Consider the following 71,787-nt stretch of genomic DNA (forward strand, 5'->3'; position numbering starts at 1 on the left):
GGCCTCCATGTGTATGCAGATTAACACCAACACCACGGAGAAAGGCTTTGGGTGAGGGTCTTTTCAGCCTGCTGGTCACGTGAACAAACCAAAAGAGATGCCGCCTGGAATGTTTTTGGGAGGATGATACCCAGTTTTCCCCGGACTTTGGTATGTTGTTTTGCTTTAAGAAACCATACACGAGAGAAGGTAGGTTGATCATGTGACCCAAAGTTCACTAAGTAGAAACATACAAACGACAGGACCATCAGGTTTAGAAAATGTCCTACAATGTGCATTTTATTCCATATCATTATACAATGTCTTTATGTACAGTAGTCCCCCCTTATCCACGGTTTCATGGTCCTCGATTTCAGTTAACAAAGGTCAACCATGGTTGAAAAATATCAAAAGATTTCAGAAATAAAAATTCATACGTTTTAAACTGCGCGTCGTTCTGAGAAGCGTGTTGAAATCTTGTGCGGCCCCGTTCTGTCCCGCCCAGGACATGCATCGTCCCTTGGTCCAGCATCTCCACACTCTACGACCCCCGCCCTCTGGGCACTTAGTTGCCTTCTTGGTTACAGATTGTCTCAGTATCACAGTGCTTGTGTGTAAGTGACCCTTATTTTACTTAATCATGGCCCCAAAGTGCAAGAGTAGTGACGCTGGCAATTCAGACATGCCAAAGAGAAGCTGAAAAGTGCTCCCCAAGTGAAAAGGGATGTAGGTACAGGAAAACACACGCAGCATACAGAGTTCGGTACTATCCGTGGTCTCAGGGATCCATTATCCCCGTGGATAAAGGGAGGGGAGCTACTGTGGTTAGCACTCGTAAGGAAAATTTTTTATTTTTTATAAATTGTATGTAGTGCCTAAACTTCCACTTTAACATGAGGACACAGAAAGAGTGGAAACCCACATTGCCTGCTATCCTCCAAGGGTGCCGATTAGAAGGAAATAGAAGTCCTGAAAGATCAGCGTGGCTTACAAACTCTTGGCTTTAATGAATTCGGACATACAGAATCCACAGTCTCGTCTCACAGTAAAACTCAAGGCAAAATAAATTAGTGTTGGACAGAATTCTACATTGTACAACATCGAACAAAAGACCGCGGTGGGACCTTTTGTTTCACGTAGCACCAATCCACACCTGACTATTTCCCAGCGATCTTCCTGCTGATTGTGTCGTTGGCACTCTGAGTGGAAATCTTTCTGCTTCAGTGAGGGCTGCTGGACTGACTAAGCATCCTCTATGAATGTGGCAACGTCAACCTGGGAAATGGCACACGGAAATCGCCCTCGCTCTGTCACATGCCTGCCTTGGTGTGTTTGTGTGTGTTTTTGTGTGTGTGCATCCCAGCCCATGATGCAGCCATACTTGTGTTTTTGTGACAGTGGTAAAAGTAAATAAAAATGTATTTAAGGGGTTTCATGGTAAGCATGGTGTTAAAAACAAAACAAAATCAAAAACACAAAATAAGACAAAAAACAACAACGAAAACATGAATGAATGTGGTCGCAGCTAAGGAGGTTTTCACATGTTGTTTAACTCCAGTAAAGTCTGATCCAGCATCTGATGCATACTAAGGTTTTCTTCTTTGGCATGAGCCACTTTCTCTGTGGTGGGATTAGAAAATTAAGTCATGAATAGCTGCGCTTTGGACACAATGGTGGTTTGTACATTTAGGCAGGCAAACATCAATCACAAACACAGGATGAGATGATTAGGACTAGGCATGCTTGTAAGACATTCCTCATTTCCAGACAAGGACCTACGCAGAGGGAGCCGTCTGTGACCCAGAGGAACTACAGGCACAGCAGGCTCTCACAGGGCGGCCGGGCGACCCCCACCAGCACTCCACCCTGAGCATAACGCGCAGGCGGGGCTGGTAACGGTCCACGGGCCGGGCGCTGTGGGCAAGGGAGGTGCTGGCAGCACGGAGTTAACGACAGCAGACACGTCTGAGTTACAGGCGGTTACAGGTCTGGGAGTTGTGCTGTAACACAACCTCACAGAACATAGAGGTGACATAAGTAGGTTTTCCGACAACTTTCGAAATGTTTTATTTTGGTTGCTCATTAAAAAAAGTTATCAACATGTTTCATGCACACTTCACTAGGACATTCTCTTACTATTCTTACGGGGTTCTATTTATTATCGCATGACAATCTCACTCAAGTCCAGCAACACCGTTAGACTGAATAAAAGCATACCTTTCAGACAACCGGGACTTCTGACATGAGCGCCTGCTTTCAAAAGCTATTTTGCCCAAGCATAGGTACATTTAATAATATTTCAAACACTATACCAGATATTAGAAGTTAGGAATATGAATATGTAATAGGAATATACATATTATATATATATTACCCCCACATATAATATATATATGCATATAGTTATACACATGCACACCCCTCTGCTTTGGTTTTCTAACTTAAAGTAGGACTCTGTTCTCTGCAGGAAATAGAGAACAATTTTCTTGAGGTCTTCATTATGTATCAATTCAAACAAGAGGACCTCCTGTTGCAAAGAGGTGTGCTAAATTGATTGTTATATTTACTCATATACATAACGATTGCATTTTACCATAAAAACGATTTCAGGATTAAAGAGAACTGAAATATTCCAGATATAAGAGGAAAATGCAGGCAAGACCAGCCTTTCAGCTGAATCCTTCCATGTTCCTTTCTGCAGAAGCAGCCCTACAGGTGAAGGCGTTAACAGTCTTAGATTCCTGACCATGGGCTCCATTCCTAGAATTCAGCCCAAGTTCTCGCCCACTTAAGTTTAATCCTCATTCAGGGCCAGCTTTAGTTGGTTAGTTAGGCGGCGGTTTTGCTCAAGTTGTTGGTAGAGTTGATCTGGACAGGTCAGCAAGCAGGTTAGCAGAAGAGAAGAGGCAGAAGAAGAGAGGTTAGCTAGACTGGGAGAGAGGGAGTTAACAGACAGAACAGAGATACCTCCGGCACTGGTTACTCGCTGGGCAGGTTACCCTTACCCCATGGCCATCTGGTCCTGTGCCCAGGAAGGAGGATGGTAAAGGCCTGGCAGACTTAGAGCCAGGATTTCTCTCTTGGTGGAGGGGTGTGGGAGGAAAGGGAGCAACAGGGTATGAAGAGGAGAGAATGGAGGTTCCTCTTGTACCTCGCTACCACCATGTGGACTGGGCCGAACCCAGTTTCTGGCAACAGCCTGAGGAACCCAGGCGGGGCTGGAGGCGAGCCCAGCACGGCAGCCCCTCCTTGCTGCGCTTAGTGGCGATCTCTGGGGAAGCCCCCACCTGCCCATTGCTGCTCACCTCTTAGCCTTTCCATCTCCACTCCGAGGGCTGGCTTTCCTTTTATTACCATCGCTGCATTAATGCTTTTTGAAATGCAGAACTGAGCTCCCTGTCCTCCAACCCTTATCAACCCTTATGATACAGGGTGCACATTCTGAACTCTTGCCCAGTTCCGATACAAGGTGTGTGCCAACCTACTCAAACAGCCGAAGATCGTAACTTATCTCCACTCAAAACTGACTTAAAAACTTATCTTTACTTCTCGAACATAGTATTTGTTTGGAGCTAGATGGATGTGTACAAGGTGCACAAAATCTCAAACATCTATAAGGAGATCAGAATAATATACATTTTACAGTCCTGTAATCTGCTCCACAAGGCAAGGAAGCCGCTTGGAGATAGCCTACATCTGAGGACCCAGGGGACACCCAATGACAAGAACCTGGATTGTTTCAAATGATGGTGACCATCTGAACCCAGAAATTCTACTTCATGATCTCGAAAAGCTGGCAGTCCTGTCCCTGGGGAGAATGGAAATGCTCAGTCCCTAGCCCTACGTCTGTGGGGAAATTGAGCAATTCTTATTTTAACTTTCTCTTACAAATGGTCGGAGACACTTTTCAGCTGGAAGTGTATCTTGCCTTGTTCTCTTTGCTCACCCAAATTTTCTGAACATTCAAAAACCCCGGCCAAATGCCACCTCGTCCAGGCAGCTCCCAGTCAGAATTGTTCTCTCTTCCTCTCAGACTCCCAACTACAGTCAAACCTTGGTTCTCGAACGTCTCCCAGCTCCAACAATTCAGTTCTCCACCAAGCTGTTGTGAACCAAACTTTGGTTCCTAACCTGACAACCCTTTCCTGTGGACACCTCATGATGACAGAAAGCATCTCCCAGGCAACAAAGGGGAGAATGCTTTTTCTTGCTGGCCAAATAGGATCGGCACAATTTCACATAAAGAGGCCATCAAGGGTGCTAATGTTGCTAAGGTTGTGAAAGAAACAATGGATGACAGGCAACAAAAGAAACAGAAAACTGTTGACTTGGATAAAGGAAAAGCAGCTTGCAGGTAACAGCACATCAGAGGCAGAGATCTGTGAAAAACTGAAGATGCCTCATGCTGATTTTCTGAAAGTGATTCCTTTGAGGCTGGTAGGGGGCGATTCGATCAATTTAACAAGTGTTTGTAGGTTAAACAGTACAATAGGCATGTACTATGTATTAGAAAGGTTAAAACAAGTAATCACTTGGAGGTTTGGAATGGATTAATTCCATTTACGTTATTTCTAATGGGAAAAAAAGTGATTCTTTTTTTTTTTTTTTTAACAAATTGCTTCTCCATCAGCCTTCTGGGACAAGTTCGAGAACCGAGGTTCCACTGTACATACCATCTATTAGTTCAGACTCACTTCGTTCATCTATCTTCCCACAAGATGGCAAAGAACATTTCTGGTTCATCTCGTTACCATATCCCAAGTAACTTCCTCCCAGTGTCTTGTATAAGGCATAGGTTTTGGGGCTTCAAAATCTAACCACACTAGTACATCACATCTCGCATGGGGCACTACTGCCAAGGGCAGGCAGGATGTCTCGGTTTGTGAGCCAGTGCTCAGCCAAGCTGGATGGAAGGACTCTGCAGAAACCCTAGAGAATCCGGAGGATCAATGTGAACTCAGCTTACGTGACACCTGTCCCTACCACCTCCCCCGTGGGACCTGCCCCTTTCAGCTGCCCTGGAGCTGGTATGCCCCGGTGGCCTGAGGGCAGGGAGCAGAACCACTTATATATTTGGACTTGTTTTCCCCTCCTCCTCTACCTCCCAGATGTCTGGGGCCTCTGGTGTCGACTCAGCCATGCTTTTGTTTGGTCCAACTGAGGCTCCTGTATCAGCTGGAGTGAGGGCCTGGCACTCTGAACTGGAAGTCTGGGCTCTGACAATTTCTTGATAAAATCAACTTGCTGTTTCCTCATTCAAGTACCGTACCTACTTGGGCTATTCCAGATTTGCCTTCCCAATTTATCAGTTTCCCATCTCCCCGTGTAGAATCTACGTATAGGAAGTGTGCAAGTCTCTGGCAGGGTTTCGAAACCACAGATGCACTCAGCACACGCTCAGCAGAACCTGCAGACTTGTCCTTTTATCTACTGCAGGAATCAGGGTTACTCACAGAGGAGCCCACTATTACTCTGAACTTAAAACAACAACAACAAAACAACAGGGCAGGAATCAAAGTCAAACGCAGGCCCATGGAGCCTTAGAAAAAGAAAAACAAAGTTACAGAAGTCTTTACACTCTCAGGGGAGGGAAATAGTCCAGAATCTAATTTTTAAAGTCTACTATACCATTACTAAAACACGTTCTGGCCCTCTTAGGGTATTTATTACCTGCTCTCAAGTCTTTGTAGAGTAACTGATATTATTTCCAGCTTGTTCAAATTTATTTGAGTATAAATTCAGTATACCAAATATATAAAATAGTGGTATATCAAACCTCTCAGTAGAACAAAAACTACAAACAGATGAAGGTCACCCATATTTACAACACATGAGAAATACAGCTAGACTATTGAGGAGGGAGAAATGTTGGAAATTAGAAAACAGAAGTCCACATCATTGTGGAGTTGTAATTAAAAAATAAAATCACTTAATTGCTGTTTTTGAAGTAAATAGTGAAGCCCAAATAAAACGTAATTGTGTTCTGAACAATTTCCACTAACTTCTTTTTTTTGGGGGGGAGGGCATGGGTGGGAGAAGTAACATTAATGACTATACTTTAAAAGTGTCCACAAATAAAAAATAAAGACCCAAACCAGTTATTACTGCAAAGATTATATATATTCAACCTCTTCTAAAGAATACAGACGTGCTTAAGAGCACAAAAATAAATCTCAACTTGAACATAATCAGATTTAGAAAATCTGAGATGTCATTTCATGATCAAAATGAAGGTTTAAAAAGTTTTAACTGTTCTTTGTGCTGTAAATGGAGGATCAAGAATAACCTCACCTTACACAGCTTGATCCAAGTTCTTTGCCATCATTCCCAACATGTAAATGCCTAGCAATTAGGATGGCCATGAGCCTTAGCCAGGAGCCCTCCATTGGTCAGGCATGTCCTCGAGGCGGGGCGGGTAAATATCGGCACAGAGGACACTCCACGCCCCCAACTGAACCTCTGGCAGAGAAGACCCTGCTCAAGGCGCATCTTCTGATTCCAACAAGGAGGTCCTGTGCAAAGGTTCTAACCTGGGCCCCATGTCAGAGCCATCATTATCTCTAAAAAACACATATGCCCAGAACCTCATGCTAACCTTCGAAAACCAAAACTCTGAGAGGGACGCAGGCATAATAGATTATTTCCTCACCTGAGGACATGTTTAGAGATAGGAAGAGAGAGAGAAATGTTGAAGTGAAAGAGAAACATGGGTTGGTTGTCTTCCACATATGCCCCAACCAGGGATTGAACCCGAAACCCAGGCATGTGTCCTGACAGGGAATTGAATTGGCAACCTTTTAGTGCACAGGATTACACTCAATTAACTGAGCCACTCCAGCTGGGCATAAGCATATTTTTAGAAAGTTCCATAAGAAACTACTGCCTCAGAAACTCTTGAAACTAATATATAACGTTCAGAATGGGAAGGGGGGGGGGTGTGTAAAAAAAAAAAAGCAGCAGCCAAAAAAGTAACCCTCACATGCGTGAAGCAGATTTGCAGTTTTATTCAGTGTTGAAACTAAAACGTGAAGTAAAAAGAATAGCAAACAGAAATAGCTTACACAGTGTTTATTTCACACTGAACTGAAGAGCTTCTGTACAATAGGAAGCGCAGGGTGTGCCCGGCCCGAAGGCAGGACGCTAAGAGAGAGAACAGGGTCAGCTGGAGGAGAGACACACTGCAGAGCGCAGAGAGGTGGAACACCCAGCTTGATGAAGGGGTCTTGGGAGAAGTGAGGCAAAGAGACTTATCTGCATGAAGAGAAAAGGTGAGAGAAAAAGAAAAAAAAGTGGCACAATGGAAAAAAGGAAACCCAGACCAACAGGAGAGGAGCACTCGGAGCACAGGCGAGAAGCAGCCATGCAAACCCCCTGCCAGGGGCACCCGAGGGAGGCCGTCCTCGCCCCCAGGCTCTGGGCCCGAGGCATCGCAGGGCCCCTCGGGGTCAGGTCAGGGTCCACTTTAAGAAGACCCATGAACAGAATTTTGAAACAAATTTTGAACTAAACCTATCTTTCAGGATATTGAATCATATTTGATGCTTCAAATTTCCTACACAGCATCACCACACGTATGGTCTTATGGAAAAGACCCCGGAGACAGGTGATCTGACCCACACTCTCTTTTCCAAATGAGGGAAGAGAAGTGACATGTTCTCCAGTGTCCAAGGTGATGTCTCCAAGGGTAACGTGGAGACTCTCTAAGCTGCGAGGCAGCAGGCCCATGCCACTCTTCCGTGTTTTTTTTTTTTTTTTTTTTTTTTTTGCATGGGTTAAGGTGGGGCCTGGAAAATGGCATTTCCAGCTTATCTGGAACTCAGTGCCACATTATTACAACGGAGAGAACCCTCTGTGAAACACTCCGTGTTAGAATGCAGAAGCAGAGTTAAGTTTAACGTTGAGGTCTGGTTAGTAGTGTGTAAACTGGTCATGTCTGCTCAAGGTTCTCGTGAGAACAAGACTACTTGCTCCAGCACTCACTACCTCACAGTCTGAAAGCGGGCCACTGACTCCCAAGCGCACATTGTGCTGTGGGTATGCCCCATTGCTTTGACACAAGTTGCGTATTTATTGGGAGTATTTTAATTCCTTTTATGTAAACAGAAAATTAAACGCGTGGTTACTCAGGAGCGGGTTCCTTTCTCTAACAACTCTTAACAGTGAGAAAGAGAAGGTATTTTACAGCTGTACTGGATCGGCTTCCTTTCCCTCAGAGCCTCTGTAATCTGACATGTTAGGGTTCTTAAATTCGTATTTCTTTTTTTTTTTTTTTTTTTTAAAACGGTATTATATTTAATTGGATCTCAGAAAACCGTTTTTGCAAGTTCTTTGGGAAGCTCCTGCACAGCTGCATGGCTTTCTAATTTTACTTGAGCCTAATTTAATTTCCTGAAAGGATAGTACTCAAGACATTAACAGTCCAGTTCACTGCATTATGGGGACAATCCAGTCTAGTGATTGAGAAATGAATGGATTCTGAAGGGAAAATGATTTGTATAGGCAGACTTAATCTACTTGGCCTTTATATTAGTGGAACGTAAAAAATAAACAAAACCACCAATGACTATCCTAGGTTATGCAGAAAGAGGAAGCAGGAAGGAGTGAAGATGGAGACTCTGGAGGCCCAGAAGGGAGCAGCGGTGAGGTTATCATATTAGCATGAGCGCACGGATGTGAGCAGGCAGGGCGGATGAACATTTACATGGAAGTCATATCGTTGAGAGCGTGGTCCAGCTCCTCGCTGATGGCTTTGTACTTCAGTTTCTGAGCGTACAGCTCGTCTATGACCAGGAAGTGGAAGGCAGAGGTGCAAGGACATGGAGAGTGATCAAGAGATGGAAGGCGAGTGAGGGTGGCGCGGGCGCCATCCCGACACAGCAGCAAGGAAAGGGCAATGCATGAAGGAAGTGGTGCCGCAGCAGGTGGCCAATGCAGGAGGCGTGCGTTTTGTTTTTAAACGAATTGAAACAAAAAAACAAAGAGAACAAAACCCGTTAGAAAATAAAACAAGAACGACGCGATATGAAAATCATTAACAAATATGGTAGGTCTATCAGTAAACCACGTTTAGCTCTAAATAAAAACCACCGAGGGATGTCTCCTGGGTGAGTAATAGAAGGTCTTTCTCTGCTAGAGCTGTATTTGAATTACAGTGCAGCAGCCAGCCAACTGCAACTATAAACGGGGAGAAACGTACAAGGGCAGTGTTTTGGAACAACAGCTTGTGACCCTCGTCTGTTATCCTTATCTGGCTCCCCCTGCAAACCACGGACTTGCTGGCCACATTAGGATGTGGAGTTTTGGTGCCTGTGAACCACTCGTGGTCTTCCCACTCAGGCCGCCCGATTAGTGGCCCAGAAGGCCGGACAAGCGCGGGGAGCCACACTTTTTACGCTGGCGCTGTGCCACGTCTGCCCATGATGGCTGCGTATTTTGCCGCACTGGGTGGACTGAGACTTTTTGTCACTCTCTCCTCTCTATTCGCGTGGTTATCACCTACCCTGACCTCCAGTAACCTTTTTAGCCTTGATTTTTTAATTCTTTCTTCTTCATTGCTGACCCTTCACAAGCCTCTGAGCTCAACCTTTAGGATTTCTGTGACACAGAGTGGGTGCTACCATAAAAACCTAAATGTCTTAGGGGAGGAATGCTAAAGTGTCATCTAAAAATACAACGTCCTGTTGTCCCCCACTCCTTTCCGTACCAGGCTAACTAATGACAAAAAACCCAAACCCTTACAACGAATTTATACTTGGAAGAAGATGGGCTGTGTCTAAGAACAAATCCATACCATCTGACACTTAGGAGGTTGTCACTATTAACAGAAAATATACTGGAGTCGCTCTCACCTACCACCACCTGACCCTCAATGAAAAATAACCTTGCCCCACCGAGGAGTGTGAGGGAAAACTGGACGGCACCTGCCGTGACCAAACAGATGTGCCCCGTCGGGTGGCTCAGCTACCTGGTGAGCAGGTCATTCAGGTCCGAGAGTTTAAGAGCCACAGAATGAAACCCCAAGGACAGACAGGAGGAAGGTGCAAGAGCCAAGGTGAATATATATGTCAAGGTGAATACATGTCAAGGTGAATGCACTTGGACTAGAAAACCGTTTTTGCCAGGTCAAGACTCAACCTTAATAAGGGTTCAAGTAAAAACAAAACTGAAGGCCTTACCTTCTAAGTCATCAATGCTTTTCTCCAACTTAGTTACTGACCTCTCGGCAAACTCAGCCCGAGTCTCAGCCTGTAATGATTCAATTTGTTTCGGTCAAAACGGGGATGTTTTAGGGTTCCAGGAGCGAGGAGTACAGGGAAGAACTAGGAAACGGAAACCCAGCACAGCACCCATACACTGGGCCGGAAACTACGCGCCAGCCAGCCAGCCACCGCAGGGCGAGGTGGCAGCCAGCACAGCACAGGAACCCCGGGGCCACCGCTGACCACTCCTGAGGTGGAGCAGCACAACGTGGAAACGCAAAGGCCCCAACCTGCTCCGTGAGAACCAGCTCCTTTAAAGCTCAGGTGGCTTCGCCCCAAACGGTCATAAATTACCTCCTTCAGCTTGTCAGAAAGGACCTTGATCTCCTCCTCGTATTTGTCTTCCTTCTGAGAGTACTGTAATTAGAAAGAACGTTCCAGATGTCAGGCCAGGGCTCACCCTATCCTCCTCTCTCCTAATACAAAGAGCGCGCCAGCCCAGCGAACAGATGTTGAGGATCTCCCTGGCGGTAATGGAGCCTCCGAGATCAAATGGCACGGTACAATACAGCCTCTGTTCTCCTGCCTATTGTTTTACACGGGATAAGAACAAGATAACATCCCGTTGGCACTGGGTTTAGATTAAATGGTTCCAGAGGACTCACATGCTCAACATAAAATATATTCTCTATTAAAAAAAAAGAGAGAGAACCTGCCATTCGATAACCGTCAGGAAATCACCTCAAAATGATGCATTTGCGAAAAAATGCCTAAAGGACGATTGCTTTTATTGGCAGGGCCTCCGAAGAGAAAAAGGGGGTGTCTTTTTGAGCAGCTCAGAAAAGGTGCCTTTTCCCCCACACCATGCTCCGGGCCTACCTTCTCAGCCTGAGCCTCCAGTGACTTCAAGTTGTTGGTCACAGTTTTCAACTCTTCTTCAAGCTCGGCACATTTGCTAATGTTTTCGACCAGAGGCAGAAAGGGTGGGAGACAAGCCAGAGGAAGGAGGAGAGAAAAAGGAGAAGGATGGGAAAAAATGAACACCGAGTCCCAGAGAACAAAGGGCCGCCTTAAAGTAGCCAAATCATCAGGCCGTAAAACACTCAACTTCGTGAGGGCCACTGCCCCCCAACCTTGCAAAAGCTGAAAGGCAGGGTGACAAAATCCAGCGACTGTGAAGCGTGATAATTTGGCTTCTTTTTTTTTTGGCTGCACCAAAAGAGCATTTATGAAGGAAAGGAGTACAAAGAACCCAAAGACAGCACTTAAAGCGAGATACAAGATAGCGGAGGGCGTAGTGAAGGTGCAGCTGTTATACCAAACGAACCAGTAGGTACTGGAAGCTGAAAGACGTCTGGGTTGGAGTTAAACCTAAAAACCACGCATGAGCCATCAGTACCTTATCCTCGGCAGCCATTAATGCTTTCAAGGTCTGATCCATTATTCTTAACTGTTCTTCCAGCTGTCGAACTTGGCTGTTAGTGGACACAGGAAATGCACAAGGCCATTCTCAAAAATCAGTGTGCAGGTAAGGCATGCAGTGACACACGCATTCACACACAGACACCCCACACGAGTCCTCCGTGTTCTGGACTCGTGGCTCATCCATGTCAAACGGGCACGCGAGGAGCCCGGAGCTGAGACAGGTAAATGTGCAGCTGCCAGAAGGTCATGCTGTTTAGTCACTGCTCTGCAGCACCCCACACACAGCGTCCTGGCGCCGGGCCCGCTTACCCTTCTGAGAGCTCCGCCCGCTCCTCTGCACGTTCCAGGTCGCTCTCAATGATGACCAGCTTACGGGCCACCTGTGGCGGGACAGACACAAGGCACACACACATCGTGGGCTTGCGAGCCGTGAGTCAAGGGTTATTGGGGGGGACAGGGAGCTGGATCCATCAGCCCCTAGAAGACCTTGTCTACAAATACGATGATCCCCTTTCCTGTGGACTGGAGAGAAGCTGCTCTCCCCCAGGAGAGCCAATGGGAGGAGACCAGAGGCTTCAGCCCCATAAGACAAGGATGGTTTGTTATGAACGGGCGGGCAGTCTCATGTTAAGTCTGACCCAGATGAAGTCTGTATAATTACATAGCAGCCAAACCAAAGTGTGGAAGAAGGGAGAACTATGAAATTCATCATCTCAAAAAATAGCTGCATGATGAGAAATTATGCATTTTTATGCCCAAGAGGCAGGGGCTGCCGAGAAAACACTGAAAATAATCCTGAGGGCTGCATCCATTTGGAGCTCTGTACCTATCATCTCCTTTGTGTGGGGGAGGTTAACAATGCCAACAGAACGGCAAGAGAACCCGACATGACTTGAGCCGGTGAGATGACTGATGGGAGTCAAATCTGTATTCAGTGAAAGAGAGAACCTGAGAGAAGGAATCCTCTGAAGCATTTCAAAATTAACCGGCATAATGTAATCTGGAAATAATCCTAACAATAATAAAAAGGAGAGTCAGAGCTATGTCAGGACAGCCATGGTGCGTGAAGGGCTGACTGAAACCCTAACAGTGATGTTGCTGTTATCACAGGAAGTGGTGTTCACGGGGACATGACCAGACGCTGACTTAACCGTGAACCTGTGCAGATAATGGGATTATGCCGTCGTGAGAAGAGAGGACAGACTGAAAACTTCCTCCGTGATCAATCACCCCAGTGAGTACGCAGTCCATGTCTCTAGGCTGCCTGGACGGGACCATGCAGGGCAATCACTCCAAGAACTATGTGCATGGTGACAGCAGGAGAGGCTCCTTCCACAGACACAGGAGGCAACGCTCCCTCTCCTGGCCAAAAGCTTTTGTCCTGGTCTTTAGGGGGCAGGGGAGGGGCAGGGGAAGAAGCTCTGGTCTTTCCCAGTGCTACTGATCGGCTTCATGATGAAGCCTGGACACCCCCCCCCCCCCCCCCCCCGCCAGCAGGAACCAATAAGAACCGTGTTCTGCAGACAAAGGAACTCTGCTTCTCAAAACCACCATTTCTGCCAAGAAGCAGAGTTGATAGTTTCACTGAAGAATGCCAGGGTGTGTGCACGGCTCCTGTCCCCCACCCCGGGCCACTGCTGGGGGTCCGAGAGGCTTTGGGCCCCAGGATCTGACCTCTTCATACTTGCGGTCGGCATCTTCAGCAATGTGCTTGGCCTCTTTCAGTTGGATCTCCTGAATCTCCATTTTCTCCTCATCCTTTTGGGCTCGACTTTCAATGACTTTCATGCCTCTGAAAAGGAAGACAAGCAACAAGACCCCAGATTTAGAGTTGACTTCCACAAGCCCACACCCTGCACTGCAGAGGCGTGGGAGGCTTAGTGTGACGAGCAGACCAAAACAGAGCAGCACACAGCCACTTTTCCAGGCCGTGAGGCAAGAGTTTCCAATGCTGAGGCAGAAAGATATATGCTTCTGTTTACTGCGAGTGAAACCTCCTGCGCCCCGTACTGGGGAAACTGTCCAGGAATCTAATGTGAAGTGAAAGGTACCGTGTCAGGATCCCGTGTGAAACGGGGAGGCAGGGCAACAGGAGAGACCAACAGGCTTTCCTTGTTATCTACATAAATAATGGGATTTCTTCCCTTTCCTCGTGGGAAGCTTCGGCTGGAAAATGGACGAAAGTTAGAACAAAAGCACACTTATCTTCATACACGTCCTCCTACAAAGAAGGCAGTTGTTCCTACCTCATCAGCCACAAATGTAAATATCAGATCGAACCATATGAAATTGCTGATATTTGACCCCGTCAAACCTGTATAAACAGCGGTTTTGTATGGGTCAAACTAACACTTGAGATAAGAAACGTTGAGTTTTCCTTTTAATGGAACTCTTTCATAGCAGAGGTGTCGACAGACAGCACTGACACCGTCTTCTACGCTGACATGTGGGTTTGGATCCTATGGCATGATGTTAAGTTTTGGAAAATGTGAACTGATTTACAATAGGTAACAGATTTACAGAATAACCATTCATGTGAACATGTGATTCACAGACCAGAATCTGAGTAGACAGTGAGATAAAGAAGCCACTATTTCCGGATGAAGCCATACAATGTGTTTCAGGAGACTCGAGTTCAGCCAGAAGGTGGCTGTGGGACGCTGGGCAGGTCGGTCAGTCTTTAAGCCTTAGTTTTCTCATCTGTAAAACCAGGAAACTGGAGTCAAGATCCTGACATTCCTTTTCTCTCCAAAGTCTAAACAACATTGTCAGATTCAGATCATCGCCTTTTAGGTTAATTAGCAAGTGTACTTCAGGAAGAAGTCAGCCACAAAACCACGGGTATGTGTACACTGTTCAAGACGGTGAGTCATCTTAAAGAATTCCAAAACTCTTGGTTAGAGAAGAAACAATAAGCATCTGTGAATTATGGGCTGAAAACTTTAGCTAAAAACTTCTTTAATCCTATAGTCTGAGATCACTCGTTATCCATGTGGCAGGGAGCAGAAAATCACTTCCAAGACGAAGAAATGGACAAAATGATTGATTGCGTTCCCCTGCCCAGGCCCCAGCCCAGATCTGCAGTGTTCGGAGCCCCCACACTGCTGTGTCATCCCTCAGGCAGCAGAGCTCTCTCTGGTCTCGGGGAGTCTTTCTCAGAGTGCTCCTATGCAATGTGAATGCATTCACTTCAAAGGCTGAGACAATGCCTTCTAAAACACACGACGTTGCTGGTCCACGTGGCCACGGTCTTCCTTTCCTACCACAAAGCTAGTAGATCTTGGAGCCATAAGTCGGGTAGAGCCAGGTTCCAGTGGGAGCAAGCAGGCTCAGAAGAAACAAGTAGCCCGGCTGGTATGGTTCAGTGGTTGAGTGTCGACCTATGAACTAGGAGGTTATCGGTTCGATTCCCAGTCAGGGCAAGAAAAAAAAGGAAGAAGAAGAAGAAACAATATCTGGTTGTATTTACACGTGTGAGTGTCTGACTAGCATTGCTGAGTCCAAAGCAATTTACTTTTGCAAAACGTATTTCTGCTTTATCTGTGTTTTCTCTGTTTGTTGGACTATCCGACAACTGACAGCTCATTTTTACTTAAGCCTAAAACAGTCATCTTTTTAAAAATGCCTCATTGCTCCGGGGCCAGCAGGAATGAAAGAACCATTAAGCATCCCTAGAATTTCTTGTTTACACGTCATCTTCTTTGTTGGATGGTGAGCTCTATGAGGGCAGGAAGAGGATCTTTTTCTTCTTTGTAACCTTGGGGTTGAAAGCCGCTCTGTGCTTTACCTGAAACCACCCATGTTAAATAAACAAAACCAACAAATTCACCACTAATGTTAAATGAACAAAACCAACCAAGTCACACCTGGGATCAAAAGAGGAAATAATCCCACCAAGAGACTGCAAAATCCTTAAGCCCCAAGATCAGAGGAGCCCTCGGGGCCCACCAGGAGCAAAGGCCGATGCTAGAACCCGGGCTGGGCGAGACGTCTCACCTCTCGCTCTCATCTGCTGCCTTCTCAGCCTCCTCCAGTTTCTGCAAGGCTGTTGCCAGACGCTCTTGGGCTCGATCCAACTCTTCCTCAACCAGCTGGATGCGTCTGTTCAGAGAAGCGACATCGGCTTCGGCCTAGGCAGAGAGAGTAAAAGGCGTTCAGAGTTGGGGGAAGTGAGGGTAGTGCCTTCAGGAAGTGGCTGAGACTGAAATGCTGATCTCAGATAGGAAGCCAGGGCCTTGTGGTGAGCGACTCCTAAGTGCACTTGGGAGCTCCTGGATAAGTTCCTACATTGATGTACATATGGAATGTCCATATTTGTGTATATACACATCCATATACTCCATTCTCATTGGGAAGATGGACCATTAGCAAATGCTTTCTCATTTGGCTCCTTAGAGTTCAACACATAGAGTTCAACACACTGGCTTTCCCTGACTGTTAAAGGCTCTAAAATATCTACCATACAGACACTACTAAATCCAGCACCCTCCTCCAAGCCCCTTTTCGGAAATCCCTTCAGAGTAACTAGCCACACTGGAATAGGGCCAAGACAAATTTCCCAAGTGTTTCCGACATAAGCCTACTAGAATTTCCCTTCCTCCCTTCCTTTTCCTCCCTCTTTCCCTCTCTCCCTCCTTAAAATTTGAATTCTTTGTTTAAAGTATTACATGTTGCCTCCCCCCGCCTGCAATGACCTCTCCTCAGCCATTCCCACCCTCCTGGAATTTCTTAGAAGTCAAGGTTGCCACAAGAAATATTTCAAATTCCTTAGGTCAAAAGCAGTAGATACTGTTTTTACTTGTATCTGTCTCTGAAATAAGATGTTTCTTTCTGGGGGATTCAATGATTACCTACTGGTGAAAGCCTCAGAACACTTGGAGACTGATGATGGTCCATTACATACACATAGTATTTAAACAGTATTGGCAGCTGTTTAAATACTATGCATGTAAACAGCCCTGGCCAATATTTCTCAGTGGTTAGAACATTTGGCCTGTACTCTCGAGAGTCCTGGGTTTGATTCTCAGTCAAGGGCACATACCTGGGTTGCAGATTTGATCCCTGGCCCCAGTAGGGACAACCAATCAACGTGTCTCTCTCACATCAATGCTACTCCCTCCCTTTCATGCTCTCTAAACATCAATGGGAAAAAATGTTCTTGGGTGAGAATTAACACAAAAGATAAATATTATGCAAGTGAGATATGGGATTTATTAATCAAGTACTATTTCTTCATCCTCACCCATTTTGAATGTCTGCTTATCATGGGGTGATGGGGTTTTCAAGATACATGGAAAGTTTTCTAAAAAATTACAACACACACTTACGGACCTATTCTAGTTCCCTATCTACATTCCAGTCTTCTTTACTCAGCTGTTAGCTTCTTATGGACAGGGAATCATGATTCTCTCTGCACAGAGTATGAGCTCAGCAAATGTCCATTGAGTAAAATGAGTATGACCAAGCTAATTTAAACAAAAGCAACTTTCTTAGCTCATGGACACATGACATACACAGTCCGAAATGCACACACAGTTAGAGGGAGGCTGTGATTATGGCCTTGAATCAAAGGAGTACAAGAACATTCAGCTCTTTGCTCAACTGTGCCAAGTTTTGTCTGGGAAAGATAAGTGATTAGGGCATTTGGTGAAGGACTCGATAACAACATTCAAATATACTTTCATCTTGTCAAAAATTAACTACGTAGTAAAAACTGGCTGGCAGAGGCAGGGAGCAGTGGGAAACAGGAAATGAATCGGAGGAGGATGGTTTATAACTGTGCTGGCCCACGAAGGAGACTGTAGGTGCGCAGTGAGGAATGGGCCCCACCAAGTCTGCCTGCAGGGGCTGTTGGTTTTTTTGGAGGAGGGGTAAGGGAGATGGGGGTAACACATTCCTTACGTATAAGGAACTGTCTTGTTTAAGTCTTCGGCCCTATTATTAAAAAAATGGGAGAAGTAGACACTAAGGGTATAGTTTTGGGTCAGGTCTGCTTTCTTCATTTTCTATATTTTCCAGGCCCAGTAAAATTCAATTCTTTTATGAACGGGGGAAACAAGTAAGCAACTCTCAAAGTGGAAAACAAAGTGAAGAGCAAAATCAATCAAACCAAAAACCTCAGTAGAGTGAACAGATCATATACTCCAAAGTATCCCCCTTCCTTTCCCTATTTTTAATATAAAGGCAGGTATCCTCGTTCAGGTGATGTGGCCAGAGAAATGTCAACAACATTTTAAAAATGATTTTTGTTGTTGTTTATTTGCCTTTTGTAGCCACCTCAACAAGTTCCCTGCTTCGCGTTCAATCTGGTCCCAGCCCTCAGGACTTTGTCCTCACAGAAAGGAGGCTGTTTAGGATCTGGGGACAGAAACTTCTGGGCGGGGGACAGGCCAGTCCAGGGCAGCTTCCCACACCGCTGGGGCATCGGAGTGTGGGTAAGAGACAGCACCCCTCTGCACACAAGCTCTCTCCTGAGAGGTCCCTCTTCCCTCTTATTCTAGTCCCAGCTCCCTACCCCCCACAACACACACAACCTTTCTTTCCTTTAGCTCTGGACACTGTTTTCTAAACGTCCCTGACTCCTTTTCGCCAGGAGTATTTTATAGAACCTTTCCACCTGACGTGACGGGTTGTATCCTATGGAATACCAGCCAGCAGGACCTCTTAGAGGGCTCAAAGGCAATGCCCGGGAATGGGGATATGTTCCAGGAGCCGGGACTGGTGCACACAGAGCGCCGACCTCCGGGTGGTCTGCAAAACAGAGGCTGCGATTGTTTAGCTGGGAGGGCTAGTCATCTAGCTAGGCCTCGTCTAGCAGTTCCCACACCCGGCCGAGGGTCAGCGTCCACATGGAGATGTGCATTAAAAATATAAATTCCCGGCCCACATCCCTAGAGATTCTGATTCAGGTCAGAGGGGAGGGCAAGAATGTGTACTGTAAACAAGCAACCTGCTCCACTCCTCCACCCTCTCCGCCCCACCACCTACAAGACGCTGGCCAGTTCCATGGGAACCCCTGCTCCAGCCCTCCCTTCCCAGGAAAATGGGAAGAGGGTGGGATCTCTGACCCAGAATGCTGAAGTATGCTGAGGCCCACCGCCATCAGGGGAGACAGGACTAACATCCCAGGTGCCTGACTCCTGTGTGCTGCTCTGTCACTTCTCCTCATGGCCCCTGGGACCGGGCACGGAAGCCCCGGAACTGGTGGTTCTCGCCCCTGGAGTCTTCCCTCCCTCTTCCTAAGCCAGACGGGGAGGGTCTCTACAGCCACGCCCACCCCAACTCCCCAGCCCAGTGGCCCAGAGTGACAGAGACTAACCAGGACTAGGAGGACGGTTACTGTATTCAACACCATCCACTAAACAAGTCCTCTCAATCCTTTTTGAAATAAGCTGCAGTATAAAAACGAAAACCCCCTCCAGTAACACTAACAGGTAACAGCTGACATTCAAACACAGAGCACTTGCTCTCAATCCCAGAAGCCCCTGTCTGCTGCCCCACAGGTGTCAGAGCAGGACCAAGGTACCCAGGTTACAGCCTGGACCCGAGAGCGGTGTCTGGGGGTACACCTGCCTCTGCGTAAACTTGCCCTGGGGAAAACCTGGACTCCCACTGGTTCTTAGGCCCTACCATGCTGGTCTGATCACAATTTTGTTTGGTTTCCTAGAATTCACCTCTTTACTCCCCTCCCCCCTTTTTTTTATTAGGAGGGAGGGGAGAATTACGTTCTGTGTTCAAAAGGCCCCCTAGCTTTTATTTCCCGTTTGTATTTTCTAAATCCGGAGCTAGATACTTTCTAAGGTTCCTCTCTTCCCAGCACCTGGCCAGTCTACCTAAACTTACTCTGCCAGTACTAGCCTACAGCTACATGGCCAGCCACCGGTTATTTAAAAAGCAGATATAAATAACAAGGCTTTTGGGAAGGGTCAAGACCCAAGATGCAAATTACTTCCAGGCATGGAAATCCCTCTTACTGTGCTGGGTGAGCTGCTCCTAACAACAGCCTGTGTGTTGATGCTGCTGGCAAAGTCTTTCGGTTTGGGATGCTGGTTTCTTTTATTTCAAAAGTGCTATTGTATCCCCACATGTAATGAGCTCCTCGGAAGAGAGACTGCTCCAGTAGCAAAGGAGACCGACTGTCTTCCTGCAGATCTGCTGTCGAACAACCTTGAGGAGCTCGACCCTTGTGAAGTGCCTTCAAGTTAGTTGCAAGGTCAGCCCTATCTCCTCCCTGGTGCTCCCCTCCCCCAAAGGTATCAGCGACCTATACGGTATCAGCGACCTATACAGAAAACATAGCAGACCCCCCCCCCCCCCCCGCCTCCATCCCAACAAGGTACTACATACACAGAACTGAAGGGCCTGCCACACTATAGCAAAATATTACTCCAACATCAGATTTGAAAGAAAACTTTTACCAGGCCCATACTTTTTTTTAGGGCATCCAGATGTTTTAGTCGACACAACTTAAACTAATTAAAAAAAAACAGCAATTTTTACTTCAATAACTACAGGAGACTATTATAATACCCTAACAATGAATCCTCTGGAATATATTTCCAAAGCCCTGCCTGAACCCGAGTGGAGCAAGCGATGACCGAAGGTCAGGCCCTTTTACTTCATGCAAACTGTAGTTTTACAGAGAAGGTTTCACCCAACTTGCTGTGTAAGACCAAGCGACTCCAGCCAAGTTAAACTTCTGCCCTTATATGGTAAGGAAAGGGGGAAAAACACTGATGACATGAAGGGGCACTCCCATGGATAACAGATAAACACAACCTCCTCTATCTGTGCCAAGGCCTGTAATTTATGAGGCATGTTTGTATAATGAGGGAGGGCGGCCGTGAACAGGGCATTGTCAGGCCTGGGCCTTGCCTACGTACGAAAGCAGAAATTGAGAGTATACATTCCAGCTACCGCCACCCTGGGGGTGCCAATGTGAGCACAAAATGCGCCCTCAGTGTCTTGGCCTCAGAAATATTTGCCAACTCTACAGGGAAAGGGCTGGAAATGTTGTGAACTGGTTATTTCCATGATTTAATGAAGTTACAAACTAAGAATCTCCAAGTTGCAATTTTAAGTTTCCTTGTTCGCTGGGTACTATCCAGAAAGGAGGAGGACTGGCTACTTTTTCCTTTGACAATGACATAAACACAAACAAAACCCCCCCACAGAAAAACAAACCAACCCTCTTGAGTCACCACACCTAAAGTCCACCCTTACATCCAACCAAGCAGCCTCATGCCAACCATTTGAAAGGCCCTCCACATCTTGGAAAAGCAAACAGTAGGAAGTAAGGAACCGCTGATTTTTTCCAAGATAAGAGCTGGTATAATAGGGCCAATTAACGACAACCTCTCTGAACTGTTGAGAATCTGGATTTGGGCCAACTCTTCAAATATTTATTTATTTAATTTTTTGCAGTGGCTTATGGCTTTGTCCTTAACCTAACTCCACTGCCAAGATAAACTGCAGACTACTGGTTGAACTCACAGTTGTGCCTGACAACTAACAAGAAACCACCTTGCATTAGCCATCTTGAAGTTCCAGTTTCAGAAGTGAAGAACAACTCTCAATCAGAAATTCTCTCAATGGCCTGAGCCAGGCCTCAAGTTGCCGGTCTTAAAACGTTCTGCGTCCAATCACCCAGATACCTAGGCTGTTTTCAGAAATTACTTAAAAAAAAAAATTAAAGCTTTTAAAACTACTTTTAACATAAAGCTTTGAAAAGGATGGAAGCATTACCTTTAGACAACTGGCACTGGAAGGTCACTTATAAAAAGCACAAAAGAAAAGGTGACATAAGAGTAACAACATGCCCTTCCTACAATTTGTCTTCTGTGTCTTACATCAATCACTGGGCCAGGAGTCAGTAAAAGGCTCTCCTGTACAGGACCGCATGGTCCCTTTCTTAGCAGGGTGAGGGGATTTCTACTGGCTTCACCATTAACACCACATCAGCCCACCAATCATTCTTTCCAAGCTGCCCAGGTATGCTCTCCAAGTTCCAAAAAGAAAAACAAATTGATTAAAAGCATTTAAATGGAGTGTTTTAAGACAGCGGTCGCCAATCGCTGGTCCCTGGACCACTGGTGGTCCATGAGGTCCGAAAGGTCCGAGACCACTGTTTTAAGATATGCTGGTCTGGCCAGTGTTGCTCAGTGGTTGGGTGCTGACTAATGACCCAAAAGGTCAGGGTTTGATTCCCAGTCAGGGCACATGCCTGGGTTGCAGGCTCAACACCAGCATGCAGGAAACTGCTGATCAACGATTCTCTCTCATCATTGATGTTTCCTATCCCCCCCATCTCCCTTCCTGTCTGAAATCAATGAAAATATACATTTTAGGAAAAGATGATCATTTTATTTCCAAGATCCTTTGATAGGTAGGGAACTGGCATATGAGCTGTGCACTTTTAACACCAGCTGACACAGAACTTCTATTCTGTTGTGCCTATCACCACTGTAATTTTCAGAATATTATCTCCATATTCAGAACTGAGAGACTGAGAAGTTAATTTGCCCGAAGTCTCATAGGTAGTAAGTAGTGAAGATTCAATCAGGATCCAGAGTTTTTGTTCTCATCCATCATGCTGCATTAGTTCTAATGGGTCAAGGACAGCTAGCCAGTCAGAGAGGCGGTTGGAATCACTTTATAACCAGTCAAATTCAAAGACTTCTGACTTGTCCTCTAAAGAAAACTTCTTGCTTATTGATTTTGATTCCTGTCTGTATTTTATCTGAAATTTCCTCTAGTTAGGCCTTCCTCTGAGAAGCTGTTTGCTTCTATGTATTTTATGCAAATACATAATAGTTTCTGCAGCCAGCTGCATACTTAAGCAATAACAATGTACTCAGCTGAGAATTAAGCACAGCTGGACACCATATTACCACTTGTCATAAAACCCCCAAGGTGTTTTGAATATCCTGATTTAAAGCGCACACACACATAAAAAAAAAAAAAAATCAACAAGTCGCAAATGCCTGAACTACCTCTGAAATCCTGTTCCTGTTTGCTGGATACACTTGCCTTAGCAGAAAGGAAACAAGGTATTCCAGTCAACATGGGGGAGGGGAAGCAGGCAAGGATACACCCAGGAATCGTTCACATTTAGCCAACTTTCTTCCAAGCCTCCGTAACAAAGGAATATCTATCTGTGTAATAACATTTGGAAGGAGCGATGGTTAAGAAAGGGACATTCCACGGGCAGCAAACGAAGCAAGTCAGAACCGGGGGCCGTCCAGGTCTCCACCATCAGAGAAAGGGCTTCCAGAAAACGAAGGGTCCGTGGGGCTCAGCATCCCCGGGCCCTAAAGCTTGGCAGAGCCTCCTACTGGACCTGCAGACGCCCCGTTCCAAAGGAAAGGATTTCCGAAAGGATTTCTCTCTCTCTCTCTCCTCCCCACCCTCGAGTCAATAATGTCTACAGCACAAAGTGCACATTCTGGGGGGCTGGAGACAGCCGGACAGAAGGCAAACACCCCAGTTGTGGAGCCCCTTCTGGGAAAGGGCTGCTCCCAGAACCTTCTCCACGCCACTCCTGCTTCCCCTCAGAGCTTTTCCTTTAGACCAGAGACGTGGAATGGAAGGACAGAGAGGCACGCGCAGGGCCCCTGCAGAGCCAGCCGGCGCCCGCAGCCCCGGTGCGCCCAGGAGCGCGGGGGAAGGGGCCGGTGGGCTCCAGAGGCCCGGCGGCGCGCGAGGAGGCGCCTCCGGAGGTGGGGGGGACTGGGTGCTGGGAGGGGAGGGGGACTGGGTGCTGGGTGGGTCCCTTACGGTCTCCCTCAGCTTCCTCTCGTAGTCCAGCTCGCGCTGCAGGCTGCCCGCGCGCTCCTCGGCGGCGTCCGCCTGCTCCTGCAGGCTGCGGATCTTCCTGCGCACCGCCTCCAGCGAGCTGCTGCCCGCCATGGCGCGGGGCGGCGGGCGGGCTGCGGTGGGGGGAGAGGCCGGCCGCTGCGCTCTGGCCGCCGCTGCCGCGCTCCCGAACGCCCGGCCGGGGGCCCCGCCCAGCCTCGCCGCGCGACGGCGGCGCCCCCTGCGGCCCGGACCAGCCCGGAAGTCGCGGTCTCCGGGGCAGCGCGGGCGAAGCGCGGGCGGGGGTGCGAGCGCCGGGGGCGGGCGGGCGGGGCGGGGCGCGCGCCGCGGACCCCGGGACTTTGCGAACCGCGGGAGGCGCCGCGCATGCTCGCTGCGGCGGGGAGGCAGGAGTGGGGGCGCGCCGGGAGCACCTGGCGGGCTGGAGGGGCCCTGCAGGGGAGAGGCCAGCGCTCGCTCCAGGGGTTTTGCTCGGATCCCCAGCGCCTCTCCGTGGCTCCCCGTAGTCGCGGGCAACGGGCCCGGCCGGCTACTCAGGGCGATGATGCCGCCTGCTGGCGGCCAGAGCGCTCCGCTCCGCATCCCGAGTTCCCAGGCCCGGGAGGGAGAGCTGAGCGAAGGGTTTGGGGCCTGAAGATACCTCTAAGGGGACTCTTGTAAAGAAGGTTTGGGGCCTCAAGATGCCTCTAAGGTAAGGTGACCAGACGTCCCAATTTTTAACAATGTGTCCCGCGGCGTTTTCAAAAAGTCCCGATTCTTTCCAAGACGCGGGAAAAATTGTTAAAAATTGGGACGGTCTCGCCAAAAGCGGGACGATCTGGTCACCTTACTCCAAGGGGACTCTTCCTCCTTGTAAAGAACCCCAGAACACAAGATTTAAGCCATAATAGACCTACTTCTCCAAAAACACACCAAGGGAAAACCACTAACATGTTTCATGGGAAACCTGTGTTAAATGCAGTCTGCCCAGGCTAGAATCTGGTTCCTAGCTCTCTCCTTTTCTGTGCGACCTGGGACAAAGAACTCGATTTCCCCGGGCTTCATCTGTAAAAGTGGGGTTAACAGTAGTACTTCCTCATTGAGCTGATGTCAGGGCTATGAGACAATTAATGCAAAGCCCTTAGCACAATATCTTGTACATACATTAGTTAAGAACTCAGGCGATAGCTTTACTTAATATATAGGCAGGCATTGTTTTAGGGGTTAGGCTGGGGCCCATAACCAGCTGTTTACCCCAGTCCCTCTGCAGCTCACTTTCCTGTCTCTAAAAACAATCCTCTCAAAGGGTTCCTTTTGCCACTGGTTTTAAATTAGCCTCTGAGATCTGGCATCTGACCAGTTTTGGGCTGGACTGGCTGCCTTTAAAAGGCACACCAAGGAAGACTGCCGAACCCTAACAGAGCCTCTAGCAAGAGCTGTGTGAAAATCACTGTGGACAGTATTCCTGGGAACTGCCCTCTGCCAATGTGCCCCTTGGGCTGTGTTTTTAAAGGCCTGCTAAGTCTCACGGCTTTCAATCTTCACCTTTCTCAAAGGAGGCCCTTCTAGTCAGTTCCTGATATGTTTAAGAGTGGGAATAATGAAGAAAAAGAAAACAGACTTGACATCCCTCTCCTCCTCCATTAGCCCTCACAAACCTCCTTAGAGGTCCTGAGTTGTTTTCTATGGACTCTCTCAGCCTCTGTGAGATCTCCCCCACCCCTGCAAGGGCCCTCACAGCCTGTAGGGGGAGCCTCTCGCTCTGTTTCACACAGCTCATCTGGCCAGGCGGGAGGCTAGGTCTCCATGCCTAAAGGAGTGCAGACTTTGGGGCTCCAGCTTTGAGGGTGGGCGAGAGAATGGCTGAGAGCCTCCGGGAGCCAGGAGCCAGGGAAACTGCCTTAAGCAGCCAACGAGTGACTGATTGTCCTGCTTTTCAAACACCTCAGCAAGTCAGTTTCAGGTGAGTTCCCGTTCATGCTGATGTCATGATACAAGAGTGTAAGGGCAGTTCTCAGCCTTGGTTGCACATTGGAGTCATCTGGGTATTAAAAAATATATATACTAATGCCGGGGTTCCACTCCCAGAAATTCTGATTTAATTGGCCTGGGGTATAGCCTGGATTTGGGGTTTTAAAACCTCCTTAGGGCCTAGGCGATTCTGTTTAGAGAATGCTGAGAATCACTGATTTAGAAAGCAAAGACTGACAGGGAATAAAGACCCACATACTGCAAATCTCAGGTATATACAGTTATTGGGGTGGAGGTTGGGAGCCCTAGATCCCCTTCAGCTACACTTAGGTGGGATGGCAACAGAATATTCAAAACAAAACCATCAGGAATGCTACCTCAAGAATGACCGCCTTTTAAGTTAGGAAGAGCCCAGTTCTGGAATAGGCTGTGTAAAGTATGTTCTTAAATTAGAAAAAAAATGTTTTTAGCAGTAGTAGAAAAAATGCAAGACTGTTCCACAGTTCTTAACTATGTACGTACAAGACAATGACAGGGAAATGTCTTTATCACAGATGTAATATAATAATACTACCTCAGGAAGCTGACCTCTCGCCCACCTCCCCTTTCTCTAGTGACAACTGTCTGGTCCTGCTCAAGTCAATTATTATTATTATTATTATTATTTTTTTTTTTTTTTACTAGTTAGGAATCACTCTAAATATAGCATTTCCCCCCACAAACTTCTTCCACATCCCTACAGGTTCCCAACAACCAAAAATGTCTTAAAGGGGAAGGTGATCAAAATATACTGACAAAAAAATAAATAAAATGTGTACCATATTAGGGACAGTTTTCCAGTTGGGGAAAAAAAAAAAAAGAATCCAAACAGAGTTCCAACCCCCCCCCCCCCCTCCAGTGCTGGCCCCGCCCCTTCCCCCCAGCTGGCTTTAAATGTCCTCTTTTCCACTTCTGCCCACCCCATTCCTAGGCTCCTTTAAACAAACCTCAATAAAGACCTATAGCTCTACATAGTCACAATAATTATCTATTTCTCCTTAAGAATTAGAGTATTTTTTTTTTTTTTTTTTTTTTTTTTTTTGCCACTTCTCTTTGCCTTACTGGGCTACTTTCAAATTCTCTGCATTCTTTACCTTATAAGGAATATCTCTCCTTGATCTATCAGCGGCTCCTTTGAAAAGCTAAATAAACGTCCTGCTGGAGAATTTGGGGGAGACAGACCTCCTCCATTTAGCCTTATAGAGAGCACACATCTGATCTACATTATTCAATGTGGGCAGAGTTATGTGTTCCTTGGCTCTTTTTTCTAAAGCCAGGTAGTTTGTAACTTAAATATTTTAGCTCAATCAGTGCTTTCTTGAATCCCCCCCCCCCCCCCCCCCCGCCACCTCCCCAGGAACCTTGATTTTCACTGAAAAAAAATTTTTTTTTTTTTTGTGGCAGATTCTGAATGTCCCAAGTCTGGATTTCTCATGGACAAACACACTTGGAGATTAGATTTCAAGCCTTTCATACCACGAAAAGCCTTTCCTGATTTCAAGACCCAAGACCCTCCAGCAATTTGCATTTTACTCTCAGACAAAATATTCTGCCAGTTGCACTGGGTAGAGTAACTTCTGGGCATAGCCTTTCCTGGTACTCATACATTCTTGGAATTGTTCCCAAGGAATTCTTTCCTAATTGGGCCTCCAGGCTTAATTAGCTTCTAGAACGGAATCCAACGGTGTGAAAAGAAGTCCTTTGGAAATCTAATGCTTGGCTTGACTGACGCAGCAGAAGAGGCAAGCTCTTCGGCTGGAAAGATCCCTCCCGAGGGCAGTGAGCAGAGTGCTGATAGAGCTTCTGCCTGTTTGCATCACCCCTGAAACTATGTGGTGGTTGTCAGAGGGCTGACAGGTGGGGGTGGGGTGAGCAGGAGGGGCAGGGGGCAGCTCGCTCACTATACCATATAAAGCACTGAGCTATATATAACCCCCAGCTTACTTTTTGGATCTAGTGCCCTCAGCCTGCGGACCCAAGCAAGTATCATCTTCCCGGGAAGATCTTAAGGGCTGAATGAAGGCTTCCCTGGGAAGAAAGGAGGCCTCAGCAGTCTCTGTGCCCCACCATCAAGCTCAGCCTTCTGTGCACAAGTAGCCCCAAACTATTCCTTTAATCTAGAGCACAGGCCTCTGTCCCCTGACTAGACACAATCACCGACACCGGGCCTCCCCGCCCACCAGAGATGGCAAAAGGGAAGAGAGAAATTAGGCATTCCGTTTGCACAAACCTTGGTAAGGAGGACACCTTAAAAGTTTTTCTGGTACCAGGGAGGCAATTTTCACCTCCCAGCATCCAATTTCAGCTGCTGTGAACTCCCAGCTCCTCACCCCCACTCCCCACCCCAGGAGTGGGGTCGCAGAAGGAGAAAAAGAGAGAGGAATGGATGAAATATGAAGAACGTGTGCGGTAGCGGTCTGCGGCAGCATCCAGCGCTCCGGGCCAGGGCAGGGCTGTGTGCAGGTGTCTCTCTGGGCCCCTGGGGGCTCCAGAGCGGCCCGAGCGGGCGGGCAGGAGGTGAGGGAGGCAGTGTGTGCAAGCACTTACGTCGGTGGCCTTCTTCTCCGCCAGCTCCAGCTTCTCCTGGGCATCTTTGAGAGCCTCGGAGTACTTGTCCAGCTCATCTTCGGTGCCCTTGAGCTTCTTTTGTAGCGACACCAGCTCATCTTCCAGCTGGGAGTTGGCCGTGGGGGACGGGGAGTGGGGGGGGGGGGGGGAGTGCGGCAGGCAGCGTGATCCCGCAGGGGGAGGAGGGTGTGGGTGCACAGAACCAGAAGGACAGGGACAGCGGGACAGAGAGAGGGAGAGACAGGGAGGGAGGGAAGGAGAGAGAGAGAGAGAGAGAGAGACAGTTAGCCATTCGTGCGCCGAGCCGCGCGCCCCAGTACCTTGGCGGCGGTCTCGTCGGCGGCCAGGAGGCTGTCCTCCGCCTTGTGCAGGTCCTCCAGCACCCGGTCCCGCTCGTCCTCCGACGCCCGCAGCAGCTTCTCCTTGGCCGCGATGTCCTCCTCCAGCTGCGGGGCAGCGGCGGGCGCGGGCGGCCGGCACGGACCGGGTGTTAGACACACACACACACACACACACACACACACACACACACACACACACACACACACGGGCGCTGGGTTGGCTGGAGCCCCTCGGGCTCGGGGCCCCTCCTGGTTTAGGTTCCAGGGTCCCCTCCTCTCGCTGGAGCCAGAGGCGAACGGTGGTTCACCCACATTCGCACCTCCTCCCCAAGGGCGAGACTCTTGCCCCGGCCCCGCGGGCTCAAGCCCACAGCTCGGGGTGCAGAGAAGCCCCATCCTCCTGGCCTTAGGGTCCTATTCTCTCTTCTGTCCCACCTTTGCTCTTAGGGATAAACTCCATGACTTTACCCTCCCCCCTCCCTCCCCCCTCCCCGCCCCAGTTCTGTCCCAGTTGAAGGGTTTATTCCCAAATGCCCAGAAGAACTTCTAACACTTGCTGGACCCGGTTCCCTTCAAGCCCGCGCTCCACCCCTTCTTGCCCCCACGGATCCAAACCTGACTCCCGACTCAGAGAACCGAGCGCCTCCAGGGCTTGGCGGGGCTCCGGGGGCTCCGAGAGCCACAGAGGGAACCCCTCAGAATGGAGAATGGAAAGTTAGAAGGAGCCCGAGTCCCGCTCTTCGCCTCTCGCCCCTCTCAGGCGCGCGCCCCGGCCGTCCGGGGCAGGGACGGGGTGGCTCCCCGGTCCTCGGGGTGAGGGGCCGGGAGGGGGTGTCGGGCCGGGGCCAGGGGCTCCGGGATCCCGGGCGGGCGCGCTCGGGGCGGGCAGGAGGTGCAGACCTGCTTGCTCCTGTCCTCCGCCGCCTTCTTGTCGGCCTCCGCCTGCTCTGCTCGGTCCAAGGCGTTCTCCTTGTCGAGCTTCAGCATCTGCATCTTCTTCTTGATGGCGTCCATGGCGGCGGCGGCGCGGGGCCGGGGGCGGCGGCGGCGGCGGCGGGAGCGGCGGGAGCGGCGGGGCGAGCGCGGAGGGGCGGCCGAGCCGGAGTGCGAGCGAGGCCGCCGGCTCCCTCCAGATATGTACTTTCCCGAGGGGACGACCGCATTCCTCCGGACAGCCAATACTTTTTTGGAAAAGCTGCTCCCTCCAGCCCCCGCTCGGCTCTCCTCCCCCCGCCCCCCGCGCCCGCCCCGCTCCGCTCCTCCCGCGGGGCCGGCGCCCATTCGCCGCCGCCCGCCGCCTCCGCCTGCCGGTGGATATGACTATATATGGGGCCCCGCGCCGCCCGGGCGGCCGCCCCGTGTCCAAGCCTGCACCCCGGGGAGAGGGCGTCGGGGCTCCGCTGGGGCCGAGCCGCGGATGGGGCGCTCACCTCCGCCCTCTGCGCCCCCTCCTCTGGGAGTCGGCGCCCCGCCATTCGAGCCCCCAGCCCAGTCTCCCCTTCCCCCCCGAGTCACAGGAGCCCGGGGGAGCGGGGCAGGTGGCAGGTGTGCATTGGGGCGCCCCGCTCTGCCGCTGCACCCCGGCGCGCTCAGCATCAGTCCCTCTCTACGCCCTCCCCCGGGGGACCCCAGCAGCCGCCGACCGCGGCACCCAGGCCTGCGTCCCAAGCGCTCTCAGCTCGATCCGTATCCTCCCCGTCGCTCACTTTCGGGGAAACGAACCTGGAGCAGAGAAAGCGAGTTGAGAGCAAGACCCTGGCCTCTCCGGAGGCTCTGCTGGGGTGGGTCAGAATGCCCCGGAATCTGTCTTCTGCGCGCCCTTCCCGTCAGAAAGGGCTAGCCAAATACTCTAGGGGCCCAGGACCCAGTGGGCTTAGTTCTCCGTGTGTCAGTGCCTGGCTTCAGCAAAGGGAAGGAGCGGGGTGGGAGCTGAAGATGAAAGAACACGGAGTTTAGACTCAGGAACTTGGGTCTCTATTACCTGCAGCCCTGTGACCTGGAGGTGTTAGCCTCCGAGTCTCAGTTTCCCCATCTTTAAATCCAAAGGATCTCTGAGGTGCCTGCAGAGCGAACTCTCTCTCTCTCTCTCTCTCTCTCTCTCTCTCTCTCTCTCTCTCTCTCTCTATATATATATATATATATATATATATATATATTTTATTTTTTTATATTTTTTTATTTTCTTTTGCAGTGGTTTTAGGGATTCAGTCCCTTGCCATGTTAGACGCTCAGGCACCAGGTGGCCAAGACGTGGGATAAATGTTAACCCAGCTAAGTCATTGCATCCACAGCCACAGCTCTGAGGCCCAGCTCTGTACAGTGAGCTCCGCGTGGAGGCAGCAGGATTTCCGACATCTCTCACTGCCCCCAGCTCCCAATGGGGAAAGCCTGCTCTTTTCCGAGCTTTTGGTGGGAGGGAAAGAAAAGGGGCTGCCCCAAAGCCCTGCCTGAGCCTGGCTGAGGCGGAGTTGGTGAGGGTCTCATTAACAGTCCCCATCGAATAATTCACAGCCTGTGCTACACGGACACAGAATATTCCCCGGACGGTATCTGAGCAGATTAGGCAGGCCAAACAACTTGTAAGTCCTTCAGAGAAAGATCAAGTTCCTCTCCAGGATTTTATCAGGTTTCCTCCACTAACCCAGCTGCCCAGGAGGGAAAACATACCCTGACCTAACGGTCAGAACAGCAGATCCGTGTGCCTATGGGCTGCACGGCACAGACTCTCACCAGCACCTTTTAATTGCCATATGTCAACCCGGCCACGGCAGCACTGACAAAGTTCAAGGCCTCTCGGCAATATACAGGTGCATGGATCACAGGGAGCTGAGTCCCCAGCACGGAGCTCAGCACAGGGGGTAAGAGTAGGGATCAGGAGTTAGACTCTGCGATCCAAACCTGGCCTAGCCTCCTCCTTGCCTTAGCCATGTTACAACCTTTTTAAGCCTCCGTTTTCTCTTCTGGAAGTAGGTGTAAAAATTCTTCCCTTTTAGGGTTGTTACAAGTTTGAAAATGAAATAAAGAATGAAAAGAGCCCTAACTGGTTTGACTCAGTGGCTAGTGAGAGCATGGGCCTGAAGACTGAAAGGTCCCGGGTTCGATTCCAGTCAAGGGCACATGCTCCGGTTGCAGGCTCAATCCCCAATAGGGGGCATGCAGGAGGCAGCCGATCAATGATTCTCTCTCATCTCTCCTCTCTCTGAAATCAATTAAAAAATATGTGTAAAAGAATGAAAAGCACTTAGTCTAGCACATAGCAAAGTGCTCAGTACATTCTGGCTGCTTGGGTGGCAGAGGGCCAGTCATTTCTCCTCTCTGGGTTTCAGTTTTCTCATCTATAAAATAAGACAACTGAACTAGAGAAACTCTTGGAGGGACCAGATATTACTGACTTTCATTCACTGTGTCTAACATAGCAGAGGAACGCGTTAAAGTTTCCTTAAATGAACAGGCATTGCAGACAATTCATCAAACACACCATTGGCGAGCACTGACGAACATACCACCAAGTATATATCCCTGTTCCGCAGGCAGGCACTAGGCTCTGGGATCCTTGAATGAATAAACATATCCATGCCCTCCAGGGGTCCCTCATGAGTAGGGGTATAGGAATTCAGAGAAGGAAGAAATCGAAATGACCAGTCAGAGCAGACAGTAAAAGACTTCTCTGAAAAGCGGTGTTTTTTTTTGTTTTGTTTTTTTAGTGGTTTTAAAACTGATTTTAGAGTAAGGGTAGTAGTTTGTTAGAGAGGAGGTATTGTACAAGCCAAGGAAAGAAAAGGGAATGTTTGACAGTGGTTGGACAGTAGGTTTATTTGGGGGTGAACTGAGATATGAGGCTGGAGAGGTATATAGGGGGCATTTGGTGAAGGGACTTGAATTCTGGGTTCAGACGTTCAGGTCTTATTGTGAGATTCTCTTCCCTGCCCCTCTCACCTAGGGCGATGTTTAGAGTTATGGCGCCCAACTGTGGATCTAGAGTTGCACAGAGCCAAAATGTAAAATCCCTTGGTATATCATCATCGATCCCTAGACTAATGGGTTAACACAGCAGGTCCTTGGACTCAACCATTTCCATTTCACCACTGTTGAGATTCTGCCCCATAAATAGCCTGAGCCAGCCAGACCCAACCCAGCTTCAAGAACTGCACCACTCATGACCTTTCTAACACCAAGGGCTAGGACAAGAAAAGCATGGCTTAAACAACAGTCTCAGTCCCCGGATAGGATTAAGAGAGGTGGGCTGGACAGCCACGAGCTATGGTATATATCCCTGTTCCCCAGCTGACTGGCCATGACTCCAGGATAGATCCAGTGGCTAACCTGACAGCTAGTGAGTGTGTGGCCTGTCAGGCAAAGATGGACCGGGACACTCTCGAACTGCAGCTTGAAATAAAGAATGTGGAAAGTATGAATCATTCACTGAGGTTGCTGAAACAGAAAGGTTTTGCAGTCTTGAACTGGAGATGCCTGTATGAGAATGGTTAAGGCTATTAAAAGTATTTAGGCTTTCTGCCTAAGCTGGGTCTTGACAGGATTGCATATCTCTACGATTACACATACCCTCTCCCAATTAAGTTAGGTATGGTCATTCGATTTGCTTTGGTCAAGGAAATGTGAGCAGAAGTGACTTATGGTGGACACTTAAAGAGTTAGCATATACCTCACCATGTTCATTTTTAAGATTACTGCTGCTCTGTCATTCTGGGTTCCCAAGTGGTTTTAACCAGCAGAATATCCCCTGTCCCCCCAACTAAGCCTTGGCTAACATGTAGCAAGAGCGAGCTATAAACCTTTGCTATTTCAGATCACTGACATGTGGGGCTTGTTTGTTACTGAAGCATAGCTAGCTTTTCCTGACTAATATACCACCATGCAACAACTAAGTGATGGGTAAGCAGAGAAGTCTGGTTATAGAGGAAAGAGAAGGAGAATGGAGCAAGGTAAACACAAGCACCACTGAGAGAGAAAAAACTGGGAGACTATGACCAAATTTCAGTTCTAGGGGTCCTTATTATAACTCCATTTCTTTCCTGAGGTTACATGAGAGAGTCTGTGTTCCGTGGGAGGCTGCTCAACATATGTGGCCCTGAGGTTCTTTCTGTGTATAATCTAAGAAAAATCCAGGAGATTACCCCCGGTGTTTGGCATTTAGTCATTTCTCAATAAATGTTTGTTGAATGATCCTTTATTGGCTATTAGCCATACAAATAAGTAAGAGAAACAGTGTCTGGGAAGGAAAGATTTAAAAATTAGGCTCTGCCCCTCCGGCGTGGCTCAGTGGTTGAGCAATTAATTACCTATGAACCAGGAGGTCATGGTTCGATTCCCAGTCAGAGCACATGCCCAGGTAGCAGATTCGGTCCCCAGTAGGGGGCAGGCAGGAGGCAGCCTATCAAAGATTCTCTCTCATCCTTGATGATTCCATTTCTCTCTCCCTCTCTGAAATCAATAAAAATCAATATTAAAGAAAATAGGCTCAAAAGACATATTTAAATTAAAAATATGGACTATACATTTTATTTTCTGAAGAATGAATATAAGTATTGTGATAGGGTAGGACAAATGCCCAACACATATTTATTAGACACCTTTTGTGTACTAGGCATTTAACTAGATTTTTTATGGAATAAAGGAAGGTGGAGAAGAGATGGATCTTTTCCTCCAGAAAAAGCATCTATCTATCTATCTATCTATCTATCTATCTATCTATCTATTGTGGGGTAAAACCCTCTTGCTGAGGGGGAGGGTCACTTAATGTGTATTTTCCACCGTGTTACCATGGTCCCAAATGCTACCTGAGCTCCCCTCTGGTTGTGAGGATCCCACAGCTCAGGTGTTCCAGGAGAACTTTAACAGTAAATATGCTACTGCCCCTGCCCTATGAATACCCATACTAACCATACCATATTTCCCAATATTTGTTTGGAAAAGAGTCAGCACTCACTTGAATATATACATGAAGGGTTGTTTAAAAACAGAACAAAACAAAAGCCTCTTTACCTGATAGTCACACCTTGTTTAACAGCAAGAGCTCTATCTGTGTTCCGTGACTCCCTCAGAGTCACTCGTGCTGACTCAGGCAATTAAGAGCAAGTGAAGAATCTATAATTAAAACCCAGAGACAATCGCTTCTTCCACGGGGTTCTGGAATGCAGCATGTTATGCTCAGGGCTCACTGTCCCAAGGAACAAGATGCAGCGTGTTCTCTTCATATACAATAGGGTTTTCTTTCTCAAGGATCTGTGATGCTACCGTCAGGACACAAGGAAATAGGTCTGCTTCCAGGGGGAGCCTTGGCACTCCGAGGAACGTCGTCAGGCCGTTGTGGATGCCTTTCTCCATTGCCTGGTGACACACGGCTGGTTCTGATTCTGCTGTGAGGCCCCTGAGTGCGCTTGCTACCTGGGTGGGTTTGCACCAGCAAAAATGGTTATCTCAGTCCAAAAGGCAATGCATTTTTCTGCCTTGTATCTCACCTTTTGTTTTTCTTTTTCTTTTTCTAAAATATATTTTATTGATTTCACACAGAGAGAAATTGAGAGGGATAGAGAGTTAAAAACGTCGATGAGAGAGATGCGTCGACCAGCTGCCTTTTGCATACCCCCCACTGGGGATGTGCCCGCAACCAAGGTACGTGCCCTTGACCAGAATTGAACCCGGGATCTTTCAGCCCACAGGCCAAAGCTCTATCCACTGAGCCAAACCCATCTCGGCATCACCTTCTGTTTTTCAACAGTAGCAACGATGTAGCAATTCAATCAAGCCGATTTGGGTGGAATTGAACTGTCTCAAGAATAACAGTATTGCCTAAGTCCGTGATCGGCAGACTGCTGCTCGAGAGCCACATGCGGCTCTTTGGCCCCTTGAGTGTGGCTCTTCCACAAAATACCACAGCCTGGGCGAGTCTATTTTGAAGAAGTGACGTTACAAGTTTAAGTTTAAAAAATTTGGCTCTCAAAAGAAATTTCAATCTTTGTACTGTTGATATTTGGCTCTGTTGACTAATGAGTTTGCCGACCACTGGCCCAAGTATGTAAAGTCTAAAAAGCACTTGCAAGTTTATTATATCACTTCACAGCCTCTTATGGCAGCATCGGGATGCCTGCTAGTATTCCCACTTTATAGATTAGAAATCCGAGGGCAGTGGCTGGCTCCCGGTTAACCAGCTGGGAGGTAGCAAGGCAGGATAAGAGCAAGGGTGTCCCAGGTCCAGGTTCAGAGCTCTTTTAACTAACCATCCCCCCGGTCTGTTTTTACATCAATATTTGATTTCATATTGTTATGCCAAGTGCTGAGGTCCCAGCAAAACCTCAGTGTATTGTTCTTGGTTTCCTAAAAAAACAACCCGGAGGACTGGCTGTGAAAGACACGGGCTTATTAGGACTTACATGTACACCAGCAGAGGCCGACCAGGGAACCCCCGCTGAAGCTGAACCACTGAGTCCCATCCCAGCTGGTGCTATTGTATTGATGCCACCCAGACGCTCCCAACACAAGAAAAACAGGAAAACAGGGCACGCAGGGGATCTGCATGCTAGCTGTTTACAATACAGGCTCACATCTACCAGCAGTTTCCCTTTGGCCTTTAGCTTCTGGCAGGTTCCCAAGGTCTCCCAGGCCTTCACTACATTTCCCACAGGGTGGGATGGGGAATTGGAGCACGGGAAGGGGCCCATGTTCCCATTCACCATTCACATATTTAAGAGCAACACATTATAAGGTGAAGGGGAGACGAGAGGGGTTGCGAGGGGGCTTTTCTACACGTGAACATGGTTGAAAGGTGGGAGTAATGCAGCTGGGACTAATGGGGTGTCTTACCCAACATGGGCCAGCTTGGGGCTGCATCCCAGGCTCCTACACCCACCCCACACTCAGCTAATGGGAGAACCTGGTGAGAAAGTATGGTTGGGCAAAACATCTTTCCTATTCTTGAGTTTTATGGCCCCAAATGGGACCAAAAAAAAGGATATGTTCCCAAAGATAGAAGAGGTATGTTCCTTTTGTTCCTGGTAGCTTCAAGGGAGAGTTTGAGGTAATCGTAGGAAATCTATACCGGCGTCTCTCAAAACCCCTGGGTTGGCCAAGGAATGAGCACCATTAATCAACCCAGGCAGAACGTTTTTTGGGGAAATGAAGACAAACAACGTGGTCAGGACAGCGTGTAGGGCCTGCTCGGGCCGCAGCCTGTGCCGAAATAAAAGCGTCCCCAGGCGGAGCAGTCCGGAGACCTGAGCCAGCCTCGGGGGCTGCATTGAAACTCCGGGATGGTTTTAATCATCACTTCCCCGCAAACCCCACATTCTTTCTGTATTGGAGGCCACCTGTTCATCTTTATATTTTTATACTTGGTTCTCAGGTTTCCGACGATGCCCTTCACAGGAACATATGTGAACGTGACCTTCGTAGACTCCTGGGTGGCAAGCAGCACTCTCTCCGCCCTGACTCTGCAGACGGTGAAATCTGATGCAAAGATGCCGAGGATGCGATTGCCCGGTGCCTCCTGCTCTGACCGACGCCCTCCCACCACTCACCTGGGCTCCAGCAGGGCCACTGCCTTAGGAAAACGCAAAGTGGGGATTTCTGAAATTTTGTCCCAGCACCTATGCCAGACCCACTGCCCAGAGCTTAATTTGGGGTTGAAGCTGTTTGGTTTGGAGGATTATGGGTATGCCCAGGTTACTGAAAACAGACAGTGGACTCCTTGATTTTGAAAAAAGGCTTTCTTGGCTGACTTGCAAACCCTTCTTCCCAAGTACTTTCTACTGGGACCCTGGCTTCTTCTTAAGATAGACTATTGTTTTCCTAAAGTATTAAATGTATTAGGGTAACATTGGCTAATGGCATTATGTAATTTTCAGATATATAACATAATTCTACATCTGTGTGCTCTACTGCGTGCTCACCATCCAAAGTCTAGTTTTCTTTCTTTAAAAAAAAAAAAAAAAATATATATATATATATATATATATATATACACACACACACACACACACACACACACACACACACATATATATATATATATATATATATATATATATATATATATATATATATTTTTTTTTTTTTTTGATTTTTTACAGAGAGGAAGAGAGAGGGATAGAGAGTTAGAAACACCGATGAGAGAGAAACATCGATCAGCCGCCTCTTGCACACCCCCTCCTGGGGATGTGCCCACAACCACAATACATGCTCTTGACCAGAATCGAACCTGGGACCCCTCAGTCCGCAGGCCAACGCTCTATCCACTTAGCCAAACCGGTTTCGGCTAGTTTTCTCTTGTTACCCTGTAGTTGTACCCCCTTTTCAGTCCCCCCCTTTCTCCTCTGGTAACCACACCACCATTCTGTTGTCTGTTATCTATTTATTATGGCTTGATTTAGTAGAAACTGGTGTTTCTCAATAGAAATGCTTCTTCGAGTATTTTTTTTTTCTCCTCCAGAGGACTCTTTCTGCCTCAGTGACTTTGGCAGAGGGGGGAGTCAGACCTTTGTGACCGAGGCAGAGGAAACTTCTTTTCCTGAGGTCCCGCGGCTCAAGGAGGGAGCTGGGGCTGCCGGCGGGGTGCCAGAAGAGGCTGGTATTTTTAGCATGGCCTTCTTTCCTTACCAGCACCTGCCATGATCTGTAACCCAAGGGGCTACTTAAATGCCAGCGAGATGACTGAGGACAAGGCAGCCTGAGCTAATGTCCTAAAATACCACCCCAGGGAGGCTTTTCCTGCGGGAGCCATGTCATTGCCAGCTCTGTCTCTTTCCTTGTTTCTCCCCAACCTGCAGAGCTGGGGCAGGTCCTGGCTGAGAAGCGTGGCATCTGCTGTGGCATCTGCCTGGGAAGAGGTGGGAGAAAACCCTTGGATCTGTGTCCTTTGATGCCGGACAGTTTTGTTCTGTTGATTCTGCTCTTGTCTCTTCTAACTTCAGTCTTTCCCTCTACTGTTCATGCCAGATGGAAGCAACAAGAGAATGTCTACCCATCTTTCCCAGCAGCAAAATTCTCTTTTGATATTCATATAAATATAATAAGATGGGGAACAAAGTCCAATAAATGTTCTAGCTCAGACAATGGTAATGGGGATGCAAACATCTTTCTTGGAGCAGATATAACTCATCGAGCTCTAAAGATGGGGCAGGCTGGGAATAGAAATATGTTCTCAAGAAGCCTGATACGTTTGTGGAGGACAGATGCATCCTGGGTCATGAAGGATAATGAGAATGTCTTAGGGTGTCTCTAATCCTGGAGTTTGACATCAGCCCATACTACCCACCGCATTCCTTGGTGCCACTGTCAGATGTGCAATACTGGGCTGCGAGGTCCCAGGGCCAGCCGCTATGGAAGGTTAGGTGTGTCTCCAGTCACTTCTCTGGCCACTCTAAATTCTTGCAAATGCCCTGGGAGGCCTGGTTCTAAAGTTAAGAGCTTATTTCAAAAGGAACCGAACCAGAACTTACAAATCAAAATAGATGTTGTGCCATTTAAAGTGGTCAATTTTCATTTAGTTGAGTGGAAAATGTAAGCGGTGAGTCATACACACAGTGGTACAATAAAGTAAAAATTACATGTATATTATATACAGTATATACCATATACATGTATAGTATATACATATATAGATACAAGCATAAAAAAATTTGAAAAGTTGCATGTCAATCTGATAAATGAATTCCCTGTCTCTGAGGAGGAGGTGGGCGGGGGAATAGGATTGAATATGATAGACAAGTATCACTATATTTTTAAGGTTTAATTTGTATAAGTAGCATATTTTTATGAATTACATAATTAAAATGTTAGCAATCTCTTGTTTTTCTTAACTGCTATTTAAAATTATATTCCTGAGTATCTTACAGAAAATTCTAGAGAGCTTATAATTGCACGAGTCTTTCACGGGAAGGGAAATTAACTTTGGCTTGTGTACTACCCAAAAGCACACAGCAATTAAAAATCAATTTAAAAATAAAGTAGTTGATCTCCTCCAGGGCACCTAACTTTTTTTTTTTTTTTTTTTTTAAGTACCTATTATTTGTCAGGAACAACACTGGGCACCCAGCATTCTGGTCTTCCATGAGATTCTTTATTTCTATACAGCTTGTGGCAAATTTAAAATTTTAAGCTACTCACTAGAACTGCTGTTACTGCTATTTTACAAGCCACCCAATAAAACTAGTTTCATGACCACTGGCCAGTGTTCTCACTTGGTTCAACAACATCCTGTGCACCTAAAGGTTGCTGGTTCGATTCCTGGTCAGGGCACATGACTGGGTTGTAGGCTCAATCCCCGTTAGTGGGCATGCAGGAGGCAGCTGATTGGTACTTCCCTCTCACACTGCACCAATGTCTCTCCCTCTCTCTTCCTCTCTCTAAGATCAATACAAATATTAAAAAATTAGTTTCATTATTTTCCCATCCTATTTTTGGACCAAAAGCAACATGCCCCCAGCTCACTTTTTTCAAATTTGCTGCACCTGGCTTCTGATGACTAACAGATGTTTCTAAAATGCTAAGCTGCCTTCAGAAGATAAAGATCTGACTCATGAGGCAAAGTTAAAAAAAAAAAATGGTGCTACAGAATCTAAAGGAAGAGAGGCTGCAAATGTGGAGCTCAGAAATACTTTTGGAAATAATACAAATAAATGAAAGAACATATGGCAAAATATTGGCTACAGTTTCCTTAAATTATGGAATTATGAGACATTCCTGAAAGACTTTTTATAGTTTCCAAAGTTTAAAAAAATGAACATGTCTTACTTTTAGAATGAGAAAAATTAATAAATGTTCAAAATCTTCTTTAACCATCAGCAACAATGTAAATACGAGGCCTCCCAAAGGGACAATTTTGAAAGAGAGAGGCTTATGGCTCTGAATTACTTGTTAGGTCATATCTGCGTGTTTCCAGTTTCACAATCATGGGCTATTTGTGTGCATGTCTTAGCGCCTCTCCTAGCCAAACACTCCTCAAGTACTTCCCCTCCCCACCAGCACCCAGCTCAGGACTCCCACTGCGGAGTAACACAGTAATAACAGCCGTGGACCCGCACTGCACAAGGCCTGACAAGGCTACCTGTTGAGACCAATTTAGGCATCAGAGTTGTTGTTGTTGTTGTTGTTGCTCTCCTCCTCCTCCTCCTCCTCCTCCTCCCCCTCCTCCTCCTCCTCCTCTTCTTCCTCCCCCTCCTCCCCCCCCTCCTCCTCCTTCTCTTCTTCTTCCTCCTCTTCCTCCTCCTTCTCCTTTTTTAAAGTGTTTGCTTGCTTGTCTTCACTGATCTCAGAGAGAGGAAGGGAGGGAGAGAAAAATACCACTGAGAGAGAAACATCAATGGTTGCCTCCTGCATGCACCCCAACGAGGGGTTGAACCTGCAACCTGGATATGTGCCCTGATTGGGAATCTAATCACCACCTTCTGGTGTACGGGACCATGCTCAACCAACTGAGCCACACGGGCCAGGGCTGGAGTTCACTCTCAGTGCTTGATGGGGATAGCCCTGCAACATGTTTGTCAAGTAAACATATATTCCACATGTACATTCAAAAGCACAGTTGTACCGAAAGCAGATTTCTAAAATGTTATTATTTAAAATAGCATCAAACCCCTGCAAAGCTATAGCAAGAAATCTAGTAAAATATGTGTAAGACCTCAAAACTGTGAAATATTAACCAATAAAATTAAAGGAGACTCAAATAGAGAGTGACCACGTTCATGCATTGAAAACCTCAATATTGTGATGATGTCATTTCTTCCTAAATTAGATCCATGTTCAATGAATCTAAAAAGAAAATTACTGCTGTAATACCTTGTGGTTACACATCATTAATAGCAATGGGAAAGCTAGCCGAGAGGAGAGAAAGGAAAGATCAATCTGGCCTGTTTCCACCTTTACTCTTTCTTCCTCATTCTTGAAGTCTGAGCAAGCAGGTGAGCTCCTGCTGGGAATGATGTGCTTCCCTCAGGTGTGAGGTCAGTGGGGAAGCTGGCACTCAGGTCCTTCTCTCTGGTTTGTGACCAATTCTCAGGCATCAGCCAAATTCCTTTCCTCTAAGGCAGTTTCTCTCTGGGTTCCTGGGCTCCTCCATTACCAGGAACTTAGGGTGGAACTTTGCTCCTGTGTGATCATTTTTTTGTTGGTGTTTGCCAAGCTGGTGAACCTAGGCGCCTGAGCATTGCCAGAGACCAACAGAAGCCCTGAGAAGTGATGGCATAGTCACTGAGCACACCTGGCCCTGTCATGGCCAGCCCACACACCAGCCTTCCTGTCCAACCCACAGCCAAGTGTGTCCAGGTTCAGAAGTCAACACCAGGATGGAGATTGCCTTGTTTGGGAGTAAATATGCCTCCCTAAGCTTTGGAGTCATCCAGGCTAGAGTCTGAATAGGAATGAAGACCCTGAATCGCTCCCAGCCTCAGTTTCTCTTTCTGTAAATGAAAGATCCTTATAAAAATGTGAGGAGGATTACATGTGATAACAGAGCCACCATGTCTATCACTTTTCTTCTAACATTTGGGGAAATGATCAGCAAATTAATTATCTCCTATTTACTCCTTGAAACAAACAAGATCACTTGTCTTGCTACCACGTATATCTTCAGTTAAACTGAATATCTCTTGTTATATTTCATTTCACACAGAGGAATCAAGAACACACACTTCTGTTTGTACCTTTTTGGGGAGTTGGAAAGTGCTATTTTAAAAGTATAGGCTTTGTGCCGAAACCGGTTTGGCTCAGTGGTAGAGCGTCGGCTTGGGGACTGAAAGGTCCCAGGTTCGATTCCGGTCAAGGGCATGTACCTTGGTTGCGGGCACATCCTCAGTAGGGGGTGTGCAAGAGGCAGCTGATCGATGACTCTCTCTCATCAATGTTTCTAACTCTCTATCTCTCTCCCTTCCTCTCTGTACAAAATCAATAAAATAAAATAAAAAATAAAATAAAATAAAAGTATAGGCTTTGTAATGAGATCAACCTAATTTTTACCATTTATCAGCTGTGTGACATTAGCCAAGTCACTAAACAGCTCTGTGCCTCAGTTTCCTCATCTAAAAAAATGAGGATAAATAATAGTGTCCATTTCATCAGGTTGTTGTGATAATTGAACTACTTAATGAATGTAAATCACAAGGCCTTCCATGGTTCAATAAATACTACTTTTTAAAATGATTCTGAATTTATCAAAAGGTCCAAAGCATGTGAACATATGCACACACATATGTGTGTTTGTGGGTCTGTGTATAAGTCATTAGCCCAACCCATTATTATCACACCATTTGGGGTTGCCTTCTTGACGATGGAGTCTTTTCTACCCCAAACTCTTCTCAGAACAAGGCTACTCTTCTGTGAGTTGGCCTCCGGATTCCTATTCCCTTCCAGGCCACTTTGGTTATTTATTTTAAGCAGATGTCTCTTGTATGAAATCTCCAGGGAGGTGGGACCTTGAAATCATGCCAGGACATAGGTTCTAGGGTCAAGTAAAGACCTAACCCCTGTTTGTTTTATTTTTAAGCTTTTTATTGACCTGTGCCATACACACAGAGATGAACATATATTGTACACATATGGCTCATGAAATATAAACTCAACAGACCCTTGTAACCACTACCTAGAGAATATTCCAGAAGCCCCTTGTGCCCCTATCCACCTACCATCTCCCTAAGGATAACCACTACCCAGATTGTTTCCTATTTTCGAGCTTTATCTAAATCTGGTCCCTGACTTTGAGCAGCTTACTGTGTATTTGTTTCTCCCCTAAATCTACACTGTGATCAGAGCTCCACCTGTTTGGTTATTAATTCAAGTGTTAACAAACATTTTCCAGCAGCAGCTATGTGTGCAAGGTGCTGGGTTAATTACCTCAAGTCACAAGGTCAAAGAAGGTCAGTGTCTTGGGTGAGTGTTTTGTGAAACTCTCGTGTGGAGCCACCTCCCTGAGCTGTTTCTCTCTGGAATGAGGTCTGCATTTCCCACACGCTCTCTCTGGTCGGGTTTCCACTCTGTCTTATCCCTGAAAGCGAGTCTTCCTAGGTAAAGATCCCAACAGAAACCTACCAGTGTATCCGATTTCCAGCTCCAGGATTCCTGCAGAGACCGGCCTGGCTTGGCTCACTGTTAGTCATGTCAGCTGGGGCCCTCCTTAGGGACACATGACGCTAGAAGGCTGTGCCCTTCCCACCGCTGCCCCCAAAAGGGGGAGCACTACTGAGGAAAGGGGAGGGCCCTGCATGAGGTTCTCAGCAAGGACAGGGGTTCCCACTGGCCCCTTGCAGCTCTAGGGTTTCTATTTCTTCTCAGATTCGGATCCTTGACCCAAAGTCTAAACTGATTATTCACCCTGTGCACCAAATGTGAACTGAAGTTGTTAGGTAAGACGGCTCCTGGAGGACTATGGACACTGCTCCCCAGACGGCCTTTGGAGGGGCATTTCCGACGTTCACGCAGCAGCCAGCCACGGGGGAGGCGGCTCTGTCATCTGGTTCTGAGCATCAGCTGTGGTTTGATAGACGCTCTGCAGTTTCTCCCTCCGAGGGAGGGGCATGTCCCGCCAAGGCACAGACCTGGTCCCTGAAAACTAATTTCCTGGACTCAGGGACCACCAACTGTTTACGATGGTGATGATTATTGCAGCGTTGAAATTCCTGCCTGGATTCCAGAAGTCACCACGTGAAGGAGTGATTACGACGGCATCGAGTCCTGCACAACCTGTGGTCTGAGTGAGGAGCTGGCTGTACAGGCCAAGCTCTGCTGGTATCGTGTGGGGCAGAGGCGGAAGCAGGGGACTGGGCTCAGTTTGCTTTACATCTGTGAGCCCATTTAGCCCTTACTGCAAAGCCCAGAGGGAGACACTGTCACGTCTCCTCCTTTCTATGAACGTACAAATGAGAAGGTAGTGAAGTATAACACAAGTAAAGCCTGTAGTCACTTATAAAGTGCTTTCCTCATCATTATTTCATTTACACCGTGAGAAACTCCCTTTTACAGATGAGGTTCTTATGGCTCAGTTTTCCAGTTTTATATAGGTGATAAGCAGCAGAAGATGGAGAGACTCCAATCCCCTAAGGCAAATCCACAAGTAATTGTAATAAGCAGATGGTAAAGAATGCCTCTCTTTCTTTCTTTCTTTCTTTCTTTCTTTCTTTCCTTCTTCTTTTTTAAAAAAAATATTTTATTGATTTTTTACAGAGAAGAAGAGAGAAAGATAGAGTTAAAAACATCAATGCGAGAGAATCATCATCAGCTGCCTCTTGCATACCCCCTACTGGGGATGTGCCCACAATCAAGGTACATGCCCTTGACAGGAATTAAACCTGGGACCCTTCAGTCCAAAGGCCGAAGCTCTATCCATTGAGCCAAACCGGTTTCAGCTTCCTTCCTTCCTTCCTTCCTTCCTTCCTTCCTTCCTTCCTTCCTTCCTTCCTTTCTTTCTTTCTTTCTTTCTTTCTTTCTATAACATTCTTTTATTATCACTTTAAAATCTATAGTTATGTTCTTTTTTTTAAAAAAATTCTTTGTTGTTGAAAGTATTACATATGTCTCTCTTCCCCTTGCTCCCACCCTTGACCTCTTTCCCCTCTCAGCATATGTCCCCGCCCCCTTACTGGCTGTACCCTTTGGTTATGCTTATATGCATGCATACAAGTCCTTTGGTTGATCTCTTACCCCCCTCCCCTGCCTTCCCTTCCTCTGAGGCTCGATGGTCTTTTCTATGCTTCTATATGATCCAGGTGTTATTGTGTTTCAGAGACTGTTAGGCTCTTATACAGATGAAAGGAACTGAGGAAGGGCTAAAGAAGGCGGTGCTATTTAGACTCAGTTCTTATAGGTGGGTGGTAGTAGGTAAGCATGATTTGAGGGAAGGGCACTCCGGAAGGATTCAACATGAGCCAGAACCTGGGGAGGTGGAGGATTCAGGAAGTAGAAGGAAGTCTTAATGTACTGGGGAGTCTGGTGGGTAGAGTAGGAGATTAGACTGGAAAACCAGAGTGCCTCTTACCTGAGCCATGGTCTTTGTCTCCTTGATAGATTGGGGCAGATGAGATGGTGGGTTGACAACCCACACAGGTGGAGGCCTGTGACCTCAGAATTCCATGACGGAGTTTTCTCAGTTTCACTGGGAGCCTGTGGATATGGACAGGGTGGGGGCAGGAATTAGAGTGCCATAGTATTTACAAGTGCTGGAAAGACCCAGCAACAATCTAAATGAAGGAACAATAAAACTTTTATAGACTGTTACAGAGTCAGTAGAGTGTGTGTGCGCGTTGGAAAGTTTGCAGGTCAGAGTGGGTAGGGAGCAAGCCAGCCATGGCTTAACAGCTGGGCATGCCCTCCTCTGGCCCATGCTAGTTTCCACCTCCAGAGGCATGGCTTATGGAAACGTTGCATCTCTTCTCTGAGCCTCGGTTTCCTCATCTACAAAATGGGAGAGCATAATATCTACCACTCACAATTGCTGCAGGAACCCAATGAGATGTGCCAGTGTGCCTTGTACATTGCTTTCATTGTTCATTTATACTGTCATTGAACGTAAACCTTCTCCTGGGTGCATACCTTCCCAACTAGAAAAGTCTTTAGGATGGAGGCCATGTCATTGATTCCTTTAAATCTTTAGTAGTGCCAAACAAACACGCAACAAATTGTTTCAATAAGCAGACAGGTTCCTAGCAAGGTATATTTGCCTTTTCTGGAGAAGGTCAGCAGGCAAATGACTAGACAAGAAATAATAATTTGGAAATTGGGGGCCAGGTGGAGAGTCCAATGCAAGGGGAAAGACTTCGCTGGTGCCCAGGCCCTGCCAACCTTTCATTCAATTTTGAATACACATATGGCCCTTACTCAGGCAGGCAATTCCAGTAGCAGACAGACTATCTTAAAGGTCAGTAAATATTAGTAAAGATTTACTTTGAGACTATTTGGTCAGGAAATTGCTTGAGCCACCATTGTCTCAATTAAACAACTGGTGCATAGCTTTGGCCCTTACCAGAACTCAAGGTTCACCATCGTTCTGGGCTCCTTGTTTACACTTTTCTGATAGTGAAGACAATCGGTAGCTTCCAACAGCCTTAAAACAATATACAATTATTATCTCTCACAGTTCCCAGGAGTGGCTTAGGTTGGTGGCTTGGGGTCTTTTAGGAGGTCAGGATGTTGGCCGGGGCTGCAGTCGCCTGAAGGCTTGATTGGGGCAGGAAGATGTGATTTCACATCCCTGCAGCTCTTTTCTCCTATCCTTCTTTGAGCTGGAGGAGCTGTTCCATGGTGCTTCACTTTCTCTAAGAGTTAACCCTCAGCCTAGGGTGTTCCTGAGAAGTGATTTGCAAACCTCATCCCAGGTTGCTCTAAGAATTCACTCTCTCATCCCAGTGTGTGCAAGAGTCTGACACCCCTCCTCCACCCCTGGCCCCAATTCCTGGCAATTGGGTGGTGGTACCCTATGCTGGTTGCATGAGCATTGCAGATAAATAAGAACTGCAGGGTCAAGAAATATGACAAGAAATCTTACTTGTTGTGAGAATCCCTCCTTAAACATCTCAATCAACACTATGGGGCTTTTCTTTGTCTTCCAGAGCATTAATTAGACACTTAGGACATGCATTTATGACATTAGCAGCTGAGTAGCATCCATATATTTTCCCAACCAGAGAGTAAGCTGCCGGAATGAAGAGCCTTCTCACACCCTTCCTGTCCTTGCACACCTGACCCATTCCCTAGAGAGGAATTAAACCTTGCAGATGCTTGTCCACTGGCTGTTGCATTGATGGCATAGAACACGGGTTGCGGACCCCTTCTCCCAGGGCCCAAAGTAGCAAATACTGTGTCAGTGGGACAATGGGAAGCAGAGTTAGGGGCAGGATGATTAGAAAGTCTTCTGACTGGAGCACCCCAGCCCGTGAGAGCCTGTGCATTTTTTCAGGCTGACAGGCAGGACAAGGCCATCTCGGAAGCAGAGCTAAGCCCCAGCAAGTCTGCCGCTCAGAAAGCTGGTGCTCTCTCAGCTGGGATTTCAGGCCTGCTGGGGCGAGGTCTCAGGTTACTCCGCATCTCCGGCTCCTCAGCTTTTGATGGAAGCTGCTTCAACACGGAGCCATCACCACCACCCCATTAGTACAGGAAACATTTGCCAGAGTGTTACCTTCCAGGAGAGTGACAACTGAAGATCAACATTTCATTTGTCTCAGGACTCTTGGTTTATATGGATTCCTCAGCCCTTCCTCCTCCGCCCCTCCCCCCCAAGTTGGCTCAAAGAGGTGCAAACCTTTCACTCCTCTTCCACTCAGTGTTGCTTTTAAGTTTAGAAATTGATCTAACCCTGATGCCTCCTTGAAACTATTCTTGTAAGTGCCCTGGAGGATCTGGGTGTCAACACTGTGAGGCAAGACAAGGAGACGGTTTAGTTTGGATATCTGATGAGTGATTAATAACAAAATAACTACAACAGCTAACATGGTGCTGAACATTTTACAAATATTATCGTAAGTATGCCTCAGAACAGCCATAGGAGCGGGCACTGTCACTATCCCCATTTTCAGATGAGTAAACTTGAGGCTTCGGCATTTTAAGAAACGTCCAAAGTCACCCACCCGGGAAGCAGTGAGACCAGGATTCAAGTTCAGGAGAGTCTGGCTCTAAAGTACTGCCAACTTGACTCTCGAGTTTTAATCTCACCAGGGAAACAAGGCATTTAAATTATATATTGCAATGCGATGTTTGTAATAATAATAATAATGTGTGTGTGTGTGTGTGTGTGTGTGTGTTTCAAAGGATGGTAATTATTTCTATCTATAGGGGATGAAGAGAGATTAGGAAAAGCTACACAAAGGAACACTCAAAAATAGAACTTTATGGTTCAACTTATTTTCTACTTTGAAACCTTTAGCCATCCTCCATCCACACTGGCATCAACTCACCGAATCATTCATTGTTTGGGCAAGATCCAGGCAAAAGGGACCCCTTCTCTGAGCCCTTGTTTTACTAGGCATCAGGGAAGGGGTCCCTTATCACTACCACGAAATAAGTTACTGTATTAAAGACCACGCGAGTGTTTCTGTCGTTCTGGATCCAGAGCTCAGCGTTAGCACAGCACAGGCCACAGCCCTAATCATCTGATCTCATAAGTAACACTTCTGCACATCTCTTGTCCAGTTACTATGGGTCAAAACTGTGTCCAAAAGCCATGGCGTTTTGTAGGTTGTGCTGCCGCCAATATTGGAGGTGTACTCCTTCCTTCAGAGGATGTAGGATTTGAGCAGTAGATACACTTAGAGAAGAGCAAAGACAAATTAATGAACTTACGTTCTTCCTCTCAGACATGAATGCAACAAGCATGCAACATGAAGAATCCTTTCCTAGTAGTGCTAAATGTCTGTTTCTTGTTTCAATGTTCCAATGTGTGGTTATGGAGATACTAAAAAATTAATGCAGGCCTTAGCCAGTTTAGCTCAATGGATAGAGAGTCGGCCTGTGGACTGAAGGGTCATGGGTTCTGGACAGGGGCACATACCTGGGTAACGGGCTTGGTCCCCTGTAGGGGGGTGTGCAGAAGGCGGCTGATCAATGATTCTCTCTCATCATAGATGTTTCTATTTCTCTCTTGCTCTCTGAAATCAATAAAAACAATGAATGCAGTATTGCCCTAGCTGGTGTGCCTCAGTCTTGAGGGGATTAAGGTTTAAGTACCCACTGGCTAAGTTTTTTTTAGCTACATTTGACCACAAATCTTCATTACCTGGTTCCAATTGCACCATATTTGGTGCTGAGGTGAGATTATCAACAAGACCCTACTTATTACTTATCTTCTAAATGTACCTCTTCTTGATGAGTTATTGCTTTTAGCACTGAAATTTCTGTTACAATCTGTTTCTTGATATCAGAATACTTTATTTCTATTTCATCGGTGTCTATTAATTTTTATCTGAACTTTCTCAGTTATTTAGCTAAAGAAAAGTTAGTTCCCCTAAGGAAGAATAAGTTAGTATCTATATTTAAAATATTCCACCTGTGAGACAGACCTAAAAAGAGAACGTTTAATTGTTGGAAAACACTGGAAATGTCAACAGCTTCAGGTCTCATGGAATGGGGATTTCTCCTGTGAGATTTCAGGAAATCAGCTGGACATGACACCTGTTCTGAGAAGCGATAAATGTTTTTACAGAATGCTTGTGGCTGCAGTGTCATGGGCGACTGTGAATGTTGTTAAACAGTAGGTTACCTTCTTCCAGAATTCATTTCAGTTTGTTGAATGAAATCACAGATAAATGGTTTTCATCTGCCAACATGTTTGGAATTGCCCTACAAGGGCCCCTGCAAATGAGAGGTCTACGTGTCACTAGCTTCACAGGAAATTCGATAGCTCACAAGAGAGGGTTAGCCCAGTCTCCTTAAGGTCATTTCACCTCCACCTCACAGCCAGTGGGCATGGACAAAGCACTGTGAACGGGAGTCCCTGTGTGGTCATGTGATATGAGTAGACCACAGGGGAAAGAACATCAGATTCAGGGCTGAGTGACTTTGTGCAATGCTTCCCATATCTGAAATAAAATAGTATTAATAGAGCTATTAATATTTCTATAAAATAGCATTAATAATATTAGCCCTATTTACCTCACAGAGGTGAGGATTAAATGTTTAAGATGTGGAAAAGTACTTTATAGACTACATAGCATTTCATAAAAGTAATATATGTTGTTCACTCAATCATGCATTTGATGCTTATTGAGTATATACTTTATGCTAGGCACTGTTCCAACACCGGAGATAAAACATTAAACAAAATGATCTTTTTAATATATAAAATTGGTTTTCTTCCAGGTCTTTGTGTGGTGATCAGTCTCCACAGTGAGGCCTAACAATCCTTACCTCCTATAATCTATGCCCTTATGTTGTCCCTACTACATTGAATCTGACTTATGTGACTAATACAATATGGCAGAAGTGACAGTCTGTGATTCCCAAGGTTGGATCATCAAAGACATTGTTGCTTCATCCTTGGTCTCTGTGATTACTTGCTCTACAGCAGCGGTTCCAATAATGAATGGCCTTAGTATAGAGCTCTTGTGTTTGTTTGAACATTTGGGTGGTCACATCCAATGTAGGGAAGGTAGCAGGTGAGGGATCCATAATTTTGTCTTCTGGATGAAGTACTAAGACTCAAAGAGGTCAAGTGGCTTTTCCAGGTTTGTTCAAAGCTGAGCCTCAAACCCATGTGTCCTGGCCCCACATTCATTTCTCCTCTCAAAGAAAGACAGCCTTTCTGGAATAGGTTGGGATGCGGATACTGGGTAATGGGGGTGTAAGTGGGGGCAGGGTACCCAGCAGTTGGGAGAGTGTTTTCCAGCAATAATGGGGTTAGGAAAAGGGGTGGTCCAGAGGGAGTGGGACTGCAGTATTCTTCCTGTGGAGGCTGGGAAATCCTCTCAGAGGCCTTTTGTGGAGGTGCACAGGCCTCGAACACAAAACCAGATGGTGTTGGTAAAGTACATGTCTGAGACAGGATTCCTCTGGGTCCCAGCCCTCTGCAAATCCCATTTCTTTCCTTGTGGGGCACAGGGGGCTGAGGGCCCTATATCACTCTGCACATCAAAGACACTCCAGGTTTCCAGGCACAGCTCTCAGAGGTTTTTAACTAGCCTCTGACAATAAAATAGCTTTTAAATAAAAACCAAGACTCAATATTCAGCAGAAGAGGGATTAACAGGATCAGCAGGGGGATGACATCATGCTATTTTTGTTGGCACTCTCCCAGCTTAAGTGTGAGGGGTCTGGGTGTGGAGGAAGGATATATCTTTTTTCTTTTCAACTGACTCGGCCTCCCTGAGTCTTGGTCTAGAAAATCCGTGGAGCTGGCATGGCTGTGGGTGACCCTCCAGCAAGGTCAGGGCAGCGGCTAGCTTGAGGAGGTGAGCATACTGAGCCTGCGGGGCACAGCAGGGACTGAGCAGGGGCTGAGGTGGGCTTTTTGCTGAGTCATTCTCCTGGGAACTCAGGCAATGGGAAAGGAGAGGCCCTGTTTGGTTAGCAGGCCCGGGACTTAGAGAAAGGTGCCCTCCAAAGTGGGCAAACATTCTGCTACAACTGGTGGTGGAGAAAGATTGACCTAGAGAACTAGGGCCATTCACGCACAGACCTCTTGGTGCTGGCCACCAGGCAACGCCCAGAATGATAGAGCAGTGAGGGCATTGCAGGACACCTGCTCTAGTCGTTCCCAAACTTATGATTATTTTTAGTTAAGGTGCTTCTGCTTCAAATGAGATACTAAAGATACCCCAGCGCATACAAAAGATTGGAGGAAGAGGAGCTACAAAATTAGGAGCTTCTTGGCTAGGCCTCCCTGGCTCCTGAGACTGTCTTGGAGTCTAACACCAAATGAATACACTGAAAATCTCTGATCATTCCTTCAGAAAACATGTTTTAAGTGCCTGCTCCATGCTTGACACTTTTCCAGGTGTAGGGAGCAAAACCGGGCAGTGTTTCCCTCATGAGGTTTACATTTTGGTGTGGGAAATAGACATTAATTAATGACACAAATAAAAGGCTAACTCTCCCCTCCCATCATAGAAGAAGAAACTGATTTGTGAAAGTGCCAGATTCTTAGCTAGGCACTCCAGGTGCTGGACTCGCGAGATTTCCAACTTTGTCCCACACGACTCTCCCATCTAACTCCCAGCACCATTCAGACTCTCAATGCTTCCCCCCAGGTGCAATTTGCCTTTTACCCTGGGTTTCCTCGTCTTCCCTTTCCCCCTTGTCCCTACCAGTCATCTTCACCATCCCTGGAAAACCACATGACAGTCCTATGTGCCTGAAGTCCCCTCAGTTGGAGGTGATCTTGCCAACCTTCCTCAGGACTTCTGTCTGGTCCAGAGAGGAGGGGAGTGGCGAACATTGGTGAAGGAGCAAGGAATCTAGGCAGCATAGTCAGTCCTGCTATGGAGACCTTCAGCAAGTCACCCAACCTCACAGAAGAGCCCATGGACTCACCTTGGACTTGCTTGATCTCCTTAGGTGCACACAGTTTCCCTCCTCTGGAAACTCTGAAGGCCAGGGTCGATTCTTTCCTTCTCCATCTTTTCCCAGTCCAGTTAATGCCTCAAGCTCACGAGTAGCCAAACATGACATTGGTTCATCCCCAGTCCATTTTGCTGGGTGCTCCTGGGCCAGGGTATCTCACTTGCTCATTGCTGCATGACAGATTCTGGTCCTCTGCTCTGAGCTTTCTTCTCATGGGAAAACGGAAGACACTCCTTGGATCTCATTCATACCCCCAAAGATTTCTTGAGCACCTACTGCATATGTGGTTCTGTGCTAGGGATGACATCTCTGCCCTTCAAAATTGTAGGATCTAGGGGAGGAAGCATTAAAGCAAAGCAACAATGACATTATTGTGGGCTAAGTAGAGTCAGGATGCCACCCAGGTGTGGAGCCCCCTCTCCTCCTTTCAGAGCCAATGTCCTCCAATCTACAGGAGTGAGCAGAAGGTCGGTTACCCACCTGTCTTCCGAGGGCCTCCCCTAGTATTGGGGTTTGTCTCCTGGAACCCTGAAACCCTAAAACTTGAGAAGCACTGGTCCCTATTCTCTGAGGCCAGTGAGTAGATGAGTGCTCCTTTGCTACCCCACCTTGTGGGATTTCCTAAAAACAGTCATGTCAGGCTGAACAGGCATAAGCTACATTCTATACTGAAGAGGTCACAGGTACTTTGGAATTATAACATAGAAGAATAAGAGTAAACTTTCTTGTTAATTTGGGTTTTCTCCTGAATCTTAAAGGAAATTCACTTAAAGTCCATCATCAATAGGGATCCCAATGATAGTCTCTTACACCTGACCTGGTTCACCAAACCCTGAGCTTTTCCCAGGTCCTCAAATCTCCACCCTCCTCTCCAGTCCCTCTCATAGATACTCAAATCCTATCAGGGACCACAGAGGGAGAAGTTCAAAGTCCTGCAGTCCATGGTCAATATTGATATGAATCCTCCTCTTAGGATTTCTCCTCAACAGTCCCATCAGTGTGAGCTGCAAGCATGTGGGTTCTATGATCTACTTGCCCTATTAAATAATGACTATCCTTTTCTATCCCAAACTGTGATTAATTTGGGGGGATAGTACTGTTTAAGCTGCACAAGAGAAATTCAGCTGTTCATACTGGCTTGCCACAGTTGGTTGATAAATGTTATAGACCTCTGCAAGCCAGTTGTTAAACATAATCATTATTAAAGAGTAATGTAAACTTATAATTAAATGTATTAAAATTTAATACTAAAATACTAAAAATCATACTATTATTTCTGGTTTTTATTTTTATTATATCTATATGTCATGGAATACCATGTATGTGCTACTTACTCTATATCACTACCCAATTCAGTGTTCAGTGACATCACATTGGTAGCTTGAAGTCAAAATGGTGAGAGTAGTTACACTATGGAAATTGGCAAACACCACAAGGCAGGGCTCCCTGCCTCATACCTGGAGCTGCTTGCTAAACCATCACCAGCCCTGCACTCGAGAAAGGCCATGTTTCCTCGGCTGGTTCTGCACTCCTCCCTCTGCCTCATGTACTTTTGCAGGGTAGCACTTGGTTTCTTGCCTATTCTGCTTGGGGCCTTTTGGAACTAACAGCCCTTAATGGCAGCAGCCTTAATTACTTAAGGAAAGGGGAGTCCGATCTTAGGGGATGGGAGAGTTAATCGTCCCGGAAATAAGAGGTGAATGCTGAATGCTCGGTGAACAAGGCCACTAACCCAGCCTGGAGGGGTGACTTTAGGGAAGGTTTTCCTGAGGAAGCTGTGCTTGAACCAAGGGGGACCTCACATCCCTGGAGGCTGTGGGGCTAATGCAATGGGGTGGGTGAAGCCAGCAGAGGAGCCTGGTGCCTCTCTTTAGAGCATCAATGTACTCAATGTAAGTAATTAAAAACATTGTTTTAAAAATAAAAAAATCATTAAACAGAATACAGAACTTGAATGGATTTTTAAATTAAAAGGAGAGACTGCAAACAAATTTGTCCTACATGACAGTCTCCTCCAGCCAACCGCCACCTATCCATTCCCCTTTGACATTAAGAGTCTTCTGGCAGAAAAATTTGAGCAGCCCTGAGCTTAAGGTCGTTGAGATATCCATAGGAATGCATTGGTAGAGGCCAGAGAGGAAATGGCTGGAGCATTCCAGAAAATAGATTCCAGTAGAAAAGAGCAAGGACTTGCATCAGATTCCTTGGCTCTGAATTCCGGTTCTGCCACTTATTTAGCTGAGTGATCTTGGGTGGGTTAGTTAATTGCTCCCACAGCTATAAACTGATGTTGGCAATAGTACCTGCTAACAGGTTGTTTCAAAGATGAACTTAGACGTGTGTGCAGCAGGGTTAGCACTTGCTCTTGGAACTGGGTTAACGCTTGCTCTTTCCAGTTATTTCAAGTCGAAGGAACAGTATGAGCAAAGCCCAGAGCCCGGACAGCTGTGCTCAAGACAGGGCAGGCTGCTCCACGGTGTGAGCACATGTGTTCCCGGGGAGAGGTGGAAGATGAGGCTGGAGACCTACTGTGCATCCCACCTGAGCAACTCCCTCTTAGTTCTTCCTGTGAAGAGTGCGGGGTGGGCCGCTCATCTCCAAGATCCCTTCTGGTGCCCACGGCCTAATTTTATTTCATCTTCTCTCTACTCATCTTTTTCTGAACACCCACCCACACAGAACATTCAGATCCTCACAGTTTAATGACTACATACATTTTTATATTTCTCACTGGTTACCTTGTGAATTAGTCTTTTCATCCCCAAACAACAAAGGCAATGATATATTTGATCTAAAAAGCTAAGCTGAAGAGATAATACAGTGCTATAAAATTATCTTTAAAAGATACATTTTGCTAATTTCGTGGCAAATTATGGCACAACAGCGAGAACAGAACTCTATGTTCTCAGGCGCCAGGGACATTTGGTTTTAAATTCTGGCCCACTGATGACCAGTAATTGTTTCTTCTTTTAACTTTAGGCTCCTCTTCTCTGAAATGGGTTGGTAATAAGAATGCCTGCCTCATGGAGTTATTGTGAAAATCAAATAACATAAGCCTGGAGAAGTCTGAGAGCCCCCTGGATTCCTGACAGCACTGAGGAGGCTGGGCCTGGCTCCCTCCCTGTTGGGCACCGCCAGTCTGCAGGCTGTGTCCCTCGACACCATGTCACAGCTCCTGCCGCATTGCCCTCTCCACACAGCTCTGACACCACCTCTTATCCTTCTAGCCCAGGGTGCTAATGCTTCCTCACCACCCATTCTGGAGCACTGCATTCTCCTGTGTGGTTCCCCCACAATCTACCCACATTTTTGTAATTAGCCCCTTTATTCAACTTTCCTCAAATGACCTGATCTGAGTGTTCATCCTGCTTCTTGTGGGGCCTTACCAATAAAGGTAGCATAATATCTGGCCCATTGTAGGTGCTCAACAAATGGAAGCAATTATTTACATGCAGAATAGAAAGCTCTGTATCCTGTTAAAGGAATACCTAGGGATATTTACCCAACAGCATTCATTGATTCAACATCTATTTATCATATGCTGTTTATGAAGTTTGTTTTTCATTTATGATGAAGCACCCCCTATGTGGCAGTCAGCAAGGTCTCTGGGGATTGACTTCTTGCCTATTGGTTTCAGCAGGGGAGGGAGCTTCCTGGCATTTCTCTCTCATCCAACTGACACGATCATTGATCAGCTGTCTCTTGCATGCGCCGCACTGGGGATCGAGCCCCCGACCTGAGCATGTGCCCTTGACACTCTATCCACTGAGCCAAACCAGCTATTATTATGTAATTACTAAAATGAGGCTTACTCTATAAAAGTAAGTGAAAAAGAACATACACAAATGATTATTAAATATATAGGATGATTATCTATATATATATAAAAGCCTAAGTGACTGTTATGACCAGATGACCGGCTGGTAGCTATGATGTGCACTGACCACCAGGGGCAGATGCTCAAAGCAGGAGCTGCCCCCTGGTGGTTAGTGTGCTCCCACAGTTAACCTCCTGTGGTCTCTCCCCCAGGCCAGCCAGCCCCCATTAACCCTGATCACAGGCCAGGCTGAGGGACTCCATCCGTGCGCAAATTCGTGCACTAGGCCTCTAGTTACTATATAAAATCAAGTATGCATAAAAGAAAGACTTACAAGAGATATTGCTAAATGTTAGCAAAGGCTTTTGGAGAGTGGGACTCTAGGTTTCCCCCCTCCCTTTTCTACCTGTTTATGATTTCCAAGTTTTAAAAAATAAGTTTAAGGGTGAGGGAATTAGACCATTGATAAGATTATTAATGCATCTTTATATCCACTTTTTGGACAGAGATACTACCATTGCTGTGATGGCCCAAGTCATTCAGTCAGAATCAAAGTCTTCAAAAAGAAGATTACTTGGTTGCAGGCACATCCCCAGTAGGGGATGTGCAGAAGGCAGCTGATCGATGTTTCTTTCTCATAGATGTTTCCAACTCTCTATCCCTCTCCCTTCCTCTTTGTAAAAAAATCAATAATATATATATATATATATATATATATATATATATATATATATATATAAGCTGTGTTACATTTATACCATGGAATACTATGCAATAATAAAAAAGAAGAATCTCTTACGCTTTCAGACAGCATGGAGGGACTTGGAATATATCATGCTAAGCAAAATAAGTCAGTCAGAGAAAGACAAGTATCAAATGATCTCACTCATGTGTGGAATCTAAGTGACAAAATAAATTGATGAGATGTGGAAGCATGGAACAGAGTGTGGAATCTCAGAGGGAAGGCAGGGAAGGGTAAGTAGGTGGGAGGTAATCAACCTAAGTCCTTGTGTGCATGTAAACATAACCCAGGGACACAGATAATAGGGTACTGAAGGCCTGGGGCAGTGCAGGTATAAGCTGGAGGGGATCAGTGAGGGGGGGGGGAAGGGGACATATTTAATACTTTCAACAATAAAGAATTATTTAAAACAAAACAAAAGGTTAGGCATAATGGCGTGTGTATGAACCCGCACACATGAGTATGCAGGGATGTGTCAAGTGAGTGCCTACCGAGGAACACTGCAGATTGACAGGGAGTGCCTGCGAAAGGGAGACTCAAAGTCCCTGAACCTTTGTTCCCAATGTGCACTGGCAGTGATGGAAAACATTGTCCTCTAAGAGAAGTGCCCCGCCTGACATCTCAAACCACTGCCAGGGCCAGGGGAAGTGAGGGAGGGGGATTCCCTGGGTGCAATGCCTCCTCCTTATGTCATTAGGACAGCCTGTGGCTGTCAGGATTCTGAAGGCTTTTCCAGCAAGTACCAGGGGAGCCCAGAGGCAGGCACCGAGCTAGGCGTAGGCACTCTGGGAGCTAGAAAATAAGCATCAAGATGATATGAATTAACAAGACCTGAATGACTATACCTACAAAATGCCTGGTCTTTTCTGAGTGCCTACAGGGCCTAAGCACACAGTGATGATGTTCTATGGATTTTATCCCATTTAACACTCATAACTGCCCTCAGAGAAAGGGGCATAGATCCCATTTTGTGGATGAGGAAACAGACCCAGAGAGGTCTCTGCAAGGCCACACAGCTAGGATTCACACTCAGGTCTGGCTGATCCCAATGCTCCAGCGCTTTGGACAATTCTGCCCCGACTCTCCATGGAGGGAATGTAGTGCCATGTGCCCGCGCCCCTGCTTTCCCAGTCCTGTTAAAGGGTTGGGTAATGTGGTGATAGATCAAGCCATGGCTCCTGGGGGATACATACCACAGGTGCTGCTTCCCATTGCTTAAGTCGAGCTTATCTTAGCCTTGTTTGGGCTGCCACCAATGCTCAGCCACAGAGAGAGTGGGGGTCCATGGCAGGTGCTGATGCTGATGTGTACACATGGATGTACTGGGGCCTCATCAGGCTATACTTATTAACCAGTCATGTTGAATACTTTCATATTAATAATAAAAGGTATGGTTAGGAGCCTCCTTTTCTCCCTGGCTCTCTCTCACCCATTAAGATTTAGCCTGGAGCACATACATATTTGTGGTTAAATTATTAACCCCTAACACAGGATAGAAATAATGACAGCTGTAATCCCCGCCCCCCACCCTGAACTCCTTTATGCCATAACAATTTGCCGAAAGTGTTGACTTAATCATCTTAACCTAATTGCTAGGTTGAAATAATGACAACGATGACCATAGTCATAATAATAAAAGAATCACTCTCAAATTATCCTGAGTGATGTTGCAACATCAGCTGCCACACTCATTCCTGAGATGCAAGTTGCGTTTTAAGTTTCAGTTGCAGTCAGGCAAAGAGCTCCCCAGGAGATAAAGGAGTCCCTAATATGTTTTTTTGTTTTTTTTTTTCCTTCTCAGAGGGAAATCATACTTCTTTCTGCAAAAGCCAGGGAACACCAATTTCTAGGCAGGATTCAGGCCAAGAGTCCACATGATCAGACTTCCGGGGGGCAGATTGGAAGTAAAATCTGAGAAAAATCCTGGGCTCCGACTTCAAGTGGTCTCCTTCAGGGCAGCATTGCATTTTAGCGATGGTTTCAGCGAAGGCCGTTCCCTGGCTCTCCTGGCACAGCAGCGATGGGAGCCTTTGGGGAATGCCTCTGCAAACCGGGCTGGAGGTCTCCCCTCCAGCCGTGGCAGGTGGACTGAAGGAGAATGCTCCAGCTAATGAAAGACAAGAGGGTAGAGATGAAAGTCCCAAAGATCTTTCCACAAAGACTTATCCAGTGCCTACTGTGTGTGGCTCTCTGTAGGTGAAGATGACAAGGATATAGCCTTTACTCTTTAGAGTTTATAGCTAGTAAAGGAGGAACATGTACACAGATAATTACTTATAATTGAAGTGTCCTAGAAAAGAGTGCCTTGAGAGCCAGGTTAAGCTGAGTCAATCACTCTTTTTTTTTTTTTTTTTTGAGATGGAGTTACATTTATTACACATGGGTCCAGAGGAAAATGTCTCTCAAATTCTGGGCCCCAACATGGAGGAACTTTCCCTATTTATATGTTTTTATCTTCTTTGTCTCCCAAATATGGGGTGTTTCCGGCCCCCTTTGCAAATTCTTAAAGAGCCCCTATGTGCTGGGGACTTGAGACCTCAACCAAAGGCCTGGCCTGGTGCCAGCATTGATAATTTATTTTTTTCCTCATTTTTTAAAATTAAGGTATTATATGTGTACATACCTTACCAGTAGGAACACAATCACTCTTGACAATGACACTTGAGCTGGGTCTCCAAGTGTGAGGTGGGGATGGAGAGGCAGGTTACAGGGTATGCAGGGGAAAGGCATTCTAGATGGAGGCAACAGCATAAGCCAAAGCTGGGAGGAGTGAAAAGTATTAGAGAAGTAATCTCATGCAGCACTACTGTAACTCCTCCTTCTGCCCACCAGCCTAGTCTTCGGGGCTTCCCTCTGCTGTCCTAGCCCCAGGCTCTTGGGATGCCCCTGTGCCATGGAGATGTCCGTGGGTGCAGAAACCATATTTCTGTTGTTCTTTTTGACATAATATTTGTTGTCATTCAACAATAAAATATTTTATAATTTTCATGATTATTCTTTCTTTGACTCATTCATTATTTAGAAGTATGTTTAGAAATTTTCTTAACACATGTTTTGTGTGGAAATGCTTTGGCTGCTGACATAGCTTCATTGTGCTGACATCAGAGAATGTGACCTGTGAACCACCAATTCTTTAGTGCCTTTTGATATTTCCTTTGGGGCCTAGGGAATTCCTATAAGTACGTACTTGAAAAGCTATTTCCTTTTTACGTATGAGATGCAAGAGTCCATAAATAACTGTGATTCAATCTGTATCTCTCACATTCTTTTTGTTTGAATACTTTCTAAAGTAAGTTATTAAAATTACCACTATAATTATGGATTGCCTTTGTCTCCTTACAATGTCAGTTTTTGCTTTATGTGTTTTGAGGGTAAACTAAGATACAAATAGGTTCAGGATATATATATATATATATATATATATATATATATATATATATATATATAGTCTGGCCACTCTGTGTGTGTGTGTGTGTATTGACTGGCCAGATTATTATGATCTTTGAAAGCATAATAATCTGGCCACTCAGTGTATATCCTATATTATAAAATGCTAATATGCAAATTGTCCCCTCAACTAGGAGTTTGACCAGCAGGCAGACCGGCCAACTGCCCATGTCCCCTTCCCCTGGCCAGGCTGGCCGGACCTCACCCAGGCATGAATTCTTGCACTGGGCCTCTAATAAACACACACACACACACACACACACACACACACACAATGAGTGGCCAGATTATTTTGCGTTGAGAGATCATAATATCTGGCCACTCCATGTATACTGTTCCCTTTATCAAGATCTTCTTTATTGACAAGTTTCTGCCTTAAGGCCTGTTTTGTTTCAAATTAATATTGCTAAATCAGCTTTCTTTTAGTTAATACTTACCTGGTATATTTCCCCCTACTCTTTTGCTTTCATTTTCTGTCTTTGGTTTTAGAAATGCCTTTTCTGAATAACTTTCAGAAAGTTGAATAATTTTTAGCTAAATTCCAGTGCCTAGACCAGCGCCTAGAACATAGTAGGTGCTCAATAATTATTTATTGAATGAATGAATGGAGAAAGTTAAATCCAATATGAAAATGTGTTCTTTAGCAGATGAGTTTAATCTGTTTAAATTTTTTGTGATTATTGACATATTTGACTGACTTCTATTTTTTTTCTCTCTAATTACTATCTGTTTTGTCTCTCCTCTTTTTTCCTGCTTTATTGCCTACTACTGATTGGTTCAAATATTCTTTATTACATTTCCTTTTCAACTACCCTAAAAGTGATTTGTTTTCTGTCCTTGAATTGAGCAATGCACAATCACTTACCATCTCTATTTATCAAGAAGAAAATAGAAAAATAATAACAACTATTTATTGAATATCTCATGAAGGGCATCATGCCAGACATTCATTCACGATATCCTCTGATGAGTACAAAGCCCTGTAAATTCAACATGAATATCCCCATTCTATAGAAAGGAAAGCTGAGACTCACAGAGTTAAGTAACCTGTCCAAGGCCCCACAGCCAGTGACTAGCCGATCTGGGACTGAAACGCATTCTGGGTGATCCTGAAGGTTAAGCACTTCCCTTTGCAGGCCACACTGGCATCTGAGATTGCTGAAGGACAGTTATCACACGGTATTCCGCAGACCTTGTTATCTCTATGTACCAGTGGTGATTCAGAAATGAAAACGAAAGGATACAGGTGTGGGTACTAGTTCTGAGCTAGAGGAAAAAAAAAAAAATCAAAAGCTGTGAAGTAAAACCTTCCACAATTAAATCCTCCACAAGCTGACGACTCTGTCACCTTTTTTGAGGTGACATCTCAGACTTATGGTCTTCTGGAATGTTTTCTTTTTCCCCAGCGGATGGTTGTCCATAGCCAGGGCCCCTTAAAAACCAGACACAAAGAACTGTAGTTCATGCCACTATCTCTACAAATATGCTCTTCAAATATTTGTCCTTTCTTCAAACAGGTTGCTCTGCTTTGATTTCCTTCCCCTTGAAAGGGGTGATTAGTGAGAGGCAGAGATACAGGGCCACACAGTCACTGTTGTAGGAAAGCAAGGACAAAAGCTTCTGAGGCAGTATTAACATGCAAGGGAGCCTTTGATGAGGGCACCCATGGAGGAGGCAGGTGCAATGAATGAGAGTACCCACAATCCCTCTGGCTCCCAGCATTCTTATTGCAGTAAACAATGCCCAGTGGAATGATAATCCTGGTGTTGAATGTCCTGCTCTTTTTGCAGGGGTACAGGTGCATGTTTGTCTGAAAGGGCGAGGTTCCTTTTCAGGAGGAGAGTATGAAAGAATGTCACCAAATTCCTGAAATACCATTCAGCGTCTGCAGCCATGCTCAGTAACTGCAATGCCTGGGTGTTTCCAGGACTAGCCAGAGGGCCTTACAGATTCATCTCCAGTGGAGCCACATGAGGGAGACTGGCTCCTGAGCAGCATTTTCCCCCCGTTTCTTTAAAAAAATAGTTTTATTGGTTTCAGAGAGGAAGGGAGAGGGAGAGAGAGAGAGGAACATCAAGGATGAGAGAGAATCATTGATCGGCTGCTTCCTACACACTCCCTACTGGGGATTGAGCCCACAACCTGGACATATGCCCTTGACTGGAATAAAATCAGGATGCTTCTATCCACTGAGCCAAAGCAGCTAGGGCTTAAGAGGCATTTTTCAAAGTGGGGACTACCTGAATCAGAACACCAGGTTGTGGAAAGGGGTGCAGATATGCTTGTTAAAATGCCAATTGGGGTTCCACTCTAGATTTACTGAGTCAGAATCCAATAGGCGACCCCAGGAATCTATATTTTCAATCAGTGACTCAGGTCATTTTGGTGCTGAGTCTAAACTGTTCTTCAGGGGCTGTTTACCTGTGCCAGGAGTTGAGCCCCAGCTTTCCCTTTGGCTTGCTGTGTGACCTTGAGAAAGTCACCCCACCACCCTGCGCCTCATTTCCTTGTCTGTTAAACAGGAGCCTCCAGAGCTTCTTAATGGAGGAATCGGGCCAGAACTAAGGATTCATTTCTTTGTTTTGGACACATGAGTTTGAAGTGAAAGAAGAGAGTCATAGCTAATTTTCATTGTGTGCTTACTGTGTGCCAGGCACTGTTGTAGACTTTTATGTATACAAGCTCATTATCTTCTCACTACAGTCCTACGAGGTTAACTACTTTCCTATTCTCATTTCACAGATAAAGAAAATGAGACAAGAAAGGTGAAGGCCAAATAGGTAGTGAAAGGTGGAACCAGGTTTCAAACTCGGTCAGATTCCAGAGCTCGTTCTTAACAAGAAAGATATATATATATATATATATATATATATATATATATATATATATATATATATATATATATATATTACCTCAGCCATAAATGTCCTGCTGGCAATCGGAAATTCCAGATGCTTGGCCATCAGGCAACTGTTGCAGTTAATCTCAACAGAGGTGACAGGTAGAAAGCTAGAGACGTGTGTGTAAAGAGCAGAGAGCTGGAGCACCAACAAATACCGCTGACTTCCCATCCAAGGCAACACAGCCCTGCCCACTTCCACAGGGCTGTACATGTGACTTAGATGAGGTGTTTGTATGTGTGTTGGGGGGGGGGGGTAATATAAAGCATCAGGATAGGTGGTGGAGGAATCTTTGGCTGGGAAAGAGCAAAGGACAATTTCAGAGTGCCCTGCCTCTGCCCCGCCTGCCCAGTGCTAGGGATGATGGCTGTAACTTTCCTTTTAGTGATCCAAAGGCATGTAGTCCTGCTTGTTCCAAAGCTTTGAAAACATACTCAGAAAGTTACAGAATGACTGTGAAGCCACACTCCTTTCACCAGAGGCGACTTGTTCAACAGGTATCATGGGGCCTGATTCAGAGTCAGGCAGAGACTGGGCCAGGATGGGTCGAGCAAGCCTCCAGAAGGCTCCGTTACACGGGGTGCTGCCTCCTGTCCCAGGCCAGTGAGGCTTGCAGTTCCTGTGGGGGCGAAGGACCTTGTTGGTGACAAAAGCGATGCTGTGGCTTCCTTGTCCTTGCTGCTCTCCCTGGGGGAAGAAGGGAGGTTTCCTTTCGGCCCCAGCACCAACTCTCTGTTTCATGGTAAGGATTCTCAATCTCTGCATGCAGCCTGGGTCTCTTGCTGGAGCCCAGGCTGTTCTATCTAACAGCCTCCTGGACCTCTCCCTGTGCAGGCCCCACTGCTGACTCAAACTCAACTTGTCTCAAACCAAATTCAGACTGTTTACCCCTGACCCCTCCACCTTTTGCTCTTCCTTTGGTTAATGGAACCAATTCACCGAGTCCTGTTTTCATCACCAGAGACCTTCATGAAACCAGGGATCTTGGGGAGCCAGACCCACCTATCTTCCTAACCTCATGCCCAGCCTCGGCGTTCCAGCCACACATGGGCCCTTCTAAATCTTGGTGTCTTTCCTCCAGCTAGGGTTGTTTTTTTTTTTTTTTTTTTTTTTTTAATGAGAATACCTTTCCTTGGGTTGGCAGTCTGATTACACTTTCTCATTCTTCAAAAGCAGGCTCAGCTCCTTTGAGAAGCCTCTGACTATTGCAATATTTCCCCTCCCTGGGAGAGCTCCCCTGTCCTGGAGGTCCCATGGGCCTTTGTGCAGGCCATTAGCACACTTTTCACTCTGCATTGCTAATATCTGTTCACATGCCCTTCCCACTGAACACCGAGCTGGGAGCTTCTTCCCAGAGAGACTCTATGGCAGCTCAGATTCACACTCAGTTGTGTGTTCCCAATGCCCGGTGCATGCTCAGATGTGGTTGAATCAACAAACACACGATTCGATAACTAGGTTAGAATTTCTGGGGAAAATGGGCCTGTGTGTGGGGACCTCAGGATTTTATCCTGAGCACAGAGAAGGTCACACCGCTGGAGAGATACCAGGCAGTCCAGGACTCCGGATGTGTGTGATTCTCAATGAAGTGTAAGGCTTGGGTCGTGTGTGACAGCCCCGGCTAACCCATCCGTGACCACTTCCTCTCCTGCTGTCTCCAATCCTGCAACAGACAAGAAGGGTCTTGTCTGTCAGCCCAGGTTTCTCCCTTTGTTCCAGTCCTTTTAGGGCTGCTCTTTCCCCCTTACCCCCTGCCAATTCTCCACCTCCCAGGAAGCCTCCCCTGATTAAATGGATGAGGAGACACTGTGAGCTTTCCCAAAGCCCCATTAGCTGTCAGAGTCAGGGTTTGTGTCTCTGAGTCCCATTAGAGCAGTTCCCCTGAGTTCCTCCTTAAGGTCTCCTGGGCCATTTGTTAAACAAACACTCCTGGGCTCCAATCTGGACCCACAGGCATGCCTCACTTCATTGAACTGTGCTTTATTGTGCTTCACAGATGTTGCATTTTTTGAAGGCAAGACCCTCCTCTGTTGCAAGAGGATTACAGACTTGCTTTATTATGATACTCACTTTATTGTGGTGGTCTAGACCTGAACCTGCAGTAGCTCCAAGGTATGCCTGTACAGAATTGGAATCTTCAAGGCAGGGGCCTGGAATCTATATTTTTAGCAAACTGCCTTGGGTAGTTTTAAAAAAATCATCAGGTAAGTTAGAGAGACACTATGTTAGTGTTCAGGTGCCAAATCAATCAATCCAATAAGCTTGTGGGAACTCATTCTGTGAGAGTGCTATATAGTAATCATTATCTTATAGTGAAAATTTATTGGACACTTACCACATGCTTGGCACAATATAAGCCATTTGTTCTCTACAGCTCTATGAGGGAGGTACTCTTATTGCCTTCACTTAACAGATGAGAAAACCTAGGCTCAGAGAAGTGACGTCACTTACCCAGCTGGGAAGTAGAGAGCTGGGGTTAAAATCCAAGCAGCCAGGCCCCAAGTTTATGCTCTTAACCTCTGACCCTCAGAAGATTAACATACCTGAAGCTGGCACAAGCTGCTATCCACTGCGGGGGATGAGTAAATGCTCATTGAAAGGAGAAATTGGAAACAGACATCATGGGAATGTTGGATTCATTAGCCTCTTCAGTCAGAGACTGCCAGTTCTCTGCCCTCAAGAATTCATTCACCTTTAGGACCTCCCTGGAGAGCAGCTCTGAGGTCAGCGTGCGCTTTTCGTTCTGCACTTCAAGAAATGCGGCCAAGAAGGATCAATAGCCAGGCTGCAGCAGTGATACCCCCTCTGCCTGGCTGATGGCTGAGAAGCCAACAATCCAATACTGTGCAAAGGCAGCGGGGCCCTTTGCAAATTACACCACTGACTTAAGGCTACAGGGATCCACAGCAATAAACCACAGATGGAAACATGTAAATCAGATAACAAGCAATAACCCACCCATAGCTGGCTTCCTTTGTTTAACACCTCACTCTCAATGGCTTATTCAAGTGGCCTTGCTCTGGGACCTCCAGTCAGTGTCCCTGTCCACCTCCTCTCCTGTCTTCTAGTGAATCCAGGTGAACTCCAGAACATGTTCCAGTGGCTGCTGGCTGGAGGGAATCCCTTCCTCCCTAGCAAAGCGTCAAGGGCTTGGGACAGGGAAGGCTGACCTCCACAAAGGGCCCTAACATCATGTGTCTGGGCAGTTTCCAGAGACTGTAGGCACTGCTGTTCCTCTCTGGGTCATGGAGAAAATGCCTGAGTGGGGGGTGGCAATGAGGGGTGGGGATAATGTTGTGGGGTGGAGTTGATGTTGAGAGGGGTGAACGAGCTGCCAGGCTGGGTCAACATCTGTCCTGCACCAGGCCCTGTTTCCATTGGACTGTGTGACTGGGGCTGCTCTGGCCATAGGCAAGAAGCAAGATATGAGTCTCTCCAGAGAGTTCTGAGGTGCTGAGGGGGGAGGGAGAGTGGTGACACTAGGGAGAGCTGGTCTACCTCTGGACACTCAACCAAGCAGATGCTGCTGGTGGACTGAACAGATTCCCTAAAGGCCCACTGCCCCTGGGCTCTCTGTGCCTTATTCGTCACCATTCAGTAACCCCACAAAGGCCCTTACTAAATGTACCTTTGGGATCTGAGAGTAAGAAGTTGAGCCCTAGGTGGTGATGAGCTCAGGAGAGCACCTCAGACCAGATGTGGGTACTCAGAGAATGAGACCAGGGAGGGGGGTTTCCGGGATAGAGGGAGGAAGGCAGGGGAAGAAGAGGTAAAGAAATATTTAGAACTTCACAGCTGTGTGCCCATACCTCTTCAATCTTTATGTCAGAATTCTGGTTTACAGCTTGGCTGTGCATTAGAATCAGGTGGGGTACTTTTTTGAGTTAGGAGGAGATGAGTGAGTGAAGAGGCTCCTATAGAGGAGCAGATGGTTTTAGAATGCAAGCAAAAGGTAAGGGAGGGCAGAAAAGTCATCTGGGCCCACAAGGCACTTAGCGTTGAAGAGTCAGGCTGCTTTGGAATGAAGACATCACAGGTGGAGGGCCGAGGCCCCAGAGCCCCATGAAATAGGGAGGAGATTGGGAAAGACAAACTCAAGTATGGCAGGAAGGTTAAAAAAGACACCCCCAAATTGGATCCACTTGAAGGTTCAGAGTTTTTCCTGCATCCTTGAGGTCCCAAAGCCACCCAGAGTCAGACACTAACTGAGAATCACAAAACTGAAAGGCATAAACTTTGATTGGCAGATGGCTACAGAAAATAGTATCTTATTGTGTACAGTAACAACAATAGAGTATGAGGGGTATGAGCCTTTTATTGGAACTTCAGAGAAGGGAGAGGCTTTCTGGTGAAATCAGTATGATTCTGGTACCCACACTGACAAAGACAGTGTTTCCAGATGCACACCTCAGACCTGAGCTCTGTAAGACGTTACCAGGGGCTCTAAGAGCAATCATTTTGGAAAATGCTGGATTATACAAATGTCTCAGAAACTTTAAAATGAGATTGCAGCCGAAGCCGGTTTGGCTCAGTGGTAGAGCGTCGGTCTGCGGACTGAAAGGTTCCAGGTTCGATTCCGGTTGGGGGCATGTACATTGGTTGCGGGCACATCCCCAGTGGGGGGTGTGCAAGAGGCCGGTTGGGGGCATGTACATTGGTTGCGGGCACATCCCCAGTGGGGGGTGTGCAAGAGGCGGCTGGTCGATGTTTCTCTCTCATCGATGTTTCTAGCTCTCTATCTCTCTCTCTTTCTCTCTGTTAAAAATCAATAAAATATATTTTTTTAAAAATGAGATTGTATTTTATGAACCCCCAGGAATGATGTATAGTATAATATTTCCCAAGCCAGTTTCAAGACAGAGATTTCCTACTTTCCTTTTCCCTCCCTTTCTCTCTCCCCTCCCCTCTCCTTCCCCTCCCCTCCCCTTTTCTGGCAGCACAATCATAGCAGAGTGAGTTCTATACATTTGGGACACGTTGCTGTAAACTAATCTCAGTAGTGTATATAGTAGTTTTGAAAATCCTAAATATTACATTAATGAATCAAATTCGATGCTACATTATAAAATTCCACCAGGAAAATATGTTTGATTCCATAATGTAAAGTTATTTTAGTATTAAGAAATTATGGTCATATCTGACATCAACAGGTAAAATAAGAAAAACATATGATAACTTCAACAGATAATAAAATGTATCTAGTAAGTTTCCATATCTCTTCCTGATTTAAAATAAAAAAAAACTAACATTAGAAAAATAGTTCCTCAATGGGGATAAAATTATCCATAGTAAATTAAGACAAGACCACTGATTTTACTGATATTATTTAACTTGGTTCTTGAAGTTGTATAAAAATAGAAGATAAAATTATTATTATTTGCAGGTAATACAATCAATCATCTTCCTAGGAAAAGAAGGGAATCAATAGAAAAACTATTAGAATTATTCAGCGAAAATAAGATAATAGCTAGATGCAGGATACATTTTCTAAATAATTCAAATTAGAAGCATTTAGAGAAAAAAAAACACCCAATCCTCAATAAAAATAAAAAAAATATAAAAACCTCAACACGAATGTATAGGATTCATTTGAAGGAAATCTTTTTGCTTTAATGAAAGATATTAATGAAGGTCTGACTAAATAAATAACCATATATCATATTTCTGGATGGAAAATTTGAATATTGTAAAGAGGCTGATTTTTCCCAATTAAATTTTAAATTTAATGAACTTTCAATAAAAAACATGATGGGCTTATTTAGTTGTTTATCACAATGAATCTAAAATTCATCAGGAAAGAAAACAATAGTTGAGAATAATTTTTAATATGTTGAAACAAAAGTGATGATGGAGCATTTGGGCCATCAGGATTAAAGTCTGTTATCTATAATAATAAAAGTGTAATAATTTAGACTGGATGTCCTTTGGGATGAAGCCGGGGCTTCGAGGGAAGCCTGGTGCCAGGTGCCAGAGGGAAGCCGGGGCTGGCAGCCGGGGGAAGGAAGGCCTACCCTTGCATGGATTTCGTGCATTGGGCCTCTAGTAAGACAATAATAATGTAAGCCCTGTGGCACTGGAGCAGGAATTGGCAGGCACAGCAATGCAACAAAATCGCTTTGAAACAGGCCCTAGATGAACACACACACACACACACACACACACACACACACACACATACACACACACACACAACTGAAACGAAATATAGTAAAGAGTTAATGGAGGTTTGTCTGAGTGGTGGGATTATGGGTTTTGATTTTTGTTGTATTATTTTGTACTTTTCACATTTTCTATGTTGGACCTGTATTAATCATCTAATCACAAAAACAATAAACAAAAACAAGGAATGCATTCCCTTCCATATGGAGAGCCCTGGGGCAAAGCACCCTCTTGCTGCCATACTAATGCTGCCTTCTGCCCTGTGAGCTGCTTGAGTGAGGAGGGGGCAGTAACAAAGCCCAGAGAATGGGGGTGAGGGTGACTCTGAAGGGAGAAGAGGGAGCAGAGGGAGGCATCAGGGTGGTGGGGTGAACAACTTCCCAGCTTCACAGTCTTGCCCTGAGCTGGGACTTATGAGGCCAAGAAAACAACAGAAAGTTGAGGGCTATTTTCCTTGGCAAAGGAGCTTTGCTCTGAGGTTATAACCCTGCTCAGAGGAGTAAGTGAGGGTGAGTAGAGAAAGAGATCAGACTTGATCTGTAAAATATGCACCCTGTGATTTTAATAAAACCCCAAATTGGCAATATTAGGCGATACTTGTAGAATATCTCTAGGATATTTGTGGAATACCTGGAGTGGGCTGCTGCAGTTCTCCTGTCTGAGGAATTGCCCCCAGAGCCAGCAGAATGGGGATGGAGAGACCCTATCCCTGTTGCCATCCCAACTGCTCCGCATCCTTACCCTTCCATCTGACGGGAGGGGCTGGAGCGGGGATTGGAGGGTCTGTGAAAGCAGATGGACCTGTATTCAAGTCTGCTTTCCTAGTGACCTTGTAACCTCTGCTGCCTGCAGTGCCTTCCTCTGGAATGGAGACAGGACCCCTGCTGTCTTCAGCGGCTCCTCTTGCCCCTCAGTTGGGCCTTTCTGAAACACTAGTTTGGAATTTAAGTTTGTATCAGAAGAAAAGGAAGAGGAAACATGAAACACATATGTAGCATTCGAGCACGAATTCTGTGAAATCCAGACAGACTTGCTGAATCCTGTGATTTCTGTGACCTCTGTAATCACCTCAGCCATCTGAAATGGGGCAGGCACAGGGTGGTGGGGGTTTGGATAAGAAGGAAACACTCCTGACATTGCTTCAGGGTCATAGCACGCTGGGTGAGGCTCTGGGAACCTCAGACTTTCAGACCTGGAAGAGGTCTTAGTTTAACTGGGAGAATCCAGAAGCTAAAGAAATGGCACCCAAGGTATGCAGGGAGTTACCAGTAGATTCTCAAAGGAGGGAGCGCCAGGCATAGGGATTTTCCAGTGTCCTGGCCCACCCTGTGTGACTGGCCTGGTCTGGAAAAGTCAGAGGAGGGTGCTGTTATCACAGTGTGGCCTCCTAGTTCTTTCTCTGGGTTGCTCGGGGCTACCATTTTAAATGCCAAAGAAAACATTCATGAGAACTTGGAATCTTGCTTAGCTTCAATTTTCTTTTAAAACACGATTTCAGGGAAATTCCTAATTCAAAGTGGCTTTGTAAAGTGTCCCTCTGTTCTCTAAATACTGAGTAAAGACAGACTAGAAATAAGAGAAAACCAAAAAGATACAGGAACACTTAGACACAAGATAAACATCCTAGTGTTCAGTAAACAGCATAAGACATGGGGGAAGGGGTAGTACCGTGTTTCCCCGAAAATAAGACATCCTCCGAAAATAAGACCTACTTACAGGTTTCCTTCTGAGTGAAATATAAGCCATCCCCCCAAAAATAAGGCCCCCCCCCCCGCCCCCCGGCTAAACATGAGAAATTTGGTCCACTGATTCTGAAAGAAATGGAGTCACAAGAAATTCACCAGGAAATTCAGGAATTGGATTGTTATGATGATGTTCCAGAAGATGATGACATGATTGTCATTGAATAAATGAGAAAATTCTTGATACTGTAGGATTCACAGTTTGTCTGGTTTGTGTTGACAACTACCGTACTACCGTACCATATACAGGTAATAAATTTCCTTTATTTTCATTTAACAATAAATGTGTACCGTACTCTTCTTCATGGAAAAATAAGACATCCCCTGAAAATAAGACCTAGCGCATCTTTGGGAGCAAAAATTAATATAAGACACTGTCTTATTTTCAGGGAAACAGGGTAGAGGAGGCAGGGGAGTGTGGCTCTGGGTTTGGGAGTAGGTGGGGGAAACTGGCCATTCCAGCTCCTCTTGACAGAATAGGGAATACACATACCCCAAGTCAGGTAAGGACAAGAGCTAGGTCCCCTGTGTGGGATACGGAAGGGCTTCCCTACCCCTGAAAGGAGACTGGAGGAGAGCAGTGGCCCCTGCCTGGGCTCCCATTCCCCTCCAGCTGCATTGGGAGGGAGGCAGAAGAAGCAGACACGGCCAGCGATGGAACCAGGTTCTGGGCAATG

The 71,787-nt window shown here is 46.4% G+C and overlaps 1 protein-coding gene and 1 long non-coding RNA gene across 22 annotated transcripts; both read right to left on the reverse strand.

Annotated features, from left to right (window-relative positions):
• Nucleotides 1-252: 252 nt before the first annotated feature.
• TPM1 (tropomyosin 1) lies at nucleotides 253-29,565 on the reverse strand (the record flags this gene model as incomplete). 21 transcript variants are annotated; one of them, XM_084887582.1, is made up of 10 exons in its annotated part: nucleotides 29,216-29,459; nucleotides 28,295-28,420; nucleotides 27,954-28,079; nucleotides 15,600-15,733; nucleotides 13,278-13,395; nucleotides 11,913-11,983; nucleotides 11,058-11,133; nucleotides 10,533-10,595; nucleotides 10,155-10,224; nucleotides 253-1,599 (listed from the first exon to the last, which is right to left on the reverse strand). In XM_084887582.1, the coding sequence occupies exons 1-10, from the start codon at nucleotides 29,327-29,329 to the stop codon at nucleotides 1,517-1,519; spliced, it is 981 nt and encodes a 326-aa protein (XP_084743708.1). In that variant the 5' UTR covers nucleotides 29,330-29,459. The 21 variants fall into 21 exon arrangements, with proteins under 21 accessions (XP_084743708.1, XP_084743716.1, XP_084743700.1 ...); XM_084887591.1 differs by lacking the exons at nucleotides 253-1,599; nucleotides 28,295-28,420 and adding exons at nucleotides 6,960-7,230; nucleotides 8,681-8,759 and having other exon boundaries at nucleotides 29,216-29,565; XM_084887575.1 differs by lacking the exons at nucleotides 253-1,599; nucleotides 11,058-11,133; nucleotides 28,295-28,420 and adding exons at nucleotides 6,960-7,230; nucleotides 8,681-8,759; nucleotides 11,578-11,653 and having other exon boundaries at nucleotides 29,216-29,548.
• LOC311624871 lies at nucleotides 16,909-23,372 on the reverse strand. Its single transcript, XR_014795398.1, has 2 exons — nucleotides 22,694-23,372; nucleotides 16,909-22,205 (listed from the first exon to the last, which is right to left on the reverse strand). It is a non-coding gene; the product is annotated as an uncharacterized lncRNA (long non-coding RNA).
• Nucleotides 29,566-71,787: the final 42,222 nt, after the last annotated feature.

Source organism: Pipistrellus hanaki, assembly GCF_964339955.1.
Source record: "Pipistrellus hanaki genome assembly, chromosome: 1".
NCBI classification, from domain to species: Eukaryota; Metazoa; Chordata; class Mammalia; order Chiroptera; family Vespertilionidae; genus Pipistrellus; species Pipistrellus hanaki.